General features: G+C 42.2%; 1 protein-coding gene, 2 non-coding genes and 1 pseudogene across 3 annotated transcripts; 3 read left to right on the forward strand and 1 right to left on the reverse strand.

Moving 5' to 3' along the window:
- Positions 1 to 11653: 11653 nt before the first annotated feature.
- Positions 11654 to 34759, forward strand: AMD1 (adenosylmethionine decarboxylase 1). Its single transcript, XM_066247741.1, has 9 exons — positions 11654 to 12060; positions 28589 to 28675; positions 29665 to 29791; positions 30850 to 30952; positions 32551 to 32593; positions 32695 to 32839; positions 32965 to 33057; positions 33140 to 33295; positions 33912 to 34759. The coding sequence occupies exons 1-9, from the start codon at positions 11951 to 11953 to the stop codon at positions 34047 to 34049; spliced, it is 1002 nt and encodes a 333-aa protein (XP_066103838.1). The 5' UTR covers positions 11654 to 11950; the 3' UTR covers positions 34050 to 34759.
- Positions 34760 to 49492: 14733 nt separating this feature from the next.
- On the forward strand, positions 49493 to 49598 carry LOC136316511 (U6 spliceosomal RNA). The gene has a single exon (XR_010727742.1). It is a non-coding gene; the product is annotated as a U6 spliceosomal RNA (small nuclear RNA).
- Positions 49599 to 57583: 7985 nt separating this feature from the next.
- Positions 57584 to 57690, forward strand: LOC136316506 (U6 spliceosomal RNA). The gene has a single exon (XR_010727738.1). It is a non-coding gene; the product is annotated as a U6 spliceosomal RNA (small nuclear RNA).
- Positions 57691 to 68330: 10640 nt separating this feature from the next.
- Positions 68331 to 68411, reverse strand: LOC136316570 (U4 spliceosomal RNA; annotated as a pseudogene).
- Between the last annotated feature and the right edge of the window lie 3468 nt (positions 68412 to 71879).

The following is a 71879-nucleotide window of genomic DNA, read 5'->3' on the forward strand; positions in this document are numbered from 1 at the left end:
ACCAGCTTGGACCCAAAGTCACTGGCTCGAGCAAGGGGTTACTTGGTCTGCTGAAGGCCCATGGTCAAGGCACATATGAGAAAGCAATCAATGAACAACTAAGGTGTCGCAACGCGCAACAAAAAACTGATGATTGTTGCTTCTCATCTCTCTCCGTTCCTGTCTGTCTGTCCCTGCCTATCCCTCTCTCTAACTCTCTGTCTCTGTAAAAAAAAAAAAAATAATATAAATAAACGAGGAAAGAGAGATTAAAAAAAATTATCTAAAGTGTACTGAAATTTAAATTATGTGCCTTCGTTTGAGTTTTTAAATTTCTTATTCATTGCATGGGGCACTAGGTAAGCTCTTTCAATAATGTCCTCTGTTCTGAAATATTTTATTATATTATTTTTTATTTAAAAAATGTTTAAATTTATTTTTTAGAAAGAGAGAGGAAGGAAAGGAGAGATTTAGAGAGACAAGGACAAGAGAGAAAGAGAGAGAGAGAAACATCAACCCCACTTATTTATATATTCATTGGTTCTTGTATGTGCCCTGACCAGGGATCAAACCTGGACTTTGGTGTATGGGGACAATGCTCTAACCAACTGAGCTATCTGGCCAGAGCCTATTATATTGTTATTTTTAAACAATTACCTCCTCTCTCCTTTCTTTCTAGATCTATATTGTTTGGTTATGAGGACTCAGATTAATGAACTAATTCCCCTATCTTTTATCTCCTATTAATCATCTCTGGCTTGTCCTACTTTCTTAGAAACTTCTTCAAATCTTTTTTAGTTTTAATCTCAGAAATCCTATTTTTAATTTCTAAGCGCAATTTTTTGGGTTTTTTTGTGAGGTTTTTATTTTTGTTATTTGAATATTTCTTCTTTCTATAGTATTCTATTTTTGCTTTTTTTTCTTTTTAAGTGAGAGACAGAGAGAGGGACAGACAGGAAGGAAAGAGATGAGAAGCATCAATTCTTTGTTGCAGCACCTTAGTTGTTCATTGATTGCTTTCTCATTTGTGCCTGGACTGGGGGGAGGGGAAGGCTACAGCTGAGCCAGGGACTCCTTGCTCAAGACAGCAACCTTGGGCTCATGCCAATGACCTTGGGCTCCAAGCTAGCAACCATGGAATCATGTCTACAATCCCACGCTCAAGTCAGTGACCCCACACTTAAGCTGGTGAGCCCTCACTCAAGCCAGTGACCTCCGGGTTTCGAACCTGAGTCCTCTGCATCCCAGTCCAACACTCTATTCACTGCGCCACTGTCTGGTAAGGCTGGTTTGTTTTTGTGGATAGAACATCTTCCCTTATTCCTATGGAATATAATTGTGATCGTTTTTCTTGAAAATTTACTTCTGCTTCCTACTTTATCTCTTTTTCCTCTGGTTTCTTTTTCTCTTGTTTACTTTGATCTATCTATCTTTAAATATCTTTCTTCAAATATCTAATATGTGGCTATTAGTATAAGCATGAAGCACTACTGAATGGTAAGCACTTGACTTCTGGACTCATAGGCCTCACCACAGGACAACAAAGTTGAATGTTTTTGTTTTTGTTTTTTTATTTTAAATGAGCCTCAAATGTCACAATGTAGATTGAGGTCTTTCACTTGGAGCTACTAAGTTTCTATAGAGTAGAAGCCTCCAAACTCTAGATTCTAGAAGATAACAATTTGATTCCATTTTCAGCAATTAGACATTAGACCTGGGGAGAGGGGAAGAATAGAGATAATTTTACCTAAGAATTTCTTTTTTTTAGAGAGAAAGCCAGCCAGACAGACAGGGACAGACGGGAAGCATCAACTCATAGTTGCAGCACTCTGGTTGTTCATTGATTGCTTTGTCATATGTGCCTTAACCGGGGTTTCTCCAGCTGAGCCAGTGACCCCTGGTCAAGCCAGTGACCTTGGGCTTCAAGCCAGCAACATTTGGGCTCAAGCCAGCAAACACAGGTTCATATCTATGATCCCACACTCAAGTTATTAACCCTGCACTCAAGCTGGTGACCTTGCACTCAAGCCGGATGAGCCTGTGTTTAAGCTGGCGACCTCAGGGCTTCAAAGCTGGGTCCTCCGTCTTCCAGGTCAATGTTTTATCTACTGTGCCACTGCCTGATCAGGCAAGATTTTTTTTTAAGATTTTATTTATTGACTTTACAGAGAGATGAAGGGTGGGGGAGCGAGAAGTATCAACTCATAGTTGATTCATTTTAGTTGTTAACTTCTTGCTTGTATGTGCCTTGACCAGGCAAGCCCAGGATTTTGAACCCACAACCTAAACATTCAGGTTGATGCCTTATCCACTATGCCAGGGGTAGTCAACATTTTTATACCTACCGCCTACTTTGTATCTCTGTTAGTAAAATTTTCTAACCGCCCACTTGTTTCACAGTAATGGTGATTTATATAGTAGGGAAGTAACTTTACTTTATAAAATTTATAAAGCAGAGTTACAGCAAGTTAAAGCATATAATAATAATTACTTACCAAGTACTTTATGTTGGATTTTCGCTAAGTTTAGCAGAATAAATCTTTATAAAACAACTTACTATAGTTAAATCTATCTTTTCATTTATACTTTGGTTGTTCTGCTACCACCCACCATGAAAGCTGGAACGCCCACTAGAGGGCGGTAGGGACCAGGATGACTACCACTGCTCTATGCTATCACAGGCCAGGCTTCCCTAAGAATTTATAAATTGAATATTCAAAAAACTTTGTCCCAATACTTCCCTTAAGAATTTACCATAATCTGCTGGCTGGTTGGTTCAGTGGTAGAGCATCGGCCTGGCATATGGCTGTCCCGGGTTCAATTTCTGGTCAGGGCACACAGGAGGAGTGCCCATCAGCTTCTTGACCCCTAGCCCCTTACTTCTCTCTCTCCCTTTCTCTCTTCCCCTCCTATAGCCATGGTTCAATTGGAGCAAGTTGGCCCCAGGCACTGAGGATAGCTCCATAGCCTCTGCCTCAGGCACTAAGAGCTCAGTTGCTGAGCAACAGAGAAACACCCCAGATGGGCAGAGCTTTGCCCCCTGGTGGGCTGGTCATGTGGATACCAATCAGGGTGCAAGTGGGATTCTCTCTCTGCTTCCCCTCCTATCACTGAATAAAAATTTTTTTTACCATAATCAGGAGACAACAATAATTGCATTTCTGTAAATATTTGTCCTCAGAAAATGAGGGCTTTTTTAATTTCAATCTGACAGGTTTAGGTTTTTTTTGAGATAGACTGGCTGTTGGGACCCAAGATATTAAAAATCCCTAAGAAAATGTGATGTTTACCACTGGCATAGGAAGACTAAAGAACAGTTGGGGTTTGGGCCTTTAAATTACAGCTGTCAAAAGTTGTTAGTGCCTGACCAGGCGGTGGCGCAGTGGATAGAGCGTCGGACTGGGATGCAGAGGACCCAGGTTCGAGACCCCAAGGTCGCCAGCTTGAGCGCGGGCTCATCTGGTTTGAGCAAAAATCCCACCAGCTTGAGGTCGCTCAGTCCGCTGAAGGCCCGCGGTCAAGGCACATATGAGAAAGCAATCAATGAACAACTAAGGTGTTGCAACGAGCAATGAAAAACTAATGATTGATGCTTCTCATCTCTCTCCATTCCTGTCTATCCCTCTCTCTGACTCACCCTCTGTCTCTGTAAAAAAAAAAAAAAAAGTTGTTAGTGTAACTGCACAAAATACTTTTTTTTTAATAGGCACTTTTATTTTGGCTTTGTTTTTTTCTTTTTCTTTGACTCAAACTGGCCTCACCTAGAGCCCTGACTTACCCACCTCCCTCTCCCTTGCTTAATCATTAAGCCCTCAGGACAATGAGGTTCTGGTCAACATCCAGTAGTCTTAGAAACAAGGTCTTGAGTCTGTTGACTATTGAGACAGAGTTTTCAATCAAACTAAACATAGTATCTGGGCCTCAGTTGTGTTTTAGCTCTGGACTTAGAAAAGTAGAACAATCTTTTTTTATAGATTTTTAAAAAATTATTTATTTATTTATTTCAGAGACAGAGCGAGAGTCAGAGAGAGGGATAGACAGGGACAGACAGACAGGAACGGAAAGAGATGAGAAGCATCAATCGTCAGTTTTTCGTTGCAACACCTTAGTTGTTCATTGATTGCTTTCTCATATGTGCCTTGACCGTGGGCCTTCAGCAGACCGAGTAACCCCTTGCTCGAGTCAGCGACCTTCAGTCCAAGCTGGTGAGCTTTTTGCTCACACCAGATGAGCCCACGCTCAAGCTGGCAACCTCGGGGTCTCGAACCTGGGTCCTTCCGCATCCCAGTCCGATGCTCTATCCACTGCGCCACTGCCTGGTCAAGCAGAAAAGTGGAACAATCTTACTGAACAAATCCTCATGACACTGGATAGAACAACTCCATGGCTGACATCAGGACCAAATGCAATGATCAATTACACCCTACCCTAGCACCAACCAATCAGTAGAGACCACAATCGTAACTCTATTAGTCACCATGATTAATGATTTTTTTCCCCTGCTATAATTCATCCTCTGGAAGCTATTAAAGAACCAGGTCTTTGAGCATGAGCTACCTGTGACTCTGGGCATGGTGCCAACTCCTTAATAAATCCTTACTTTCTTGGCTGCCAACTTCAGTTTGTCTTATTGGGCTTTGTTGTGTGCAGGCAAAAAGAACACTTCAAGAAGTTACAGTCCAGCCCTGGCTGGTGGCACAATGGATAAAGCATCAGCCTGGAGGACCAGGGTCAACAGCTGGATCCCAGGGTCACCAATCCCAAGGACACTGGCTCAATTTTAGCCCTGGTCAGGGTACATATGAAAAGCAATCAATTGCACAACAAAGCTTGAACAATGAGTTGATGCTTCTCTCTCTCTTATTTTGCTTTCTCTCTCTCCCCCTTCCTCTCTCTCAAAAACAAACAAACAAACAAACACATGGTCACTTCTGTCACTTCAAATTCAGTGCACACTGCTGGCATAGTTATGACTCAAACATCCACTTCTGGAAATAACAGCAATTGGAGCCCAGGTGAATATTCCACATCTCTTGTCCTATGTCCACAATACAAAAGGCAACTGAACACAAATGCCAAAAAGGTTTATGGTTTAGAGTATTGTTGACAACCTAGGAGAAAGAACTTGCTTTGGACTATCAGAAAGATTTGAATATCAGAAACAGATTTTTTTTCTTTCAAATCATTGTAATAACCTGGCAGTGAGTCAAAATATGAAGATTCAAACTTGCTCCCTTTAAGCAGGAATGCTATCATGATTGCCTCCTCACACAAGCATGATCAAAGGTAATGATGACACTGGATTCCAAAAATAAGGGTGGTTAGAAGGCTTCAAGGATCCTAGTTGAAGAATTTGGTTTTGGGCCCTGGCCAGTTGGCTCAGCGGTAGAGCGTCGGCCTGGCTTGCGGGGGACCCGGGTTCGATTCCCGGCCAGGGCACATAGGAGAAGCGCCCATTTGCTTCTCCACCCCCCCCTCCCTCCTGTCTCTCTCTTCCCCTCCCGCAGCCAAGGCTCCATTGGAGCAAAGATGGCCCCGGGCGCTAGAGTGGCTTTGGTCTCAGCAGAGCGACGCCCGGGAGGGGCAGAGCATCGCCCCCTGGTGGGCAGAGCGTCGCCCCTGGTGGGCGTGCCAGGTGGATCCCGGTCGGGCGCATGCGGGAGTCTGTCTGGCTGTCTCTCCCCATTTCCAGCTTCAGGAAAAAAAAAAAAAAAAAAAGAATTTGGTTTTGGAAGGCCTCAGAGGGGTAGCAGGTGGCAGGAGAAACATGAAATTTAAGTGACCGTCATAGTACAGGGCAACGTTGCTGGGTCATCAGAACCTTGAAACACCTTTTTTTTTTTTTTTGTATTTTTCTGAAGCTGGAAACGGGGAAGCAGTCAGACAGACTCCCGCATGCGCCCGACCGGGATCCACCCGGCATGCCCACCAGGGGGCGATGCTCTGCCCATCCGGGGCGTCGCTCTGTCGCAACCAGAGCCACTCTAGCACCTGGGGCAGAGGCCAAGGAGCCATCCCTAGCGCCCGGGCCATCCTTTGCTCCAATGGAGCCTTGGCTGCGGGAGGGGAAGAGAGAGACAGAGAGGAAGGAGAGGGGGAGGGGTGGAGAAGCAGATGGGCGCCTCTCCTGTGTGCCCTGGCCGGGAATCAAACCCGGGTCCCCCGCACGCCAGGCCGACACTCTACCGCTGAGCCAACCGGCCAGGGCCTAGAAATAGTGTGGTTTTAATTAAAAATGCTTTTGGAGTTCTCAGAGGGTAGTGAGTATGATGGGTCCTCAATTATAGGAATATGCTATGAAAACATGCAGTTAGGAAAATAATTAGAGACAGCAAAGGAACCCTAGAGTGAACACCCTGAGCAGACTAGAGTCCAGGGGCCTCTCTGACCCTATACTGGAAACAGCAAAACAGCAGGGTAAGATTCAGCAACAGAAAATTGTTTAGGCTCTCAGAACAGAGATTAGAAGTCAGCGTGTTCCTTGTTCTTTACTTCACCCCCAGAAAACTTCTGCTGTCTCCTTCCTTGAGTTATTTGTACTGGCTAATAAACATCTGAGTAAGGCTGGGGGTGGGGCTTCAGTCCTCTGTCTGCTGACAGGGGTTGTTGCCTCACCTCGGCCTCTCAGACCATGTCATCTGGTCTCTGCGGAGTTCATTGTCACAGCAACACTCAGTGGTCCCCAACTTCTGGTATTCAAGTCCTGTGGAATTCACTCCCCTTCAGTATGGGTAGAACTGGTGACTTTCTTCTAACCTTCTTAGAATATGGCAAAGGTGATGGAATGAACTTCCATAATTATATTAAATTGTAACTTCTGTCTTACTAGCAGTCTCTCTGTTTCTGGCTTTGTGTGAACTGACCTATAAAGAGGCCCACCTGGCAAGGAACTGAGACCCTCACTCCAACAGATTGTAAGGAACTGAATTTTACCAACAATGATGTGACCTGAGAAACAGATCCTTTCCTGGTCAGACCCTGAAATGATACTGCAGCACAGACCAATACCTTGCAGTTTTGTGAGAGACCCTGAAGCAGAGCTAAGTAAGCCATGTGCAAACACACCTGACCCACACAAATAGTGAGGTAAATATGTGCTTTTTTAAAGCCACTAAGTTTGTGTGATTTGTTATGCAGCAATAGACAGTTAATATAGTAAATTTGTGCTAGAGTATTGTCCTAGAGCAGGGGTCCCCAAACTACGGCCCGCGGGCCACATGCGGCCCCCTGAGGCCATTTATCCGGCCCCCGCCACACTTCTGGAAGGGCACCTCTTTCATTGGTGGTCAGTGAGAGGAGCATAGTTCCCATTGAAATATTGGTCAGTTTGTTGATTTAATTTTACTTGTTCTTTATTTTAAATATTGTATTTGTTCCCATTTTGTTTTTTTACTTTAAAATAAGATATGTGCAGTGTGCATAGGAATTTGTTCATAGTTTTTTTTATAGTCCGGCCCTCCAACGATCTGAGGGACAGTGAACTGGCCCCCTGTGTAAAAAGTTTGGGGACCCCTGTCCTAGAGAATGTTATGCGAAATTGTAGCTAATATTTTAAATTGAATAAGATTTTCATATTGCAAGAATAAAGGGGATTTTGAGGGAATGTTAAGAGATAAGGTAGGTTTGAAAGGGTCGTAGTATATATCAGAACACAAAGACTCATTTATTCAACTAATACCAATTGAATACCAACCTTAAGCAAAATACTTTTTGGAAGTAATGTTAAAAGGTATTGGGCAAAGACAAACAAGCTTTTATGTAGGTTAAAGTATAATCTGAAGGTGAGAGAGAGCTGACAATCACAAGTAAATACAAGAGAATAATAAGAATTATGTAGAAAATTAAAGCAGAATGGTGTATTAGGTAGTGACTAGCTGGCTACTGTAGCTTAGGTGGTAAGGAAAGGTGCAGCAGGCCTGTAGATTGTCCCCCATACCCATTCTTTCCTTCTTTTCTTTTAGTAATAAAATTGCCTAAATTTTGACCAGGAACTAGCTACTCAGGGAGCAACTATATTTCCCAGCCTCCCTTGCAGCTAGGTGTTTACATGTGACTCAATGAACAGAACTAATGTTACAATTTCCTTATCTTGTTTCATAAAGAAATTGTTTTTTCTCCATTTTCTCTTTTTTCCAATTGGAATATAGACAAACGTAGGCCAGCTTCAACCATGAGAATGAAGTTTCACTCTATGATAGGACTGCGTAGAAGGAACTTGGATCCCTGAATGATCTCACAGGGCCAAGCTGCTCACTCACCCTTTACCACCTGCCTATCTCTGGGCTTTTGTGTGAGACAGAAATAAACTGTAATCTTTTTTTATTACTATATTTGGGGATCTCTTTGTTATAGTACCTTAGCCTATGCCCTACCACTACAGGTGACCTACCAGCAGAGGTGATTTTTTTTTTTTTTTTTGTATTTTTCTGAAGCTGGAAACGGGGAGAGACAGTCAGACAGACTCCCGCATGCGCCCGGCTGGGATCCACCCGGCACGCCCACCAGGGGCGAAGCTCTGCCCACCAGGGGGCGATGCTCTGCCCCTCCAGGCGTCACTCTGCCTCAAGCGACCAGAGCCACTCTAGTGCCTGGGGCAGAGGCCAAGGAGCCATCCCCAGCACCCGGGCCATTCTTGCTCCAATGGAGCCTTGGCTGCGGGAGGGGAAGCGAGAGACAGAGAGGTAGGAGAGGGGAAGGATTGGAGAAGCAAATGGGCGCTTTTCTCCTATGTGCCCTGGCCGGGAATCGAACCCGGGTCCCCCGCAAGCCAGGCCGATGCTCTACCGCTGAGCTAACCGGCCAGGGCCCCAGCAGAGGTGATTTTTAAGCCAGGACCTAAGTGACAAGGATGAACAAACCATAAAAGGGGAAAAGAAGCCTGACCAGGTAGTGGCACTGTGAATAGAGAATCGGCCTGGAACACAGAGGCCCCAGATTCGAAACCCCAAGGTCGCCAGCTTGAGCACGGGGGGTTTCTGCTTTGAGCGTGGGATCCTAGATATGACCCCTTGAAGCCCAATGTTGCTGGCTTGAACCCAAGGTGGCTGGCTTGAGCAAAGGGTCACTGGCTCTGCTGGAGCCCCCCAATCAAGATTTTTCATTGATTGAGAAAGCAGTCAATGAACAACTAAGGTGCCACAACAAAGAGTTGATGCTTCTCATCTCTTTCCCTTCCTGTCTGTCCCTCTCGCTTTAAAAAGAAAAGAGGAAAAGAAACAGCATTTCAGACAAATGAAAAGGACCAAAAAAGAGAAATGTCCATATGACTGTGGCACAGGGAGTGAATGGTGGAAATGCGTTTGAAGAGCAATTAATCTGGGACCAAATCATACAGGGATTTAAAGGCCAAGGTAAGAAATTCTGACTTCAAGTGTGATAGGAAACAACTGTAGAATGTTAAAATATTAAAATTAAAATGTTAAAATATTAAAAAGTGTCAAATTGAATTTATGTTTAAAAAATCACTTTGGCTGCTATGGTAAATCATCTGAGGGGGCTGCTTAGGAAAATAATATATTTTACAAAGGACCAGTCCAGTTGATAGACACTTTTTAAAATTATCCTATATCAAACCAACAAGAACTCACCTTGCCAAAATTTTTGGCACTTTTATATTAACTTAAATAGCATTGGGGAAAAGCATAATAGTAACTGAAAAGCAACTAATTATAAGCAATTACAAACCAAATTATGTTTATACAACAATTAGTGTTTGAGGTGGTTTAGTAGACTGATTCTTCATTTCAATGAGCAACATCAAAATAACTGAATAGCTTGTAAAAACACATATCTTTTATCTTTATTCCAAGTATAACCACTACATTCTCTTTGTATTATTATTACAATAAAATAAGCAACAGTTTTATCTTCTGTCCCAATCCCCAGTTTAAGTTGGACGCTTTTAAAAACATGGCAAAAGCAGTATATGTACCTACCACACAAATCACCTTTCAACAGGTTTTATGGAGAAACGTGAACAGATGCACATGTATTTTTGTTTGTTTGTTTTTACAGAGACAGACAGGGACAGGAAGGGAGAGAGATGAGAAGCAGCAATTCTTCCTTGCACCTTAGTTGTTGATTGCTTTCTCATATGTGCCTTCAGGGGGGAGGCACTACAGAACTAGTGACCACTTGTCAAGCCAGAGACCTTGGGCTCAAAGCCAGCAAGCTTGGGCTTCAAGCCAGCGGCATTGGATGTCTATGATCCCATGCTCTAGCCAGAGACGCCACGCTGAAGCTGGTGAGCCCCCGCTCAAGCCTGACAGGGTTTAGTTAGAACCTGGGTCCTCCACGTTCCAGTCCGACACTCGATCCACTGCGCCACTGCCTGGTCAGGCTAGATAAACGTTTTTTGTAAGTTCTACCCTGCAGAATCTGGAGTGCAAACTCAAACTATGTCTTTTTCATTAAGCTTTTCAGGTTAACAACATTATTATATTTCACTTTTAGTTGAGGAAAGCCTTTCTTAAAGGATGATAGGGAAGTCTTTTGTCTTGCCACAATGGTAATGTTTATGTCAGGTTGGGTTTTTTTCCCTCATATTTCTGAGTAAGTCATAACTTTGTTACCACAATTTTGTTACCTCAGGTTAAACTGAATACAACTTGACAACAGTTTTACACTTTACGTTGATTATAGAAATATTAGATACATGGTTCTTTAAATAACCACTAATGATAGCTTTGAATCCTTGTTATATTGATTTCCATATATATTTTGATTCACTGTGATGGTATCACTGTAAATTCTGGAGGTGGTAGGGACCCCTTTCAATTAGTTCACCAGACAATTCAAATTAAAATGTTAGCAAACAATTTCAGATTAAATAAATCAGTTTCTAGAAATAGTTTTTGCAGAATAAATTCCCACCAGTTGACCTAATGAAGCACGCAGTCGCCAGCGCTTCACGGCAGCTGCTGTGCTCTGCCAATCCCGAGGCTTTAGCGAGCCGCACGGTGGGAAGTAAGTAAAACCAGCGCCCTCCAGGGCTCGGAGCCACGTTGCTTCTCCTTTTTTAAACAGGGAAAGAACGTTTCTGGCTATTGTGTAAACGGGTCGAGAACTATGTTCGTTCGCACATCAGCTAAGGCGTGAGCAGAATTGAAGCGCCTTCTAATCCAATCCTTGGCAACCTGTGCGTCACAGACAAATGTTGAATTTAAACGCCTGGCTCCATTCGCCTTAGGGGAAACACACCTCAGAGAACGGCCAAATACCTCAGCAATCGCGGCAAACCGTACAGGATCAAAACCACCATGCCAGCCCAGCATGGCCACCGCCCTCACCCCGAACCCCGCCAACCCTCCCAAGGACCCACCCTTGTTATCTGCTAACCAGCTGTTTTACGCATAGCTGCACGGCATTTCTTCACTCGGTTCCCGTTCTCCCCACCCACTCTGCATTCGACGCCAGGTTCCTAGTCCTCAGCAGGACAACATACGGCGGTCTCCCGCCCAAGGAGCAGAGCTAATCCGCACCGCACCGCGACTGGCAGCTCCCCGCGCTCCTCGCAGGCTCGCTGCCAGCCAGCCGCAACTTGGTGTCCGGTGATTGACAGGCGGCTGCCCCTATGAGACGCAGGGGCGGGACATGCGTCACTTCCTGGCCTTTAGAGGGAGACGGGTATATAAATTCTCTGCTCACGCAGCGCCCTCGCTTCCACAGTATGGCCGGCGACATTAGCTAGCGCTCGCTCTGGTCTCTTTAACGGGGAAACAGCGGACTACAAGAGACTGAACTCTATATCTGCCTCTATTTCCAACAGACTCACGTTCAACTTTCACTCACAAAACAGCCGGGAAAATTTTATTAATCCTTTTTTAAAAAAAAGTTAATATAAAATTATAGCAAAAAAAAAAAAGGAACCTGAACTTTAGTAACAGCTGGAACAATCCGCAGCAGCGGCGGGAGAAGAGATTTAATTTAGTTGATTTTCTGTGGTTGTTGGTTGTTCGCTAGTCTCACGGTGATGGAAGCTGCACATTTTTTCGAAGGGACCGAGAAGCTACTGGAGGTTTGGTTCTCCAGGCAGCAGCCCGACGCAAATCAAGGATCTGGGGATCTTCGCACCATCCCAAGGTGGGTGCTCGAGGCTCTCGCCCACAGTTGGTTCTGGTTCTGTCGCCCCCTGGAAGATACGAACCACAGGCGGAGGTCGGGGGCCGGGTTCCCGCAGCCTTCAGGTGGGGACAGGTCTGCTTTTGGGGGTAGTTTCGGCGCGCCGGAGGGGGCCTCGGTGCTGGGAATAGCGGCCGCGTCTACGCGGGGCCCGAGCCGGCTTCTCCCGCCGCCGTTGCCGGGCCCGGCGCTGCCCGGGGGGAGGGGAGGAGGCCGGTGCCGCCGCGTGCTCAGGTAACGTCCCCGCCTGGGCAGCGGGCGGCGCCGCCGCTCGGGGCGGTTTGGCGGCCCGCGCCTCGGACTTGCCCCTCCGGAGTAGAAGGTACGAGGCCCCCGGCGGGGGCGTGTAGTGGGGCTGCACCGCCTCCCTCGCGGCAGGTGTGGCTCGGCGGGCTTAGTCAGGCACTACTAATTCGGGCGTGTCCGCCTTGGGAATGGAGGAGGGAGGGAGCGGGTCTGAACCCCGCGTCCGGCGGGGCCGAGGGGGCCCTCCGGGCCCCGGGCTGCGGGGCTGCGGAGCAGGCCTCGCGCTGGCGGTCCGCGCTGGCAGCATGTGGTGCCCGAGCGGCGGGGATTGGCGGGGAGCGGTGTTGTCGCAGTGTCTGGGCCCCACCGCCGCCCTAACATGCTCTGCACCAAAGCCTTTTCGGGGCGGTCCCCGGAGACGGCCGCAGAGCCCGCCGAGACTTGTTCCCGAGTCTGTTGACCTTGGTTTGTGTAACCAGTTACCGAGTCGCTGGGGTCCTGGAGAGGTGCGGGCTGCGAAGTAAGGTTTGCTACATTTACGGGCTGCAGGCCCATCCGGCCCGGGACATAATAACCTTTAATGCCTAAGCCAGGGAAGGAATTTGGGGCCCCAGCTTCCCACCCCGGCAGTCACGCGAGAGGAGAGAGCCGGCCTGTTGCGCAGAAAGCGAGAGGTATTCTACTGGTCTTTGGGTAATCGGAGCGCAAATAAAAGCGCAGGCGATTCCGCAGGTGCCTGGGCCTGTTTTCCACGGCACTCAGACCGCTAGCGGCCCCTTGCTTTCTAGGCTCCTCCGCGCCCGAGTGCGGCGATTGTGGCGGCGCGGCGCGGCGCAGGAACCGGCGTGGCCGCTTCATTGAGAGTGGACGACCAATGAGCTCCTGGGCCCCCCGAGAGCCTGGCCCCGCAGTGTGGGCCAATGGGCGTTTCAGGAATGTTGGCTGTGCTCACCGCTGTCCCTGACAAAAAGGAACTTGAGGAGGAAATCCAGGAGGACACGTGCTGCCGGGACTTTAAGGCATTTTGTCTTGAAGGATTCTTCTCTTGTAGAAAAGCATCATGATACCTCAAGTCACAGGTTTCATTTTTCACGCTTTGTGCGACATTTAAAATGTTTACCAAGTGCCAGGCTCAGTTCTAAGTACTTTATCTGTATGTTACAGGAAGCAGTTACTTTTCTTACAAAAATGGGGAAGCTTAGTATTTCCTCCATTTCATAGATGGGAAAGCTCCCCGGTGATGGTGATTGGATTATCTAGAAAATCTTATAAAATAAAATGAATAACCTTGTTTTGCTCTGGCTCATTAAAAAGTTCTGAAAGTTTATTTGTAAGGACACGTTCTTAATAAAGGGAAGAGGGCTTTTATCGGGTAGAAACGCCAACATTTAACCTTGGGCTTTTTTGGTGATTAAGAGTTCCCTGAGTCCAGAAGAGAGAGAGAAAGGCTTATAAAACAACAGCTTTCTTTCTTTAAAATTTCAGTTTTTTTATTCCTTTTAGAGAGGGGAGAGAGAGAAGGGGGGTAGGAGCAGGAAGCATCAACTCCCATAATGTACCTTCACCAGGCAAGCCCAGGGTTTCGAACCAGCGACCTCAGCGTTCCAGGTCGCCACATTATCCACTGCACCACCATAGGTAAGCGCTTTCTTTAAAATTTTGAGAACCACTTTTCCTTTGTACTTTTATCAGTGGCAGTTATTTTACTACTTGAGTATGGCTCTTAAAATGATAGCTAAAGTTTATTTCAAGCACTGAAATTCTGTACAGTTCATGATTTAGCGCCATACATTTTGTAGACATTTAACATTTCATTAAACCACTATTTTGAGAGTCTAGAGGCGTCCCCAAACTACTGCCGGGGCCGCACCCTGAGGCCATTTATTCCCCCCCCCCTCCCGCACTTCTGGAAGGGGCACCTCTTTCATTGGTGGTCAGTGAGAGGAGCGCTGTATGTGGTGGCCCTCCAACGGTCTGAGGGAGAGTGAACTGGCCCCCTGTGTAAAAAGTTTGGGGATCCCTGGAGAGCATTTCAGCTGTTTTAGATGGAACAACCAATAACTAAAAACTCTTTAGCAGGTTTAACTGAGAAGTCCATTGGGAACCTTTCTGGGAACCTTTTTCACTGAACTGTCAGTCAATCAAGTGTGTACCAGGTAGATTATCTTACTAGGAGGTTTAAAAAGTACCTGAAAATGGCCCCAGCTGGTTTGCTCAGTTGTAGAGCTTCCGCCCAGCGTGTAGATGTCTCTGCTTCTGCCCCCTCCCCCCAATCTCCTTCCATAGCCATGGTGCAATTAGGTTGGAGCGCATGGTCCCTGGGCCTAAGGATGGCTCTTGGAGCTTCCACCTCAGGCTCTGAAAGTAGTTTGGATGCAGCATGGCCCCAGATGGGCAGAACGTTGGCCCCAGACAGGGGTTGTGGGGTGGATCCTGGTTGAGGCTCATGTGGGAGTCTGTCTCCCCTCCTCTCAACTTGAAAAGAAGAAAGAAAAAAAGTACCTGAAAAAATATTAGATGCTAGATATATCACCTAAGATCCATGACCTGGCAAGAGGGAATCACTGGAGTCTGATCAATAGGAGGGGGGTATGGGCCCCCAGAGACCCAGACCATGTCAAGATCATCCCTCATCTAGAAGAGAATAATACATAATGAAATGGTGCTTATCCTTAGTTTCAATCAAACAACATTTAATAGCAAAACTGCGTGAGACAGTAATGGTACCTACTTCATGGGGTATTTGTGAGGATTAAGTGGGTTAGTATACATATAATATTTAAATGACACATAGTAACAGCTGTACAAATGTTATGTTTATATTTGATTCTTTGCTCTTTAGAACAAAATCTTCCCCACCTGCCTCTCTCTCAACATCTCAACCAAGGCTGGAGAATAAATTGTATCAGATTGTAATCTGAAAAGCTACACATCAAAGGGTGCCCTAACAATTTGATGTCGTTTTTATTCAAATAAAGGAAATAGTGTCACTGGAAGTTTTAGATTGATTATTCTGTAGAACAGCGGTTCTCAACCTGTGGGTCGCGGCCCCGGCTGGGGTCAAACGACCAAAACACAGGGGTCACCTTAGGTTGAGAACCGCTGCTGTTGAAGGATTAATATAATGAAGCAATTTTTAGTAGAGTTTTTATTTATTATACAGAAATTTGGAAGCCAGAAAGTCCTTGCCTCACATTCCTCCCTAACTAATTCATTAAAATGTACATAGATGAAAGGTCTCAAAAGACTGACTAGATAAAATTAGAGTAAACCTAATTATGTTTTAAGGACATTGAGAGTGAAAAAGCACAAATGTCCTGACTGGATCACTAACATTACATTTGCTATAAAGACATTAAAAGGATAACAAGTACATTATGGGAAATTCCTAGAAAAATACTTTTCTAACATTGATGCAAGTAGAAATGGAAATCTAAATAGTCCTATAACCATTACATAAATTGAATTAATCTGTAATCGTCCTATAAAGAAGATTCTAGGTCCAGATGGTTTCACTGGAGTGTTCTTTCTAACATTCAAGGAAGGCATAATTCCAGCCTTTTACATACATTCTTGTAAACAGAGGATATATTTCCCAGCTCACTTTGGGATTGACATAATTTTGATATCTAATCCTTGACAAGCTGTGAAGGAACCAGAACTCTTCATGGAAATGGAAGCTAGCCAACCACTCTGGAACATGGTTTGTCAGTTTCTTAAAAAATACTGTAGTGTGATCTGGCCAGATAGCTCGAGCTTCGTCCCAAAGCACAGAGATTGCCGGTTCCATCTGCAATCAGGGCACATATAATGGGAGCAGATCAATGTTCCTGTCTCTCTCCCTAAACATCAATAAATTAAAAGAATTTTTTTATAAATGCTATAGTGCAATATTTAATTTCTGTAAAACTCTAGAAAGTATCACTGGTTGCCTGAAGATGGGAGTAAAGGGAAGGGTGGATTATAAAGAGTCATGAGGGGACCTTTTTGGCAATGATGGAAGTGGTCCGGATCTTGTAATAGTTTCACAAGTAGATGTCTATGTCAGAAATCTCGTAGATTAAATAAAAAGATGTTCTATTTGTTTGTTTTTCAATAATAGGACTTTTTTGATGTTAAAAGAATTTTTTCTGCAATACTGAAACCTTATTTTATTGCCTGTTCTATTTCACAATAATAATTATGACTTTGAAACCCTCCTGGCATTTTGTAAGTAACAAACAAAAACATGCCAACTTTTCTGTTTATTGTAAAATTCTAGTGTTTGAAAGTTTTTGAAGAGGGACTTTAAAGCACAGGAGCTTTATAATGGAAAAAATATAATCTAGCTCTAGTATTTCAGAAATGACCCAGTACAGTGGTGATCAAAATTATTAACTACCTTGGTGATGGTTATCCAAAGGAAAATATATATGTAACTATACCTAAGGCTATGTAAAACCATTTTGTGCATCATATCCTAGGAAATGAACTTTTTTCCAATAAGTTGTTCGGATATATGTTCATAGTTAAAATCACCACAGTTATTTTTTAAGTAAATTTGAACTGATAGTTATCTTAAGGTTTTTTTTAGGGTGAACCAATCATTTTCAAACTCTCCATAGTGGGGTCCAAGCATACTCCAAAAATTCTGGCGCCTTAGTTGTTCACTGATTGCTTTCTCATATGTTCCTTGACCTGGGGGCCCCAGCTGAGCCAGTGACCATGGGGTCATGTCTCTAATCTCACACTCAGGCCAGCGACCCTGTGGCTCAAGTGGCAACCTCGGGGTTTCGAGCCTGGGCCCTCTGTGTCCCAGTCTGATTCTCTATCCACTGTGCCACTGCCTGATCAGGCTCAAATCTTTACCCCAAATTGAAATCACTTATCAGTATAATTACTACATTCAATCAGTTATTTCAGTGTGTTCTTAATGAAAGGTGGTTTAGAAGCAGCAGTTCAATAAACTTACTATTTTAACCACTTTTAAGTGTGCGGTTCAGTATCAAGTATATTGTTATGCAACAGATCTCTAGAACCTTTTTCATCTTGCAAAACTATATTGAAGCTATACCCATAAAATACTAATAATCCCTTCCCTCTCCCCCAGCTCTGGACAGCCACCTTTCTACTTTCTCTGTGATTTTGACTACTTTAGATACTTCCTACAAGTGTTTGAGTACCTCATACAGTATTTGCCCTTGTGACTGGCTTATTTCGTTTAGCATAATATTCTCAAGATTCATCCATGTTGTAGCATGTGATAAGATTTTTTTAAGGCTGAATAATCCATTATATGTATATGCCACATTTTCCATTTATCTTCCTTTTTTTTTTTTTTTAAGACAGGCAACAGGAAGGGGGGAGAGAGATGAGAAGCATCAATTCAATTCATTGTTGTGGCACCTTAATTGTTCATTGATTGCTTTCTCATATGTGCCTTGGGGGAGGGGCCTCAACCCAGCAACCATAAGGGGTAATGTCTATAATCCCACACTCAAGCCAGCATCTTTGGGAATTCAAACCTAGGTCCTTAGTGTCCCAGGACAGGTTTTTTTTAAAGATTTTCTTTATTGGTTTTAGAGAGAGGATCCAGGGAGAAAGGGGTGGAGGAGCGGAAAGCATTAACTTGTAGTAGTTTCTCCGGTATGCCTTGGGGCAAGCCTGAGGTTTCAAACCAGTGACCTCAGCATTCCAGGTCAACTCTTTATCTACTGCACCACCACAGGTCAGGCTCATTATCCATTAATCTCTTGATGGACATTAACCCTTTGAGTGGTACGAAGATTCATGTACATCCTCATGCCTCCTAACCATCCAAAGTACAGTTGTACAAAAATTTTTATTTTAAAAATGTGTAAGGCAACATTTAAAAAAGGCAAATTTATGGCCTGACCTGTGGTGGCGCAGTGGATAAAGCGTCGACCTAGAAATGCTGAGGTCGCCGGTTCAAAACCCTGGACTTGCCTGGTCAAGGCACATATGGGAGTTGATGCTTCCTGCTCCTCCCCCCTTCTCTCTCTCTCTCTCCTTTCTAAAATAAATAAAAAATAAAAAATAAATAAAAAAATAAAAAAATAAAAAAGGCAAATTTATGTTGTTTCCACTAATTGGTTATCAAACAAACATGATTTTAAGTTAATAAAACTGGAACTGGAACTAATTTCATTTTTTGGAGAAGAAAAGCCTCACTTCTCAAAGGGTTAAGGTTGTTAACACCTTTTGAAAATAGTAAGTTACAATGAACATGGCTGTGTAAATAATTCCAGATCCTGCTTTGAAATCTTTTGGATATATACCCAAAAATGCTGGGTCATATGGTAATTTTCAACAAAAGTTGACTATTGTTATTTCTCCACATCCTTGCAACATTTGTTATTTCCTTCCTTTTGTTTTCCTTGAACATCCTAATGGGTGTGAAATGGTTTTGGTTAGCATTTCTTTTATGATTAGTAATGTCAGTCATCTTTCCATGTGTTTTGGCCATTTGTGTGTCTTGAACTTCTATCAAGTCCTGTGGCCATTTCTTAAGTTGAGTTTTTGTTGTTGGAGTTCTTCACATATTCTGGTTATTAACCTCTTGTCAAATACAGGATTTGCAAATATTTTCTCCTGTCCTGCATGTGGCCTTTCACTCTGGATTGTTTTCCTGTGGTGCACAGAAGTTTACTAAGTTTGAAGTAGTCCATTTTGTCAGTTTTTGCTTTTGTTGCCTGTGCTTTTTGTGTCACAGCAAGGAAAACATTGCCAAATCTAGCATCTCCTAGGAGTTTTATAGTTTTAGGTCCTAATATAAGTCTTTAATCCATTTTTGAGTTAATGTTTATTTGTGGTTTAATGTAAGGGTTTGTTCTTTTCTGTGGAGACCCAATTTTCCCAACTTCAATTGTGTAGTCTAGGGACTTTTGTTGAAGGTCATTTGACCTGAGGCATTTCCTTTTTTTTTTTTTTTTTTTTTTGTATTTTTCTGAAGTTGGAAACAGGGAGGCAGTCAGACAGACTCCAGCAGGCACCAACCTGGATCCACCTTGCATGCCCATCAGGGGGCGATGCTCCGCCCATCTGGGGCCTTGCTCTGTTGCAACCATAGGCATTCTAGCGCCTGAGGCAGGGGCCATAGAGCCATCCTCAGTGCCTGGGTCAACTTTGCTCCAGTGGAGCCTTGGCTGCGGGAGGGGAAGAGAGAGACAGAGAGGAAGGAGGGGGGAGGGGTGGAGAAGCAGATGGGCGCTTCTCCTGTGTGCCCTGACTGGGAATCGAACCTGGGACTCCTGCACACCAGGCCAACGCTCTACCACTGAACCAATCAGCCAGGGCTACTTTTTTTTTACATTAAATATCAGTTGGCTCTTGTGAGTGTAACTGAATCAGATGATGTGAAAATCTGTCTTGTCATTTTAATCATAGGTCTTTCTTTTGTAAACCCCACCTTGTTCTATTATATTTAAAGAAAGCCTTAAATATAAAATGTGTTTTGCCATTAATGTTTTTTGCTTGTTAGGCATGGTGATTAAGATCATTTAACCCATGTACTATCATTAGTGAAGACTCTTCTACTTTGGGGGGATCATTATCAAGATCTGATTGTATACTTTACGTTTAAGTTAATTAGGATTTCTCAATCTAAACTGTTGACATTTTGAGCTAGATGATTTTTCACTGTGGTAACAGTCCTATTTTCTGTGTCATACACTATTTACTCTTTGGTGTAGCAGCATCCCTCGTCTCTCTACCAAGTACATGCCAACAACAACACCCCCAGCGTGGCAACCAAAAATGTCTCTTAACACTGTGGAACGTTTTCTGGGTGACAGTCATCCTTAGTTGAGAACTACTAAGTTAGACCAATGAGGTGAGGTGGTGATATTTAAGTAAAGAAAATGTAATTCAAATCAGAATATTTAGGTTTGTCTATTATTTTTCTTTCGTTTTATAACACCCAGCAATAGTTTAATACTTTTAATACCATACACTGTCTCACTTTGAAATCACAAATAAGTAATCAGCAAATTTTAAATTTTGCAAGCAAGTCTTACGTTGCAACTCCTCAGCTCTGTCTGCCCTTAAGGGAGAAAGCAGCCATCGACAATATATAAATGAATAGATGTGGCTAGGATCTGATAAAAGCTTTCTTTACAAAAGCAGGCTTATTTTTCCCACAGAAATGTGAAAAATAAAGTGCTGGAATTCTTAGCTGTTTGGGTGTTGGTTTTTCACCATCCCCTTAATGCATATACATAACATTGTAATTTTACTTGTCATATCTTTCTTGCCCCTGATTTATTATATTTTGAGGCTAGCAGCTCTCCAGAATTAATGTCTTTATAATCACTTGGTTGATAGGCCATCCAACTGTGTTTGTCTAGGTGTTTTAACACAATTGCTTCCTTTCTTCTGTGTCTTTGGGAAAATACTGACTGCCTGAGGGTTTCTGTTTGGTGAGGAAGAGTTTGATTGTAGAGTTTATTAAGTAATAATGAATAAATTACAAGAGCACTGTGGTTTCCATTAAGGTGGAATCAGCACCTTAATGAAAACCCTGGACAAGAAGGCACTGAGCGGCTATCGAGGACTCTGAAAAGTAAATGTTAACAGGTGAATGGGAGAAGGAAACCAGAATTCAAAATACCACTGAGACAGCCATGATTTCCTGTTTTCTTCCCCCACACACACACACCTGAAATCTCCTGGGGTGGCCTCAAAGGCTGCCAGAAACCCAGAAGTGCACACCAGCTGCAAATAAAGAGCTCCAATACAGAAGAGGGGACCCCTTTGGTTTAGAGAAAGTTGGGGGAATCCCTTTTTTGTTTTGTTTTTTCCTGTTTTCTCCAGTCACCACAGCTCAGGCAGTCCTGTAGTAAGTGTGGCCTAAACTCCAAGGGATGGGGGAGCCCTTTTTGACCAGAGGAACTGGGGTCCCTAGATGGAATATCATCAGGAATATATCCCTGTTGTTCTTAACCCTTTTGGTCATCTCCCCCATTTGGCCTGAGAGAGACAATCACAGACAGCCTACTTCAGAGTAGAAAAACTAAATCCTTGACTTTCTAGCCAGAGAAGCAAAAAGCTCCCTTGTTTCTGCCTCTGAGACAGAAATTGTCAGAGCAATTATGGAGAACAGAGTTGAAGAAAGTGGATCCCATAAAGATTTATATGATGAACACCCTGAACTGCTCTTGTATGGCTCTGACCCTAAACAGACTATCAAAGGCTTTGAAAACTGATAGTGTACCACCCAGTCTCAGACTGGCCACTGAGTGTGGGACAGATCTGAATGTACCATGGCATGCATAATATCATTTCCTAATTAAACTGAAACCGTATGTAACATAATCCATAAAAATAAATTGGATAAGAACTTGAAGACTGAACCATAACCATTTCAATTGCCTGCTAAAACAATTTTTAAAAATCAACATGCTCCATGGGATTTAAATAAGATTTGAGATTGCCGGTATATAGTATAATCAAAATGTTCAGGCTGCAATCATAACTTGGGCCATTATATAAATGACCGGAAAATTCTCAGCATCTGAAAGGAAGACAGTCAACGGAGTGTAAGACAGTAGTAGTAGCCTTGAGGTGATGCAGCTCAAGATTTAAAGGCAGCTGTCATAACCACTTCATAAGAAGTAAGAGTGAATATTCTTAAAATGAAAGAACGTCTTAGCAGAGAAATAAGATGTAACTTGAAAATACAACAAAAAATAACTACTGGAATAAGAAGTTAACTTGGTGGGCTTGAGTCGAATAGAGATGATAGAAGAGTATGTGAGTTTGAAGATAAATCGATAGGAATTATCCATTGAGCAACAGAGAGAAAAGGTTGGGGTGGGGAGGATGAACAGAACCGAGGGGCCTGTGGGACAAACCAGAAGGTTTATCACTTTATTAGCCAATTCCAAGAAAAAAGTGTTATGTAGAAAATTTTTTGAGAAAATAATCCACTTCTAGATTCATTATAATGAGTGGGTCCTATAGCATCTACATTAGTTGACAGTGAAATGAGTAAGCCTCATTTATGTAGATTAAAATAAGATGGCATTCAAGGTAGATATGTGTCTATAGTTAGTTGACCGGATAATTCAGTCAAGTGAATCTTTATTTTGTCAAATGAATTGTTACAGTGACCAGTTTAAAAAACAATAAAGAATCATGTAACAATAGTTTAGATTTAAAATTTTTAAGGACCATTATGATTTTTCAGCAGGTCCTTTAAATCTAATTAAAATAGTTGCCAAGTTCAACAAATACTGGGAGGCCAGTTATGAACTGGGCAAGGCACTGGGAAAGAAGCCATAAACATAAAAGTACCTGACTACATATAATGCTAGTGGAACCGATGTGAATACCAAAATAACTGCACAAATAATACTTTGGCAAGTCTTTAGAGTTTTAAAATTAAAACCTTTTAATGACAGGTTTAATCTGCTAGGAGTAGTAGAGTAACTTGAGCTTGAAGAAGAAGGGGGTTGGGGCAAGGGTTATAGGCAGGATGAAATCCATTACAACAGTACCCACAACGGTCCGAGTTTACATTGTCTCAGCATAATTATGTTCTCCTTCACTTTCAGGTGGCTTGATTTGGGTGAATAAGTTTATGGTACCCAATTTCTAGGGAGAGAGAATGGTATGTAGGAAAGCTTAGCATGACTGAACTACAGAAAATGAGGATAAATTTAGTTAGCTGTCAAAATAGGTTTTATTTTGTTTTGATTGTTATTTTAAGTCTTTTTTAGTGAGAGTAGGGGAGGCAGAGACAGACTCCCGCATGTACTCCTCCTAGGATGCACCTGGCAAGCCCCCTAGGGGGTGATGCTCTGCTCATCTAGGGCTCCTTGCTCTGTTGTAGCTGGAGCCTTTTTTTAGTGCCTGAGGTGGAAGCCATGAAGCCATCCTCAGTGCCCAGGTCCAACTTGCTCTAATCGAGCCATGGTTACAGAAGGAGAGGAGAAGAGAGAGAGGAGCGAGAAGAGGTGGGGTGGAGAAGCAGATGGGCACTTCTCCTGTGTGCCCTAACCAGGAATCGAACCTAGGACTTCCACATGCTGGGCCAACGCTCTACCACTGAGCCAACTGGCCAAGGCTTAAGTCATTGTCTTTATATTAAAAAGTTTATCAAGTCACTTTGGGGGGGGATACTCGGAGATCTGAAGATTAGATAATAGTTATTCTCTGGAGAGAGTAATACAGAATCTTTCTGAAATAAGGAATTCTAGATAGTTAAGGGATAGAGTCACTATGCAGAAAACAGAATAACTGTGCCCTGGCCAGGTGGTTCAGTGGATAAAGCATCCCATCATGCCAAGGTCACAGGATCAGTACCTGGTCAGGGCATGTATGAGAAGCAATCAGTGAGTGCACAACTAAGTGGAACTAGTTGATGCTTCTGTCTCTCCCTTCTTCCTCCTTTTTTCTCTCGGATCAATGGAAGAATTAAAATATATATTATACACACACACACACACACACACACACACATTTTTTCCTTTTTTTTAAGTATGAGATCCCTAACCCTTTACCCTCTTTTGCCTACCAGAAACCTTAATCTTGCTTTTCAGGCAAGAGAATGGAATACAGCAGTGGTCCCCAACCTCTTTTGGGCCACAGACTGGTTTAATGTCAGAAAATATTTTCACGGACCGGCCTTTAGGGTGGGATGGATAAATGTATTACGTGACCGAGACAAGCATCAAGAGTGAGTCTTAGACTGATGTAACAGAGGGAATCTGGTCATTTTTAAAAAATAAAACTTAGTTCAGATTTAAATATAAATAAAATGGAAATAATTTAAGTTATTTATTCTTTCTCTGCAGACCGGTACCAAATGGCCCACGGACTGGTTCCGGTCCGCGGCCCGGGGGTTGGGGACCACTGGAATACAGTATATGGATAATCTGAACTGTTCAGGAAAAAACTAAGCCTGGCCAAGTGGTGGCACAGTGGATAGGGGGTTGGCTTGAGACACTGAGGACCCATGTTCAAAATCCCAAGGTCATCAGCCTGAAGGTGGGATCATAGGCTTGAACCCAGAGGTCACTAGCTTAGCTGGAGACCCCACACACACACAGTCAAGTCACAGAGGAGAAAGCAATCAGTGACCAACTAAGGTGCAGCAACTATGAGTTGCTGATTCTCATTTCTCTCTCTCTCTCCCTATCTCTCTCAATTAAAATATATATATTGGCATAAGGAACTTCCCCAGTGATACAGTCCAGAGTAACCTGTGTAGAGGCCCACAGTAAACAAGCCCCATTCTTGTGCATAGACCTGATGAGTTAAGTCTTAGTACCCTGTTCTTGGCCAAGACTCACTTAAATGTTGAAGAGAGACAGTTGGGGAAAACATCTGAAAATTAATTCAGATAGGTGCATAGAAAACAAATAAATGGAGAAACAAGACAGTGTTCAAATCCAGTGAAAGCAAAGTTTGTTATACTATCTAGCTCAGCCATGGAGCATTTTTTAAAGTGTTAATATGCTGTATTTAACACTGCTGGATGATAATGTATGAAAATTAAAGAGAGTAAGTCTTTGTAAAGAGTTCTCATCACAAGGAAAAAATACTTCTCTTTTTGCTTTCTCTTTATTTGTATCTATATTAGATAGTGGATGCTAACTAAACTTATTGTGGTAATTATTTTACAATATATATATCAAATCATTATGCTCTACACCTTAAACTTACACAGTAATGTATGTCAATTTGATTTCAGTAAAACTGGGGGAGGAGGTCTTATAGTGACTATAACTGAGAAGGGGGGTGATAGGAAAGGATTCATTAATATGTCCAGTGGGTAGAAGAAAATATTTGCAAGAGTGCTGAATTCTGGTGGACAGTCATTAGCAGGTGGCATTGTTGGAAGAACAATCTCTTAGTATTTAGTGGGGAAGTTTGATAGGCGTTGTATAATTTAATCTTGTCAGACCTCTGAAGTGAGTTTTATTACCCACCAAATAAAGAAACCAAGCCCAGGAGTAATTAATTGCAAGCAATGTCAACCAAGCAGAAAAGTAATAGCTTCTATAAGAACCTCATCATTTCCTTTGGTTCCAATTATTCCTTTTTGCATTGAAACATATTAGTTGTGAAATTAAAATATGGTGGATTCTGAAATTTTTAAATGTTAGTGAACATTGAGTCTTGGAAAATCTGAAATTCAGTCACTGCTTGGCTGGCTACCTAAAATAAGAGAAATAAAAGTTTTTATTATTCTGAACTGGGTCTTAATTGTAACTTTTCTTCCTTAACCAACAGTTGTACCACTTTAAAATTTCAAAACAAACTACAAAAATATAACCCAGTCTAATGTGTTTGGTGTGGGTGTTTGTTTTTCTTAAGATTTTATTTTATTAATTTGAGAGAGAGAGATAAGGGAGGGGGAAGAGTGGAAATCATCGACTCATAGTAGTTGCTTCTCATGTGCCTTGATCAGGCAAGCCCAGGGTTTTGAAACGACAACCTCAGCGTTCCAGGTCATCACTTTATCCACTGTGCCACCACAGGTCAGGCTGTTTTTTTTGTTTTGTTTTATTTTTTGTTTTTTCTTTGTATAAACAGTTGGCACCTTTTAAAAAGAGAAGTAATTGTTAGCTCTTAAAAATTGGTAAAGTTGGCTCGGCGGTAGAGCGCCCGCCTGGCATGCGGGGGACCCGGGTGCGATTTCTGACCAGGGCACATAGGAGAGGCGCCCATTTGCTTCTCCCCCCCCCTTCCTCTCTGTCTCTCTCTTCCCCTCCCTCAGCCAAGGCTCCATTGGAGCAAGGATGGCCCGGGCGCTGGGGATGGCTCCTTGGCCTCTGCCCCAGGCTCTAGAGTGGCTCTGGTCGCTGCAGAGCGGCTCCCCGGAGGGGCAGAGCATCGCCCCTGGTGGGCGTGCCGGGTGGATCCCGGTCGGGGGCATGCGGGAGTCTGTCTGACTGTCTCACCCGTTTCCAGCTTCAGAAAAATACAAATAAATAAATAAATAAATAAATAAATAAATAAATAAATAAATAAAAATTGGTAAAGTTATGGGCAAATAGGCTCTGGCACAGGGGTTGGGAACCTATGGCTCGCAAGCCAGATGTGGCTCTTTTGATGGCTACATTTGGCTCGCAGACAAATCTTTAATAAAAAAAAAAATGTTAAAAATATAAAACATTATCATGTATTATAATTCATTTCCTACTGCTCATGTTCATGGTTGTGGGTGGCTGAAGCCAATCACAGCTGTCCTCCAGGACAACACCAAATTTTTATTGTATAATGCGTAATGTACACGGGTCATTGTATGGCTCTCACAGGATTACATTTTAAAATATGTGGCATTCATGGCTCTCTCAGCCAAAAAGGTTACCGACCCCTGCTCTAGCACATCTAACTCATTTAGGTTTTTCAGATGGATCTCAGTGCTGTGCAGTTTAACTAATTTACTCATCTTAGAAATTACTGCTTTCGGCCCTGGCCGGTTGGCTCAGTGGTAGAGCGTCGGCCTGGCGTGCAAGGGGTCCCAGGTTCGATTCCCAGCCCGCCAGGGCACACAGGAGAAGCGCCCATCTGCTTCTCCACCCCTCCCCCTCTCCTTCCTCTCTGTCTCTCTCTTCCCCTCCAGCAGGGAGGCTCCATTGGAGCAAAGATGGCCCGGGCGCTGGGGATGGCTCCTTGGCCTCTGCCCCAGGTGCTACAGTGGCTCTGGTCGCGGCAGAGTGACGCCTGGAGGGGCAGAGCATCACCCGCTGGTGGGCGTGCCGGGTGGATCCCGGTCGGGTGCATGTGGGAGTCTGTCTGGCTGTCTTGCCCCGTTTCCAGCTTCAGAAAAAATACAAAAAAGAAAAAAAGAAATTACTGCTTTCTCTGTTTGGTCATATACATTTTTCCTGCCAAAATAATGAAACAGGCACAAAATTCTGACAGGATTGAATGGTACTATGCTTGCTTTTTACTACAAAGGAATAAAACATACCTGTTTTTTGTTAGCTATGCTATTGAGGATATTTCTTACCTAAAAGTCTTAACTAGAAAAGAAAACTTTAAGGATAACATATACTATTTTCTTGGGTATGAGAATGACCTACCTTTTTTGTTTTGTTTTGTTTTTAAAGAGAGAGAAACGGGAAGAGAGGAATGAGAAGCATCAACTCATAGTTGCTGCACGTTAGTTGTTCATTGATCGCTTTTTGAAATGTGCCTTGACGAGGGGGAGGGCCTGGAGGGACCTTTAGCCAAAGCTCTATCCACTTCACCACTGCCTGATCAGGCCAAATATTAAAAGCCTTAAAACATTTTTAGCCTTTAATCTGATATTTCAAAAATGTTCTTTGGAGCTATTTTGTGTTGACTTTCTGTTTATAGTGGGTGCACTATAAAGAGGAAGAAGTCTCAGTCAGATAATTAAAACTAGTTTACTTAGTTACATCCATATGGCTTCCATTTTGCTATTGTTGCCTTTTTTTTTTCCTTTTTTTTTTTAACAGGGACAGAGAGAGAGTCAGAGAGGGACAGATAGGGACAGACAGACAGGAATGGAGAGAGATGAGAAGCATCAATCATCAGTTTTTCGTTGCGACACCTTAGGTGTTCATTGATTGCTTTCTTATACGCCTTGACCATGGGCCTTCAGCAGACCAAGTTACCCCTTGCTCAAGCCAGATGAGCCCGCACTCAAACTGGCGACCTCGGGGTCTCGAACCTGGGTCCTTGGGATGCCAGTCCGATGCTCTATCCACTGCGCCACCACCTGGTCAGGCTATTGTTGCCTTTACTATGGACTTTCCACTTTGTTGACATAGGGATTTTCCCACCTCATTAAAGAGCTGCAGTGTATTGCCAAAATCTTGGGTATGCTTATACTGTTGAATTGCCATCCAAAGACACTTTTCATTTTTTGACAATGCTTCATAACTTTTAACTTAATTTTATTTAATCACTTCACTATTAGTAAAAGGTAATGATTTTCCTTGGTTTTATGAGCCTTTTGAATTTCCTCTGTATATGGCTTATTCACAGTATTTTGTCTGTCTTTTCCTTAGTCAATTACAAAAAAAAAAGTATAATTTCTATTTTCCGGTTTGCAAAATGTATCATCTTATTTAGTTGATGTCAATATAGATAGACAAGTTTGGAGCAAAACTAAATGTTGTTATTCATAAGAGAAGCTAGAACAAGAATTGTTGACAAATATATTCTGTGTTAATTATTAGAAAAGTTAAATGTGAGAAATTTATAATTTTTGAGAGTAGGCAAATCGTGTTATGAATTAATCGTCCTTTTTATTAAATAATAGATCCGAGTGGGACATACTTTTGAAGGATGTGCAATGTTCAATCATAAGTGTGACAAAAACTGACAAGCAGGAAGCTTATGTACTCAGGTAAGTCCTATAAAGCAAGTGTTAGCTAACATTTCAATCTGAATCCTACTTTATATAGAATTGCAAATTGCTTCTCTGGACCTTAATTCTATAATTATTTTTGCATTATTTTTTAAAATGTGTAAAATAAAATGTTTAGTTCAGGTGTCCCTAGGCATAGGTTTTGAAGTCTTACCTGAAAGCTCTTGAAGATGGTTGCCACCTTTATTACTTCCTTGTGGTTAGTAGGAAGTATCCGTAAAGCAAGGTAGAATGCCATTGTACCTTTACTTTCAACCACAGGTGTAGGTCTTTTTTTTAATATATGCCTCAATACCTGAACTTCAGGCAAAGTGAAAATTAGCTTCCCATACAAATAAGACTGCTATATGTAACAGAGGAAAGCCATTCAACCTTTTAGTAGATGCAGAGATACTTTATTCAGTAAATACATTGAATTCTTATATATATTATAATGGCCCTTGGTTTGAACATGATTCCTAAGATACTTGCTTCTTACTAAGCTTGTGTTTGACACGTATAGATGTTTATAGCAAAAGCTTAATGTGCCCGACCATAGGGATATAATGGTGAATTAACATTCCTTTCCTTTTGGGCTTATTACCTAGTGTAAGAAGTAATGAGATGACCATAGTACTAAATGTGAGAGGGAGTGGTACAAGATAAAGTAAAATATGAATTTGGTAAATAATTTATTAGGATAGGTGAGGTGAGGAGGAAAATTTAGTAGTAAAAAAGAGGATTTGTGTAATGAGCTAATATGTTTTATAACTAATTCAGGGATTGTTTCTGTGGGTTTAGAACCTTAAACTGATTTTGTATAAGAAGAGGAAGACTACTACTACTTTAATACATTCTTTGCTACTTTGAGATCTTGACATTTAAAATTACTAGCCAAAATTTTATATTGTAAATGATAGTCCAGTAATAGGTCAATGCATCTTAGTATAAAAACAGCATTATGACTCTGTAATTTTTTTCAACTGCAGTGAGAGTAGCATGTTTGTCTCCAAGAGACGTTTCATTTTGAAGACATGTGGTACCACCCTCTTGCTGAAAGCACTGGTTCCCCTGTTGAAACTTGCTAGGGATTACAGTGGGTTTGACTCAATTCAAGTAAGTATCAAAAAACATTATTTAATCTTTTAAGTTAAAAATAAATGTGTGCACTTGCTGCTTTAGTTGTAATGTGTAAGATGGGCACACTATGGAGTACCTTCCTGATACTTGAGAGTAGGAGAGTATGAAGGAAGCACAGAATGAATTGGAATAAAATCCACATGGGAGAAGGAAATGAAGAAACCAGGCATATTCATTAGTTAAGTGCTTGATGTGTTGTTGATATGAATGGTAGAGAAAATAAAAGAAAGGAAAGCAAGAAAAATTATCCAGTTTCCATATGAAGAGTTGATTATGTTAAAAAGCAACAGTCAATGTTGAGTTAAATTCTGATAGTATTCAAGAATTAAGGTGTTGCCTGACTTGTGCTGAGGTTGCAAGTTCAAAACCCTGCCCTTGGCCTGGTCAAAGCACACACAAGAGGTAACTACAAGTTAATGCTTCCCATTCTTGCCCCCACCCCACCTTTCTCTCTCTCTCTCTCTCTCTCTCTCTCTCAAATCAATAAATAGAATCTATTTTAGAAAAAAATAATAAAAAGAATTGAGGTGTTTATACTTAGGGCATAATTGTTATGGTGAGCCGATGTTTAAGTTTTTCATTTACTTACTTATTTTTCATTGATTTGGAAAGAGGGACCAGGGAGAGAAGCATCAGCTCATTCCACTTAGTTGTTCCATTTAGTTGTGTACCCATTGGTTGCTTCTCGTATGTGCTATGACCAAGGATTGAACCTAAGACCTCAGTATGCTGGGACAATGATCTATTCATTGAGCCACTCAACCAGGGCTTATTTTAATATTTTACCTAATTAGGGTAAAGAATATCTTGTTACTAGGACCAAAGAGAGTTTTTGTTAATTATTGATTCTTACGAGGAATCCAAAGCAGTTGTTAGGACTATCATCAGTAGACTAGGCATTTTAGTTTCTAGAAGGTCATCAGTGCACTCTACATTATTAATGCTCTGTTGAGACTTCTCATTGACTTAAAAACAAAGTTGCAGCAGATAACACTTAATTCATGGATATTGGTCTATCTACCTGTCTTTTTTAGAGCTTCTTTTATTCTCGTAAGAATTTCATGAAGCCTTCTCACCAAGGGTACCCACACCGGAATTTCCAGGAAGAAATAGAGTTTCTTAATGCAATTTTCCCAAGTAAGTTTAAATAAATAGAATTGAAATGTGCTTTATTAAAGTTACAGGGTGTATCTTTTCAGAGATCCGTTATATGTATGTGAAAACATGTATGCAAATGTAATACCCATTATATAATTAAGGTAAATGGTTACAAATTAAGGTAGCTGGTTACAAACTTTAGAGTGTGTATATATGCGCCTCAGATCGTTGTTAAAAATGATGGGGAGAATCAAGGAATTGGTCATTTGCTTGTAGATCTAATTTAGTGGTTATGAAGACTGATCCCCTTCATCTAGAAAAATGTCCAGTAAGTGACTTCATGATCCTATGTTAAGATAGTGGTCCAACATTCAATACAGGAATTGAGCTGACTTACAAATGACCAACACAGTTAGATCATAGTATAACTTAAACAAAATGGTCAAGATTTCCTTCCATTTGTTTACAAAGCTTTTATTTATAGACCTTCCTTTTTTGAGGTTCAAGGTCAGGGAACTAAAAGGTTATCCAACAACCTTAAACCTTGATGAGGCTGAAAACAGCTTGACAAAGCCAGTCAATACAAGTATGATTTTTTTAAAAAAATCAGATTTCTGTTCTTCTCTACTAATATGAAACTGGACTGGTCTAAATGGAAATGTTAGTTTTTGTTTTGTTTTTTTACAGAGACAGAGAGAGTCAGAGAGAGGGATAGATAGGGACAGACAGGAACAGAGAGAGATGAGAAGCATCAATCATTAGTTTTTTGTTGCGACACCTTAGTTGTTCATTGATTGCCCTCTCACATGTGCCTTGACCATGGGGCTACAGCAGACTGAGTAACCCCTTGCTCAAGCCAGGGACCTTGGGTCCAAGCTGGTGAGCCTTGGTCAAACCAAATGAGCCCACGCTCAAACTGGCGACCTCAGGGTCTCGAACCTGGGTCTTCCGCATCCCAGTCCGACACTCTATCCACTGCGCCACTGCCTGGTCAGGCGAAACTGGACTGGTCTAAATCAGAGTGCTGAATATTATTTGGTATAAATATCTACCAGTTGTTGCCTGATCTGTGGTGGCGCAGTGGATAAAGCGTCGACCTGGAAATGCTGAGGTCGCCGGTTCGAAACCCTGGGCTTGCCTGGTCAAGGCACATATGGGAGTTGATGCTTCCTGCTCCTCCCCCCTGTCTCTCTCTCTCTCTCCTCTCTAAAATGAATTAAAAAAAAAAATCTACCAGTTGTTAATTTACTATGTTAATGAGGCTTTGAAACAACATAGAAAGAAATTATTATATAAAATGACTTGTATTTACTTGGAAGAATAGATAAATGGATAACCAAATTCTATTTCCTAGTGGAGCTGTAAGAAAGAAGGACCCATTGTTTTCTTAGCACCATTTAGACTGACTCACTAGCTGCTGAAGTGTGTCAGGTGTCTCTAAATGACAGCCAGTTATGTATATATTAAAGGTGATGGGGGATAATCCTGCCTACTTGGGAATTCACCTACTTAAATTTCCCTTCACTTATATTTCTGATAGGAAGCAAGTAGTGGCATTGTAGATATTGCAAAGGTGAGAAAAAGCCATCCTGTCAAAGGGTCTGTTGTATTTATTTTATATTCTCCTCCCTCAACAGATGGAGCAGCATATTGTATGGGACGTATGAATTCTGACTGTTGGTATGTTGGACACAATTTCATGGAATTTTTTCTTCTGTAAAAGATTTACTTTAAACTGCCAGTTGTTATTTTTAGAAACATTTTTTTTTACTTTTGTATAGGTACTTGTATACTTTGGATTTCCCAGAGAGTCGGGTCATCAGTCAGCCAGATCAAACCCTAGAAATTCTGATGAGTGAGCTTGACCCAGCAGTTATGGACCAGTTCTACATGAAAGACGGTGTTACTGCAAAGGATGTCACTCGTGTAAGGATTTCTAATAATTCTGGATTCTTTTTGGAGACTAAAATAATATTGTTTAATTCATTCTTGTTTTATTTCTTAAAATTTGTATTTAATTCAGTCCCCCCCCCCTTTTTTTTTTCCTCCAGGAGAGTGGAATTCGTGACCTGATACCAGGTTCTGTCATTGATGCCACAATGTTCAATCCTTGTGGGTATTCGATGAATGGCATGAAATCGGATGTAAGTAATAATATTTGCTTAATATTTATTTAGATATTTAAGTGTACCCTTTCCATTTATTAACAAAAACTATTTCTCTAAGGGAACTTATTGGACTATTCACATCACTCCAGAACCAGAATTTTCTTATGTTAGCTTTGAAACAAACTTAAGTCAGACCTCCTATGATGACCTGATCAGGAAAGTTGTGGAAGTCTTCAAGCCAGGAAAATTTGTGACCACCTTGTTTGTAAACCAGGTAATTTGTTTTATTTATTAACAGTAAAATATTCCAGAAACTAAAGATAGAAATGTTATAAAATGTTCTAAGATGACACATATCAGTCAGATATAGAGGTGCTACTAGTCGAGATTATTTGGATGAGAAGCTTTATGTGTTTCATTAGACTTATTGGTTCTTATTTTATATCTAGACTAATTGATGGGCTTCTCCTGTCCTATTTTCCCTGTTAGCAGGCCTGGGGTTGGGGTGAGGTCTGGGGAACGTAAGTTATCTTTATTTCACTCAAGCCCATAAGATGGCAGCTAAAATATTCAAGTACCACAGTTTTATTAAGTTAGTAGTGTTGCCCTGGCTGGTTAGCTCGGTTGGTTATTCCAAAGCGCAGGTTGCTGATTCGATCCCTGGTCCATGCACATACCACAGCAGATTGATGTTTCTCTCTCTCTCTTTCCCTCCCTCCCTATCTCCCTCTTTCCCCTCTCTTTCTCCCCACTCCTCCTGCCTCTCTCACTAAAATCGGTAAATTAAAGAAAAAAAAAGATAGTAGTGTTAATATTTATGGCATCACTATTTTGTTTGTGATAACTTCTAGAGATTGGGAACACTAATAATTTAATTTTTTTTTCTTCAGAGTTCTAAATGTCGCACAGTGCTTTCTTCACCCCAGAAGATTGAAGGTTTTAAACATCTTGATTGCCAGAGTGCTATGTTCAATGATTACAACTTTGTTTTTACCAGTTTTGCTAAGAAACAACAACAGCAGAGTTGATTAAGAAAAATGAAGAAAAAACGCAAAAAGAGAACACACGTAGAAGAAGGTGGTGGCTGCTTTTTAGATATTGATACCAGGGGCCATGCTTTCCATAACCACCACCTTAGAGTTGCAGAAAGCCCTAGATGTAATGATAGTGTAATCATTTTGAACTGTATGCATTATTATACCAAGGAGTTAGATATCTTGCATGAATGCTCTCTTCTGTGTTTAGGTATCCTATGCCACTCTTGCTGTGAAATTGAAATGCATGTAGAAAATAACTTTTACTATATGAAACTTTACAACACTTGTGACAGTAGTTCAATTTGGTTTATGCACAGTGTAATATTTCTCCAGGTATCACCCAAAATCCCCCACAGACAAGGCTTTCGTCCTCCTTAGGTGTCGGCCTCAGCCTAACAATCTGGGACTGTTCTGTTAAATTGCTGCCAGGATATTCCATCCAGTTACCTCCCATTTCTAGAAAGAATTCTCTACTGATGTTACTGAAACCAATTTCTACTTCATAACAGATGTTTTTTGCAACAGCAGTTAAAGTTTTTCTTTCACAACTCAAGTTCTCTTAAGAAAATAATTGCAGTTATTCATTTTGTGTATCACTTTTTTAACATTATTTCTTCCTGTGCTTGTATTCCTTTGATTAGTTCCTCACCATGATGTCTCCCCTCCCAACCCTTCCCCCAATAAAGCAATACACTGTTACACTCTGGGTTTATACCAGTCTTATATTCTAGAGCGGGTAGGGGGGTGGACCCTAGGCTTAGGTTTTTTGTTTGTGTTTTAGGTCAAGGGAGTCTGGCTTTTTTATTGACATTGGCTCTTTTGGAAGATAGTGACAAAAGTAAAACTTTCTGATGTTGATTAGCAAGGAATGAATTTTCAAATATACTGGCAGAACTATATTGGGAACTATGCCATTCTGTGCCCTTCAGTAAATAAGATTAGCTTCTAATGAGTGCCGTCTTTACTAACTTGCTTGAATAATAGTCTAAAATTTTTTATCACAATTTATTGGCAAGGAGATTTCAAATAAAGGTACTACTGGATTCAGCAAATCAAATCAGATCATTCACTATAATTTTTAATTTAGCAGTCATTTCCACTAATTTCCGTTAATATATACCATCAACTTTTAGTTCAAAGCAGCATCAGTGTCTTTGCCATCTTGTGACTTGAAGTTCTGTGACGTGGTGATGCATGTAATAGCGTTCTAACTTTTTTGTTCCTCTTACTGGTGGTGTTTCTTTCACCATAGTTTCAGATGATCAAGTGAATGATCAGAATGAGAACTGTTCAGGTTATTTGGACTTATGTAGAGAAGCAGAATGCTCTCCATAAAACATGACAAAATTCTAAAGTGGTCAATGGAAAATGACTAGAAATACAGGATTTCCAGTGCTGGTATTTTTAACTATTTGCTAATGAGATTTAAGCAGCCTGGAAAACAGTAAAATTGACTAAATTTTATATTCTTGTCTTCAAGTTTGGTTTATTTGTGGCTTGATTCGGTAATGTTTTCGTTCCTTATTTATAAATGAAACACTTTTTTTTTTTTTTTTAGTGTTTCTAAAACAAAATCTACTTGGTTTGAGATCAAGTTGTTGGAACACTTTTGACTTTTATATTAAGCCCTTTCTTGATTCAAAGTTTCATTGAAGAAGCTTTCAATCAGTGGATCAGTTTGATTCTGTAATTAGCACACAGAACCTAATGTTTCGGTGCTGTCTTGAGGACCAATGCTCAAAGTGGATTTTGTTCTTGAACAGTGTCCCAGTAGATTTGATGTCATGTGTTGGCTTGAGGTCTACTTTCTTTTTCTAATAGATTTAAGATTTCTATCCAATGTTGGAAAACTGCATAAATTTGTATGAAACAAAACCTAGAAAAATAAAAACTGTAGATTAGGTAGTAATTTAAATTAATCCTAGTATGTTATTAATAGAGGAGGGAAAATTTTTGGTGCCATAATTTCTCTATTCATAGCGGTGTTGGGCTTAAATTGGTTGAAATGTATTTCTGTACCACAATTAAGCTTCAATAAAAGTTTGCTTAATTGATTGTGTAGTGACATTCAGAAAGTTCTCTGTTGATGTATTTTTTAAATAGTATACATGACCAAATACTAGACATCTAAAGTTCTTAAAATTAGTTGAAAGAATCTGCATTTAATGATGAATTATCAAGAAGACAAAAGAGCCTGACCTGTGGTGGTACATGCATAAAGCGTTGACCTCTAGAACGCTGAGATCGCTGGTTCAAAATCCCGGACTTGCCCAGTCAGGGCAAATATGGGAATTGAAGCTTCCTGCTCCTCCCCCCTTCTCTCTTTCTCTCTAAAAATGAATAAACAAAATCTAAATAAAAGAAGACAAAAGATCTTTAACTCTAGGGAGAATATCTAATTTGTATTCAGATTTAAACTTTTGTTAGCTTTGTAACTGAGGTTCAAAAGAAATATTTGAGCTACATACCAAGATACCAGAGTTCAAAGGGTAAGTAGTAAGAATAAGAATATGTATTTGTGAGTTTGACCTTAAAGGAAGTCAAAGGTTTAAAGGTGGAATGTTCTAGTACTCCCCCCAACCCCCATTTTATGGAGCAAGCCTTATAATGGTAGGATGGGGAAGAACAAGCTGTAAGTTTCCTTTAATTCACTGATGGTTATTTCTGTAACAACTAGAATTATAAGCTTGTCATTTTGCCATATAAGTACATATTTTTTGATCAATTCTTTGGTAAAATTTCAGTCTCCTAGCTACAGTATGCTGAAAAACAGAATCTTGTAAGTGTGTGTATTTAAATCTTACAATAAGCTTTATTCAGAGTATTTTCCAAAATTTAAGTAAAAAGGACAGAACAGGGTTGATCCTAAAACAAAATATATGTGTGTGTGATAACATGCTTTACAGGGTTCTTGACAGAAACAGGTGAGTTTGGGGGACACTAAAGAGAGTCAGTGTTCACACATAGGTGGTAAATGTGATGTTACACTAAGAAAAATAAAGGATTTTACTTTTATTGTCCGAGCCAGATCATTGTTACCAATTCCTGGCTCCCTATCTTTAAACTATTTTCTCATCCACCCTTCTCTCAATGGATGAAGTGCTGTTCCTTTGGATTCCATTCCTTCCTACCTCCAGAGACTTTGTAACCGAGTTCTCTGCAGGAATTCCTACTGTTGATTACTTAAGAGTTTTTACATTAGTTTTACTTTTCTTCCCACTATTTTTTCACTTTTTTTCTTCCCACCTCTCTTCTTAGGGTCTGCTTTGTTAATTTTTTTTTTCTTTTAGAGGAAAGAGAAGTGAGAATGATCAACTCATAGTTGGAACTTTTAATTGTTCATTGATTGCTTTCTCATGTGCCGTGACCTGGGGGGAGAGGACTCCAGCTGAGCCAATGATTTCTTGCTGAAACCAACAACCATGGGATCATGTCTATGATCCTGTGCTCAAGCTGGTGAGCCCACGTTCAAACCAGCAACCTCAGGGTTTCAAATCTGGGTCCTCAGCATCCCAGGCCAACACTATCCACTGCACTACTACCTAGTCGGGCAGCTTTGTTAATTCTTTACATGATGACAAGTGTCCAGATTCTTACCACAAAACTGAATTCTCCAACTCTTACTGCAATCCATCATTTCCTGATGCTATTAATTGGAGAATTTTTCAATGTACCAAGTAAAATAATAGTACATTGAACCTTCATACCCTCGCTTCAGAAACCACCACCTTTGCTTTCATATTTGTTTATTCATTACACACACATCTTAACTGCAATTTTGGGAAGTGGTATACTTTTTAGATCATTGCCATTATCAGGACAACAGGTTCACTCACCTCTATTTAGGCAACTATGCATTCCTCTCAATCCCCAAGTTAACTGCTCTTGTATCTTTTTCCGCTATAGACTAGGATTTCATTTCTCCCTCTAGAACTTTAATGTAAATTGAATCATATAAACTCTTATATAGTGCTTTCATTTAGCATAAAGTTTTTGAGAGGTTGAACCATGTATTGCTAAGGTTAATATTCTGTTGTATGAATATGCTACAATTTGTTTATACATTCTATTAATAAACATTTTACTGGTTTCTGGTTTGGGGAAATATGAATAAAGCTGCTGTGAGCTTTTGCATATACATATTTTTTGTGGCTTCTGGGTGTTACGGTATTCACATTTCTTAAGTGATTTTTCTCAGCAATGTTTCGTATGATGCTTTGTCTTGCATGTTCGGTGGCATGTGCATTGACAGGCTATCACTGAGCCTGTCTGGGACCAATGCTCAATCCATTGCGCCACCACTGGTCAGGCTTGCATGATTTTTAATAAATATTTTAGGTTTCTTGATGCTAGTATCAAATTTCCTAGTTGCTGGTTTATAGATTATTTTTTAATCTTGCATCATGAGACCTTTCCAAAGTCACTATTTCTTGTTTTGTTTTCTTATTACAACTGGTTAGCACCTGTAATATATGTTGAGTTTAAGTGATAAAAAGAGCAGGCTGTGAGTAAGGTGAGGTAAGCAGGTAGCCTAGGGAACAAAATTAAGGAAGATAACTCAGGAAGGTGGCAGTAGGCATATGAAGGAGTGCATCCTTGCTTTCGGCTCCCTAGTGGCTTTGCCTCAGTCTTGTGCTTGTCCTGTAGAAGGCCATACGCTTCCTTCCAGTTTTAGGTGGAAGACAATCAGTATTACATCAAGAATGTTTGCTGTTGGTTTTATGTAGATGATATCTTACATAATCTTGTCTATAGTTTGCTTTGTTTTTCTCATGAACGGGTATTGAATCTTGTCAGGTGCCCTTATCTCCCCACCCACTGAGGTTTATATAGTCTCTCCTGTGAAGATACTATTGTCTTTCGGGAGTTTAGTAATGGAACCTTAGGATTGAAAGAGCCCCTAAAACATGGAGACAAATATGTTGTTTAAAGTAACAGCCCAGGTTTCCACTGTGCATCACTGGCTAAGGTGATGGTGATGGCGGAAACAGAAGATGGCAGATTATTTTTTTTAGAAAAGAGATGGAGGGACAGACAAAGATGATAAGCATCAATTTAGTTGTGGCATTTTAGTTCATTGCTTTCTCATGTGCCTTGACCAGGGGTCTCCAGCTGAGCCAGTGACTCCTTGCTCAAGCCAGCAACCAGGGGGGTTATGTCTATGGTCCTGCACTCAAGCCAGTGACCTCGGGGTTTTGAACCTGTGTCCTCAGCATCCCAGGCCAACACTATCTACTGCGCCACCTCCTGGTCAGGCAAGATGGCAGATTTTTGAAACAAAAGCAATTTCAATTGACTTATATGATGAGCGTGTAAAACATCCAATTGACATCCTTCAGTCTATTTGCCCATGTGGGAGTACCCCTCAGAACAGATTATTGTGACAGAAGACCTTTGTACTGCCTAAATAAGCAATGACAAAATATTGCCATGAAGAGCAACCAGGAGTAAATGGGGACCGCGAGGGTGAGAGCTCAGACTGGGATCCGGGACATTTAACTTTAACGCCCCCTGCATAGGTGCCTTCTACCTTTGTCCCCACCCCTGCCACGCTCTGCCCTGTCCTCCCCCCTGTTATGCACGCTACTTCCCATCTCAGCCTGTGTATTTTCCTTGAACTTACGCTGTAAAATGTACCAAGTGATGGTTAAAGGACATGTCAGACCCAGTGCTGTTCACCAGCATAACCTGCTTCCCAGTCTTCATGATATCCAGAGCATGCCTTCCAGGTCTAGAGACTGGTGCTGCTGCATCCAGGTGGGAGCAGTGGGGCTGGCCCTTTCCCGTTCCCACCTGCTGGTTTGGTCTTACAGATTTGTCATTGACTGGAGTTCCACCAGATCCCATTCCATGCCCCAACTCTGCTGAGCGTGCGCTGTAGGAAGAAGTCTGCCCTTTTGCATCTTGGACTATTGCGTGCTCCACATCCAACCCAATAAAACGATCTTTGCTACTTGAGAGAAAAAAAATAACTGCCCAAATTTCTCAGTGTTCAAATGCTGGTTCATTTTCTTAATTTTTTTTTTAAATTTTTTTATTTTTCTGAAGTTGGAAACGGGGAGGCAGTCAGACAGACTCCTGCATGCACCCGACCAGGATCCACCCAGCACACCCACCAGGGGGCGATGCTCTGCCCATCTGGAGCATTGCTCTGTTGCAACCAGAGCCATTCTAGCGCCTGAGGCAGAGGCCATGGAGCCACCTTCAGCACCCGGGCCAACTTTGCTCCAATGGAGCCTTGGCTGTGGGAGGGGAAGAAAGAGACAGAGAGGAAAGAGAGGGGGAGGGGTGGAGAAGCAGATGGGCTCCTCTCCTGTGTGCCCTGGCCGGGAATTGAACCCCAGACTTCTGCACGCCAGGCCGATGCTCTACCACTGAGCCAACCTTCCAGGGTCTTGGTTCATTTTCTTAATCACTGCTGTCAAAGCTAAATATTTTCTAAATAAATTTCCCTTTTATACCTAACATAACTCTTGGAAATTCAGTTACTTCACCTAGTTTATTTACAATTCAAGAATTATTTCCCCATCCTTTATAGCATATTTGCTTATTTTGGCTTCAACTTTAGAATTTTAGTAGTAAGGGACTTTGAGGTGAACCCTGGAAGTTAGAGGTGCTGCCTTCATTGACCCCTTAATGTCCTTGACTGGTGCTCCAGGCTGATTAATGATATCTCCCACTCACCCATTTTTCCTGATCATTCCTGATAGGGATTCAAAGATTGCAAAATAAGGGGAGAAAAGCCAATGCTGGTAGCCTTGAAAATGGTTCTCATGGAGAAATCTGGTAATGCATTTTTACCTTGAAGTTTTCAAAACAACCATATACAAAGTGTGGAATTACAATCTAGATATCGGAAATTAGGGTACTAGTAAATGCCGGTTATAGTCCTAGATGCTGAGACTATAAAAAGGAGCCATAGTCCCAACCCCTTCAAGGATCTCATCCTAATAGAGAAGACCTAAATCATGATAGAGGCATGTGTTGCAAGAGCACAGAAGAGTGTCTTGTGTAGGGAGTTTGGGAAATAGAAGAGACCATCTCAACAAACAGCTCCAGGAACCAACTAAACAGTAAGCGAGATCTTTTCTCAAAGATCAAGGTGAATTGTTTGCTCTAAAAAATTAAAGAATCCATCTAGGTGAAGGTGCTAAAAGGAGAGATGGGGAAATGTTTACAATGGTGGTGGAAAGATTGTGGATGCTAAACTTGGATTTCATTTCTCCCTCCATTCCTGCCTTCAGGACCAACTCACTGATTCTTTTACCAGGAATATTGGCTACTGGCAGCTCACTGTTCATTTTCTCCTTGAAATTGTTCTTAGCTAAAGATTTCTGATAAGAAAAATATATGACAGTTTTGCAGAAAAGTTAAAGGGACCAAAAAGATAATCCTGGAGGGAGCTTCAAAATGGATTGCAAAAAGGTAGGCTGGATGCCAGGAGACCAATTAAGATTACTATAAGTGAAACAACGAATTGATGCTTCTCTCTTAAAAAAAAAAAATTTAAATGGCCTGACCTGTGGTGGCACAAAGGATTAAGCGTTGGCCTGCAATGCTGAGGTTGCTAGTTTGAAACCCCAGGCTGGCCCAGTCTGGGCTCATAGGAGAAGCAACTGCTACAAGTTGATGCTTCCCACTCCTACCCCGCTTCTCTCTCCTCTTTCTAAAATAAAAATTTTTTAAAATTTAATAATCAGGGCTAACATGAAGTTGCAGAAATAATGAATAATGAGCACAGAGTGGTAAAGAGTAGAAGACAGTTTTCTCACTTGGTTCTAGTGACAGGTAAGGGAGGAGGATTGGGACAAGATAATAGGTTTACATTTTGTTACATTGAGTTTGAGCCAATGTGGATAAAGAAACCCAGATTTGCTAGACCAGGATTATGAGATGATTTACACTTCATAAAGAATATTTAACTTTTCTTGAAAACTTAAGTTTATTAAAATTTAAGAGTTACTTAATACAAGGGAAATAAAAACCTGTGCACAGATAGGGGATAATCATAGTTGAAACATGTTGAAGCTATCAGAACTTATAAATCTGTTGTCATGATAACATTTTTATAAAATATTAACTGAGCCTGGCCTGTGAGGAGCAGTGGATAAAGCATCAACGTGGAACACTGAAGTCGGCAGTTCAACACCCTGGGCTTGCCCAGTCAAGGCACACACAACAAGCAATCAATGAACAACTAAAGTGAAACAACTATGAGTTGATTCTTTTCGCTCTGCACTCCCTCTCCTCTCTGTAAAATCAATAAATAAAAATCTTTTAAAAAATTAACTGAGTAGCCTGACTAGGTGATGACATAGTGGATAGAGTGTTGAACTGGCACACAAAGGACACAGGTTCAAAATCCCTAGGTTGCAGGCTAGAGCGTGGGATCATAGACATGACCCCATGGTCACTGGCTTAAGCCCAACTTTGCTGGCTTGAGCAAGGGGTCACTCACTCTGCTATAGCCCTTCAGTCAAAGCACCTATGAGAGCAATCAATGAACAACTAAGGAGCTGCAACAAAAAATTGATGCTTTTCATCTCCCTGCCCATTTATCTCTTTCTGTCTCTGTCTCTGTTACAAAAAAAAAGAAAAAATTAACTGATAAAGCAAGTACTATAACAATAATAATTAGCCACCATTTTTGTTTTTAGTGCATGTACAATAGCCATTTATAAATTGCACAGAATGTGGAATAATAGGTTCTACAGTGTCATCTTGATGATGAATTTATGGGTATGCCTCTACAATATACATGAACTGAGTAGAAAATAGGAATGACAAGGCCTTGCCCAACCAGGTGGTGGCACAGTAAATAGAGCATCGGCCTGGGACACAGAGGACACAGGTTCAAAACCCCACGGTCTCTGGCTTGAGCAAGGGGTCACTTGCTCTGTTGTAGCCCCCCATCAAGGCCCATATGAGAAAGCAGTCAATGAACAACTAAGGTGCCGCAACAAAGAATCGATGCTTCTCATCTCCCTTCCTGTCTGTCCCTCTCTCTCTAAAAAAATAATAACGCCCTGGCCAGTTGGCTCAGCGGTAGAGCGTCGGCCTAGCGTGCGGAGGACCCGGGTTCGATTCCCGGCCAGGGCACACAGGAGAAGCACCCATTTGCTTCTCCACCCCTCCACCGCGCTTTCCTCTCTGTCTCTCTCTTCCCCTCCCGCAGCCAAGGCTCCATTGGAGCAAAGATGGCCCGGGCGCTGGGGATGGCTCTGTGGCCTCTGCCTCAGGCGCTAGAGTGGCTCTGGTCGCCAACATGGCGACGCCCAGGATGGGCAGAGCATCGCCCCCTGGTGGGCAAAGCGTCGCCCCATGGTGGGCGTGCCGGGTGGATCCCGGTCGGGCGCATGCGGGAGTCTGTCTGACTGTCTCTCCCTGTTTCCAGCTTCAGAAAAATGAAAAAATAAAAAAATAAAAAAAAAAAAAATAATAATAACAAGGCCCTGGCTGGGTGGTTCAGTTGGTTAGATCATCATACTGATAATCCAAGGTTGTGGGTTGACCTCCCTGTTAGAGCACATACAAGAATTGACCAGTAGTGGCATGGATACATAGAACAACAAAACTGATGTTTCTCTCTACATTTCTCTCTGAAAATTAGTAAAACAATAACAGCAGCCCTGGTCCATTAGCTTGGTTGGAATGCCCTGATGTGCTAGGGTTGTGCGCTCGACCCCCACTCAGGGCACACACAACAATCAACTAATGAGTAAATGATGGTGAAACTGCAAGTCAGTGTTTCTCTTTTCCTCAAATATAAGTTTAATAAAGAACACATACACACAAGTGTTCCTGCTGTTGCTTCCTGATTCCTTTGAGCCACCTACCATAATCTATACCACACAGGGATGGTAAGTTGCATGTCAATTAGAGCCCCCATTGGGTAGACTGCCCTGTGGAACCATGCTGAACTGAGTATATGGACTTTAGCCCTGATGCAGAAATAGAATGGAGATCAAGCTATACGATCTGGAGGTTCCAAGACTGAGGCTAATGGCATTCACAAATTCAAGAAAGCAAGGTTGGGTTGAGACAGGAATCGGCATTTTTCTGATGGCATCTGAGGTAAAGTGGTCATCCAGAAGAGTAACTATTAAATTTTTGACATGAAAGACCAGTTTTTCCTAATCTGTCACAGACTGATGACTTTGTAAACTATAACAAGTCAATACCTATGAAAATGAATTTTTAAATAGATGCAGCCTGATTTTTTAAATTAATTCAGTAGACAAAATTACTCTGTCAAATAGTCATAAAAACTAAATGCTTGCCCTCAGTTTCTGGTAATTACCTGGTTGCAAACTGAAAACAGTTTGGGGTTTATATCAGTCAGCATCTTCTTTGTAGCCTGATCTAGAGCTCTGTGTACAAACCAGGGAATGGGAAAGGGGAAACATGACTTGAGGGTCATTTTCCTGTCTTTGTAGAAGTCAGGTCGTCCTGATAAAAGAAACAGGGATCCAAATGAAATTTGGGGCCAAATGCTATACCCACCACAAAGCTCACTTGTTCATTAGGTCATTAGTTCCAACAACATCTGAGTGCTGGTACTACCTGTCCAAAGGAGAGGCAAAATAATTCTGGGTAATTTTTAGAAGTTTTTATTGGACAATTCTAAAATATTAAAACACGTATGAAGTAAGGAAATGGGACAACACCCACATCCTAGAACAAAAAGTTCTTAGAGCTGAAAAGTAGATCATCTCATTTCAAATAGTCATCATTATTACTATAATAGGGCAAGACTGCTGCAAGACATTGTAGAACCCAATTAAAGGAGTTTCTTCCCAATCTAACCTTACTCCCAACGATTAGGATCAATAAATCCCTAATCTAGTTACTTCTGTGTCCTGAAAGGAAATTTGATCAGTTTTTTTTTTTACCAAGTTACCAAGTCTTAATATTTAAAATTCCCCTTTTTAAAAACAAATAGCATACTCTGGTTTCTCTTCAAATCGCATAAATCTTTTGCCTTTTAAAAACAAATATCGGCCTGACCAGTGGTGGCGCAGTGGATAAAGTGTCAACCTGGAAACACTGAGGTTGCCAGTTCAAAACACTGGGCTTGCCTGGTCAAGGCACATATGGGAGTTGATGCTTCCTGCTCCTCCCCCCTTTCTCTCTCTCTCTCTCTCTCTCCTCTCTATAATGAATAAAGTCTTAAAAAAAAACAAAAAAAAAAAAAAAACAAATATCACTAACCTTACCAGGCGATGGCACAGTGGATAGTGTTAACCTGGGACACTGAGGACCCAGGCTTGAATTAAGCTTGGGTTTATCTGGCTTGCGGGTGAGGTCACCAGCTTGAGTGTGGAATCATAGACATTATCCCATGGTTGCTGGCAACTAAGGTGCCACAACTATGAGTTGATGCTTCTCATCTCTCTCCTTTCCTGTCTGTCCCTCTTTCTCTCCCTCTCTCTTTCTCTCACTAAAAATTTAATTTAATTAAAAAAATTAAAAGTAAATGACATAATATTTGTGATATACTACTTCCTATGTGGTCATAATATATACTTATATATATATAAAGCTATGAACAAAAGGGACTTTATTTCCATTCAAATGAATGAACAAGGCAATGGGACTAAAGACCTATTTTTAAGTATTGGAGGCAACTTGTAAAGAGAACCTTGCAGCAAAATATTTGTTAAAATTAAATCACTACTAAATTTGTGAATAATAATACGTAATAATTTTTTTTTTGAGAAAGGAGAAAGAGAAGCATCAACTCAATGTTCCACTTAATTGTGCCACTAATTGCTTCTCATATGTGCTCTGATCCAGGCTCCAACTGACAACTTTGGCATCTAGACAGCGCACCTCAGGATTGAGCCAGCAACCCCGGGATTGAACGAGCAACCTCGGTGCTCCAGGATGACACGCTATCCACTGCACCACCTGTCAGGGCATGAATTATTTTAATGGTATTTCTACACTGGTTTTAGCTATGTGCTGAAGTCTGAAAGTTTCACTATGTTCCATCTGCCTCAAAACTTCCCCTCTGGTTGCCCTGGGCCTACCCAAATGTTGTCACTATTAGTATATAACTCTTTTAAGTCAGAGCATTCTCACATATGGCTCCCACTGACATCAATCCATGGATTTTTATCTAACAGAAGTGCAAGACAGTGCAAGACACAGTGAGGGAATAAAAAGAGTATAACACCCTGTGCCCAGTAGTTCCCCATTTCACTCAATTTCAAGCTAAGGTCCTTCCGATGGGCCACAGGGCCTTATAAAATCTGTCCTCTCTAAGCTCATCTGCTTTCCTCTTGCTCACCACACTCCAAGTACACTAGCTCCTTTCTAATACCAGGCATGATTCTGTCTTAGGACCTTTGCACTTACTGTGCCCAAGAATACTCTTCCTTACCTACATAGCTCACACCCTCACTAACTTAAGTCTGTTTCAATATCTCAATAATACCTATCCTGAACTTTCTGTTTTAAACACCAAAAAAGTTCTATTGGTTCTTAATCTTTGTTTTTCATTAGATAACTGATAATTATGTTTATTGTCTAGCTCAGGTGTTGAGAATCTTTTTGGCTGAGAGAGCTATGAACGCCACCTATTTTAAAATGTAATTCCATGCAAGCCATACAACAATCCATGTACGTTACACATTACCCAATAAAAATTTGGTGTTGTCCCAGAGGACAGCTGTGATTGGCTCCAGCCACCCGCAACCATGAACATGAGCAGTAGGAAATAAATGGATTGTAATACATGATAATGTTTTATATTTTTAACATTTTTTTATTAAAGATTTGTCTGCGAGCCAGATGCAGCCATCAAAAGAGCCACACCTGGCTCGTGAGCCATAGGTTCCTGACCCCTGGTCTACTTGCTTCTATTAGAAGGTAAACTTTTAGAGCAGGGATCCGTCATCTGTTTTCTTTCTTTATTTTCCTGGTACAAAGGCCAGCTTTTGAGATGGGCCCCAGTGATTCCCACAGTGATAGGACTGACTTATGTAGCCAATAAGATATTGCAGAAGTTATAGAGCAGGGGTCGGGAACCTATGGCTCGTGAACCAGATGTGGCTCTTTTGATGGCTGCATCTGGCTCGCAGACAAATCTTTAATAAAAAAATAATAACGTTAAAAATATAAAACATTCTCATGTATTACAATCCATTCATTTCCTACTGCTCATGTTCATGGTTGAGGGTGGCTGGAGCCAATCACAGCTGTCCTCTGGGACAACACCAAATTTTTATTGGATAATGCGTAACGTACATGGGTCGTTATATGGCTCTCATGGAATTACATTTTTAAATATGTGGCGTTTATGGCTCTGTCAGCCAAAAAGATTCCCGACCCCTGTTATAGAGTATAACTTCCAAAGATAGATTATTAAAAGCATCTTGGAAAAGGCATATAGGATATAAATCCACTAGATCCAGTCAAGCCTAGATGTCCTAGTCAACATCTTGCCTGCTGCACCCTTGTGACACCCTGGCCCAGAATCACCCAATTAAGCAGCTCCCAGATTTCAGAGAAATTGTGAGAAACAAGGCTTATACATATTAAGCTGTTAAATTTGGGGATAGTTACATAGTACAGATACCTAATACACCAAGTATCTAGAATAATATACCTGGCACATAGAGGCATTTAATATTAAAGGAAGGAAGAAACAAACTGCCCAAGTAGGTTGACTTTCAAAAAAATTAGCTGGGATTACTGTCACTTAGTAATCAGTGACACAGGCTTTCAGGCAAGTAGACATTGTACGGGTGAATGTAGGAAGAGAAGATAAGATAGGGTGGATCATAAAGTACTGCTTGGTGAGAGGAAAGCTATTCTGCTCTCCCAGAATCCTCTCCCATCTTTTAGTGCCAGTCATTTCTCAAACACTCAAGTGCCTTGTGGGACATGAAGATCAAAGATGTTTAAAAGCACATTATTTCTTTAGAAGTTGAAGATAAACTTCTGTTTCTGGACAAGTGGAGTAATGGGAAAAGGCTAAAAACTAAAAAACTGAGCAATATATATAAAACAATTTCTTTTGAGTGAACAGGCAATGAAGGAAAGTGAACTCCAAAGGGAAGGGAAATAAACAAGGCAAATAATTAACCTAATGTACTACATGAAAAGACTCTAGGCTGTAACACAGGATTGAGTACTTAAGAATTGTGTGGTCACCTGACCAGGCTGTGGCGCAGTGGACAGAGTGTTGGACTGGGATGCTGAGGACCCAGGTTCGAGACCCCAAGGTCGCCAGCTTGAGTGCAGGCTCATCTGGTTTGAGCAAAAGCTCACCAGCTTGGACCCAAGGTTGCTGGCTCGAGCAAGGGGTTACTCGGTCTGCTAAAGGCCCACGGTCAAGGCACATATGAGAAATCAATCAATGAACAACTCAGGTGTCACAATGCACAAGGAAAAACTTATGATTGATGCTTCTCATCTCTCCGTTCCTGTCTGTCTGTCCCTGTCTAGCCCTCTCTCTGACTCTCTCTCTGTCTCTGTAAAAAAGACCCCCAAAAAAACAAAAAAAAGAATTGTGTGTTCAGGGAGGCCAATACAGCTTGAGTTCACAGGATAGAGTACCAAAGAGGAAGAATACACAAAAGAATTTTTTTTTTTTTTTACAGAGACAGAGAGAGAGTCAGAGAGAGGGATAGACAGGAATGGAGAGAGATGAGAAGCATCAATCATTAGTTTTTTGTTGCTACACCTTAGTTGTTCATTGATTGCTTTCTCATTTGTGCCTTGACCGTGGGCCTTCAGCAGACTGAGTAACCCCTTCCTCGAGCCAGCGACCTTGGGTCCAAGCTGGTGAGCCTTGCTCAAACCAGATGAGCCTACGCTCAAGCTGGTGACTTTGGGGTCTCGAACCTGGGTCCTTCTGCATCCCAGTCTGACACTCTATCCACTGCGCCACTGTGTGGTCAGACTACAAAAAGAATTTGAACATCTATAGAGGGTTCTTCTTGAATAGCAATGTATTGATCAGTGTGTGTGTGGTGAAACTACCAGAGGCAGAGGGAAGATTCACCTGAAAGGCCTGACCGGTGGTGGTGCAGTAGATAGTGCTGTCCTGGGACACTGAAGTCCCAGGTTTGAAACCCTGAGATTGCTGTCTTGACCCTGGCCTCAAAAACTAAAGTGACACAACAAGTTGATGTTTCTCATCTTTCTCTCTTCCTGTTTCTCTCTAAAAAAACAGTTCACCTGAGAGGATTAAGAGCATTGATCTCTGGCACTTAATAAGGCTAGCAATAGCTCGTGTTCCTAGTAGCCATAAGGTAAAATTAGCCCTGACCAAATGCTTCCTTGTCCCTGCAAAGCAAGACCCTAAAGGATAAAATTGGTTTTAGGTAATGTAACTACATTCCAGCGCGAAGCTCAGGAAATGAACAAGGTAAAATTGACACTGTTGTCCAATACAAAGTTACTTGGCAGGCAAAGAAGCAGAAGTGCTTGCTTCAGCAGCACATGTACGAAAATTGGAACAATACAGAGAAGACTAGTGTGGCCCCTGTGCAAGGATGACAGCAAGTTTGTGAAGGGTTCCATAAAAAAAGGAAAAAGCAAGAAAATACAGCAGACATTGAAGAGAAAAATCAAAGTAAATTCTAGAAAATGTGAAACTTTTCTGTAATTATAGGCATGGGTTGAAGGGAAGGATTATAAAAAGGGTACAAGGAAATTTTTAGAGGTGATAGATAAGTTGATTACCTCAACTGTGGTCATACCTATACACATACCAAAATTTATAGTTATTCACTTTTTAGTGTGTGTAATTTATTACATATCAATTATACCTCAATGAATCTGTTTTTTAAGCCCTGAAAGTTAAAAATTTTGCCACAAAACTAAAAATTTTTAAAGATTTTAATTATTCATTTTAGAGGAGAGAGAGAGAGCGAGAGAAGTAGGGGAGGAGCAGGAAGCATCAACTCCCATATGTGCCTTGACCAGGCAAGCCCAGGGTTTCGAACCAGCCACCTCAGCATTCCAGGTTGATGCTTTATCCACTGTGCCACCACAGGTCAGGCCAAAACTAATTTTTTTTTTTTTTTGTATTTTTCTGAAGCTGGAAATGGGGAGAGACAGTCAGACAGACTCCCGCATGCTCCCAACCGGGATCCACCGGGCACGCCCACCAGGGGCAACGCTCTGCCCACCAGGGGGCAATGCTCTGCCCCTCCCGGGCGTCGCTCTACCACGACCAGAGCCACTCTAGCGCCTGGGGCAGAGGCCAAGGAGCCATCCCCAGCGCCCAGGCCATCTTTGCTCCAATGGAGCCTTGGCTGCGGGAGGGGAAGAGAGAGACAAAGAGGAAGGTGCGGCGGAGGGGTGGAGAAGCAAATGGGTGCTTCTCCTATGTGCCCTGGCTGGGAATCGAACCTGGGTCCCCCCGCACGCCAGGCCAACGCTCTACCACTGAGCCAACCGGCCAGGGCCGAAAACTAATTTTTTTAATCATGGTTACACTAAATTTGCCATCCTACTTCTCTGTAAAAAATAAGGGGTTTCATGGTCCAAATTTTGTTTGGGACTGAGTGGATCAATTCAGATTCAAAACCGAGTGCAAGCTGTCATGTCAGCATTCGGCAGTTCTATGAGAAAGCACACAACCCTGAAGCCTGCAGGTGTAGGTAGCCACCACCTGAACCTGTTTCAACAGAGGTCTATTGTACAAAGTGAAACTGCCTTAGGCTTTTTTGGGAAACTTATCTAGACAATTTTGATAGCTGAGGAGTTCTTCCCACATTAGTCAAAAGCCAAAATATTGCAGTTTCCTTATTTTTACAGACGCCAATGTTCTTGTTGGTTCTCCTACACTGCATGTGCGCACACACACACACTTTTTCTTCGAATGTTAAATTTGGTAAAAGTTACAACTCGGAGAAATTATACTAGCATATAAAACATGAAAAGTTTGTGGGGTTTACTTTCTATATAAAACCTCTGTTCATATGTTTTTATTATTTTCAAAAGTCCATTGATTCTACTATTAATATTTCTGCCTATTATTTTACGTAACTAAATTAATAAAAATACAAATGACACAAAAGGGAATAGGGTGAAATTCAGTCACTCTCCTACATCCATCCCCCACCCTCCAAATCCCCTCCTCAGAGGCATCCAGTTTTGCCAGTTTCTTGTCTGAACTGCCAGGAAGTGTGCACATACAAGAAAATATGTGTTTGCATACACAGGTAAATCTACACATACACACACATCTGTCTTAGTAGAGAGCACAAGTCTTATTACTCGGTTTTTTAAAATAATGATAACTTTTAAATAGATAACATATTTATGTGTTAATATTCAATAGGCACAATGCCTGAGGTTTTGCTTTCATCCTTGCTCCCTACCTAAACAACAAGTATTGCCAGTTTGTTTTGTTTTCTTCTAGACAAAGTCTATGCATATATAACCAGTTTTTATACTAATAACAATTTGCTCTACATGTGCAGGGACTCTGCCGATTTGGTTTACTGTTTCTTCCCTAGCCCCTAACAGCTCCTTTCACACAGTAAGGGTTCAGTAAATATTTTGAGGATGAAATAATATAAATAAGTATCATCCTTACCTCTTTAATCTTTCTCATCTCCATTAAAATGTACCTAACAAGTCTGATTAGTTCTCCAATGGGAACTTTTCTTAGTTTCATCTCTTCCTTGCTATGATCACAGTCCAAGCTCAGGGTCTAATCACTATCTGCTTCAGACTATTACAACCTCCTAAGGAACCTCATAGCTATCTCTCATATAGGTGCATATCTGTAGGGAAAGAGAGGCCATGTCACATGATGGGAAGGAAGGCTAGGTTTAGAATCAGATTGCTTGAGCTCATATTCCAAGTTTGCTATTTAGAGCAATGGGACCTATTTTAACAGATTTTTTCTTTTTGCCTCTCTTTCCTTGTCTGTACTATAGAGATAACTCTCCTTCATAGGGTTGATTTAAGATTAAACGATCTCACTTGTCCAGGTGGTGGTGCAGTGGATAAAGTGTTGGCCCGAGACATTGAGGACCCAGGCTCAAACCCTGAGGTCACCAGCTTGAGTGTGGGCTCATCTGGCTTAAGTACGGGGTCTCCAGCATGAGCATGGGGTTGCTGGCTTGAGCAAGGGATCATAGACATGACCCCATGGTCACTGGCTTGAGCCCAAGTTCACTGACGTGGCTGGAGCCTCCAGTAAAGGCACATATGAGAAAGCAATCAATGAACAACTAAGGTGCCACAACTATGACTTGATGCTTCTCTTCCTCTCTGTCTGTCCCTGTCTGTCTGTCTGTCTCTCTTGCTAAAAAAAAAGATTAAATGGTCTAGGTTGTGAATGCACAGTGCAGTGTATAGATGATGTAATATGGATGCTACACCTGAAACCTATGTAATTTAAATTTTTTTAATTTACTTATTTTTTTAGAGAGAAAGGAAGGAAGGGAAAGAGAAAGAGAAGGAGAAAGAGAGGAAGAGAGAGAAACATTGACCTGCTGTTCCCCCATTCAAACATTCATTAGTTGACTCTTGCATGATCCCTGACCAGGGATCAAACTGGTAACCCTGGTGTATCAGGACAATGATTTAACTAACTCAGCTACCCAGCCAAGGCAAAACCTACATAATTTTATTAATCAATGTTACCCCAATAAATTCAAGTTAAAAAAAGATTAAATGGGCTAATATATCATATAAAGAACATATAGAGGTGGGAAAAAGTAGGTTTATAGTTGTTCGAATGAAAAATAACACATTAATTAATACATAATAATACAAGAATAAACCTGTGTTTCACATACTCACAACTGTAAACCTTTTGCCCACCCTTGTATATGCACCTGGCATATATAGTAAGTTCAATAAATCTTAGCTATTATTATTATAACACAATTCATCTTTCTTAAGCACTGTTTTGAACATATAAGTCCTTTTCCATAAAACTTTAAAGCAACTCTTCACAGAAACTGTACATTATAGGCCTGACCTGTGGTGGCACAGTGGATAAAGTGTTGACTTAGAATGCTGAGGTCGCCAGTTTGAAACCCTGGGCTTGTCCGGTCAAGGCACATATGAGAGTTGATGCTTCCTGCTGACTCTCTCTCTCTCTCTTTTTCCTCTCTAAAATGAATAAATAAAATATTTTTAAAATCCTGCATATTATGTAAACTGAGCCTTAAAGTCCTTTATCAATTTACCTCTTCCTCCTTACTAAACCAGTTTTTCTTAAAAAAAAACAAACAATTATTGCTCTAACCAAGTGAGCTACTCACCCAGGGTATTCTTTATTTTTAAATACTGGAAAATTTTTGTTTAATATTGAATGCTCTTATTCTTAACTGGTTGCTATCCCACATCACTCAAAATATGAAAAGAAACATTATATTGTGGAAAAATCATAGCTTAATAAATCATAGTATAAGCTAATCAAATTGCATCATCTACTTTTTTTTTTTTTCCCTGAAGCTGGAAATGGGGAGAGACAGTCAGACAGACTCCCGCATGCGCCCGACTGGGACCCACCCGGCATGCCCACCAGGGGCGACACTCTGCCCACCAGGGGGCGATGCTCTGCCCCTCTGGGGCGTCGCTCTGCCACGACCAGAGCCATTCCAGCACCTGGGGCAGAGGCCAAGGAGCCATCCCCAGCGCCCGGGCCATCTTTGCTCCAATGGAGCCGCAGCTGCGGGAGGGGAAGAAAGAGACAGAGAGGAAGGAGGGGAGAGGGGTGGGGAAGCAAATGGGCGCTTCTCCTATGTGCCCCAGCCAGGAATCGAACCTGGGTCCCCCACACGCCAGGCCGACGCTCTACCAACCGGCCAGGGCCTGCATCATTTACTTTTTAATTTGTTTCCACATTCATGAATACATAATAGAGTGTCATATACCAGGGGAGCTCAATATATATTCAGCAACTCTATATTTCTACAGCAGGCAATTGGTTACTTGAAATTCTTTTTTACCTTTTTTATGTTTTGACTATCAGCACACAAAAATAAAGTGCATTTCACTTGTGTTCACATTATAAAGTATTTTTCTTCAGATCTTAATTACCAAAGCCACATTGGCACCAGAAAGGTGGCAGTACATTCACAGTATTAACTATTACTAAAACAGAAAGTCTTGTTCTAGGCACATGGTAGAAGCTGTTTCACATCAGAAAGCACAGAATGATGAGGTTATAACTAAAGTTTAGCTATCTTTCACAAACTTGTCCTCTTAAATAGGAGAAATAAGTGTGTTCCAAATGTTTGTGCTTAAAACCAGAAATAAAGGTCTGATTGTTGCTTTTAACTTGTTGCTATAAAACTCTTTTGCTTGTAGAGATGAGCTTGGCTTATGGCAGGACATTTTGTTCTCTGGTTATGTATCTTGACCTATATAGTGATGATAACTAACTTCCTACGCAGGGGCGCTCTGTTCTCAAAGGATAGCACTGAATCCAGTGTACTTAAGTAAATGCCAAGTGTTATTATTGACCCCTATCCTCCATCCTCCTTTTGCTACTCAGAGGTCTGTGGCAGTTTTACTATAAGAGCATGTGTGTTTAATTGTGCACTATACTCTTAATATGATTTCACGATATCTATGGCTATTAATGTCAGAATAATCAGGATTCATGTGGAGATCTAGATAGAATGTGTATTCAAGGTGACAAATGAGTTTCCTTAGTATTGCAAATATTCATTGACTATTAACTTCATTTAGAAGACGACAATGCAATAGAAGCAAGAAAGACTTGCCTGACCAGGTGGTGGTGTAGTGGGTAGAGCATCAGAATTGGGATGTAGAGGACCCAGGTTTGAAACCTCAAGGTCGCCAGCTTGAACATGGGCTTATCAGCTTGAGTGCAGGATTGCTGGCGTGAGACATGACCCCATGGTCACTGGCTTGAGCCCAAAGGTCGCTGGCTTGAGCCCAAAGGTCGCTGGCTTGAGCCCAAGTTCACTGGCTTGAGCAAGAGGTCACTTGCTCTGCTGTAGCCTCCCAGTCAAGGAACTTATGAGATAGCAATCAATGAACAACTAAGGTGCCGCAATGAAGAATTGATCTTCTCATCTCTCTCCCCTATCTGTCTGTCTGTCCCTATCTGTCTCTCACTGTCTCTGGCATATAAAAAAAATAAAAAATAGAAGCAGGAAAGAGAAACTTCTTAAAGACCTATTTGATGCCCTCCAATTTCATTCCAACTTCAACAAAAACAGAAATAGCTAACACAATAAAAAAACTGCAGAAAACAAATTTAATCCTTGAAGGGCTCAGAACTGGTCACTTTACATCTCTGATTTGATCCTTTGATCATTAATTTATGAGAAAATGCAATCTTTTTTAAATTTTTATTTACTGATTTAGAGAGAGAAGAAAAGAGAGAGAGAGAAACATTCATTTGTTGTATCATTTAGTTGTACATTCATTGGTTGCTTCCCATATGTGCCCCGACTGGGAATCCAAACCACAATGTTGGCTTTTTGGGAACATGCTCTAACCAACTGAGCTAACCAGCCAGGGCTGCAAAAGAAAATGCGTCAGTGTATAGGAAGGAAATAGGGCATAAAAAAAAAGAGAAAAATTTGTTGAATTTAGCAACTCTCAAATGAAAAAAATATGGATGTTTTATTCTCCACCCACTAGGGCAGCAATGTACTTTTTAGTAAATATCTGTTGAATTAAAAGACTATATTAATCATTCTTGCAGCTAGATTTTTATCTACCATTGTTAAAGTCAGAAGATGCTATAATTTAAAAATGATACTATCAACCACAATTATTATCAGTCTGAGTGGGAGTTGCTGAAAAGACTGATACTGGATTACTGGGTGTGGTATTTTTTTTTCCAGTTAAGAATTAAGGTTAGAAAGCCATTATGTCTGCAATTTACTCTCTTGTGTGTGTGTGTGTGTGTGTGTGTGTGTGTGTGTGTGTGTGTGTGTGTGACAGGGAGAGACAGAGAGAGGGACAGATAGGGACAGACAGGAAGGGTGAGAGATGAGAAGCATCAATTCTTTTTTTTTTTTTTTTTTTTTGTATCTTTCTGAAGCTGGAAACAGGGAGAGACAGCCAGACAGACTCCCGCATGCGCCCGACCGGGATCCACCCGGCCCGCCCACCAGGGGCGACGCTCTGCCCACCAGGGGACGATGCTCTGCCCCTCCGGGGCGTCGCTCTGCCGCAACCAGAGCCACTCTAGCGCCTGGGGCAGAGGCCAAGGAGCCATCCCCAGCGCCCGGGCCATCTTTGCTCCAGTGGAGCCTTGGCTGCGAGAGGGGAAGAGAGAGACAGAGAGGAAAGAGGGGGGGGTGGAGAAGCAAATGGGTGCCTCTCCTATGTGCCCTGACCGGGAATCGAACCCGGGTCCCCCGCACGCCAGGCCGACCCTCTACCGCTGAGCCAACCGGCCAGGGCTGAGAAGCATCAATTCTTTATTGCGGCACCCTAGATGTTCATTGATTGCTTTCTCATATGTGCCCTGACCAGGGGGCCACAGCAGACCAAGTGACCCCTTGCTCAAGTCAGCAACCTTGGGCTCAAGCTGGTGAGCCTTGCTCAAACCAGATAAGCCCGTGCTCAAACTGGCAACCTCAGGGCCTCAAACCTGGGTCCTCTGTGTCCCAGTCAACACTCCATCCACTGTGCCACTGCCTGGTCAGGATCTGCAACTTACTCTTAAATGGCTCCAAAAACATAGTATATATAGAAAGTATATGTAGAAATATATAGCCTGACACATGGTGGCACAGTGTATAGAGTGTTGGCCTGGGATGCTAAGGACTCAGGTTTGAAACCCTGAGGTTGCCGGCTTGAGTGCGGAATCCCCAGCTTGAGCATGGAATCATAGACATGACTGCATGGTTGCTGGCTTGAGCCCAACATCACTGGCTTAAGCAGGAGGTCACTGGCTCAGCAGGAGTCCCCGGGTCAAGGCACATATGAGAGCCTCAGCTTAGCAGTAGAGCATCAGCCCAGCATGTGGAAGTCCAGGGTTTGAGTTTCAGTCAGGGCACACAGGAGAAGTGACCATATGACTCTCCACTCCTTCCCCTACTCCTCCTATCTTTCTCTCTCTCTCTGTCTTTTCCTCCTCCTGCAGCCATGGCTCGAATGGCTCAAGCAAGTTGGCCCTGGGAGCTGAGGATGGCTCCATAGCCTCGCCTTAGGTGCGAAAATAGCTCTGTTGCCTAGCAAGCCCCAGGTGGCAGAGCATCACCCCAGAGGGATTGCCGGGTGGGTCTTGGTGGGGGCACCAGCAGGAGTCTGTCTCCCTGACTTCCTGCCTCCCACGTAATAAAAAGAAAGAAATATATACATATAATGTTATAATGTGAACACTAGGGGTTCTTTATTCTATTCTTACAACTTTAAAAGAATTGATTTATTAATATATCAATTAAAATTATAATCCCAAATTATTATAAAATATATGTATTCAAAGGAACTTTAAAAATCTTATACCTTATGTTTAATAGCAAAACTATTATATTCTCATTAGATTAAGTACTAGAAAATAGTTTTTTATGTTTTTACTCAGTAGCTACTTATCAGAAGTAATTAATACAGTGCCCACTTCACCAGCACATATACTAAAACTGGAACAATACAGAGAAGATTAACATGGCTCTTGTTCAAGGATGAAATGCGAATTTATGAGAAGTATTCCATATTTAAAGTGAAAAAAATACCAAAAAATAAAATATGAGAGTACCCTTCTATCACTAGATGGAATGCTGCCTGATTCATAAATCACTTGATAAAGGCAATTAGGTCTTCAAAACAAATTAAAATACCAATGGCATTTATTATTTTTTATTGATTGATTTTAGAAAGACAGAGAGAGAGAGAGAGAGAGAGAGAAGGAAGCATTCATTTGTTGTCCTACTTGGTTGTGCATTCATTGGTTGCTTCCTGTGTGTGCCCTGACTTGGATCGAACCCATAACCTTGTCATTTCTGATTGACACTAACCAACTGAGCTAACCAACTGAGCTAATTGGCCAGGGCCTCCAATGGCATTTTAATTTTTAAGCAAAATTCCTCAATTTCAGGCTTTTGTTGATAACAGAATTAACTAAATTGCACAAGCTTTATTGTTTACCCAACTCTTTGACCTTAAGTAGGTTCCTTAACCTCTCTGGATCTAGTCCTTTTATAAAAATTTAAGGAGTTATATTAAATTGTCTTAGAAGTTCTGCCTAGCACTAACAGACATTGTAAGTTACTTTTTACAAATAGAGAAATAAAAATTCTAATCTTAAGTAACTTTCCAGGAGTCACATGATGAGGAGAAGAACACCTAATTTTAAGTCAATTAATCATATCCAGACTGGATACATATGCCAACCAGAAGCCCATTGTAGAAAAACTGTCCTTAAACTTCCCAGGCACACCTGCTGTCAAGGATCTGTCCTCGAGGCATCAGTTGCCAAAGCTCATCTCACTCAAGAATGGGAAGGATATGAGGAGCTCTAAACTCACTGGTTTGGTCTTGGGGATGTTTCCTATGTATCAGAGTCTCGCAAAACTCCTGGAGACTAGAGTAGGAAGGAAGAAGAGGCCCTGGAGTCAACATGATCTCTACAGAGACTTGAGACAGGAGATGACTTAGCTATAAGATTGTTCCTACAATAGGCTTTGTGTCTATTTTTTTTTTTTTTTTTTTTTTTTTTGTATTTTTCTGAAGCTGGAAATGGGGAGAGACAGTCAGACAGACTCCCGCATGCGCCTGACCGGGATCCACCCGGCACGCCCACCAGGGGCGACGCTCTGCCCACCAGGGGGCGATGCTCTGCCTGGAGGGGCGTCACTCTGCCGCGACCAGAGCCACTCTAGCGCCTGGGGTAGAGGCGAAGGAGCCATCCCCAGCACCCGGGCCATCTTTGCTCCAATGGAGCCTTGGCTGTGGGAGGGGAACAGAGAGACAGAGAGGAAGGAGGGGGAGTGGGGGGTGGAGGCGCTTCTCCTATGTGCCCTGGCCGGGAATCGAACCCGGGTCCCCCGCACGCCAGGCCGACGCTCTACCGCTGAGCCAACCGGCCAGGGCAGGCTTTGTGTCTTGTTACGACTTTGTAGCTACACAAACTTTCTGGTAAGTAAGAAAACATGTTAAACTCATTTTGAATCCCTGCCCTTTTTATGTGATTTTAATTATGGAGAAGTTGTACCAAAGGTTTAATACTGATCCCTGGTTCATCAGCACGTGGTCTAAGATCTAAGCTTTCTTTTTCCAGGTTTCTCTGCAATAAGGCAATATCCTAAAGTGTCTATGTCTTTAAAACAGAAAAGGAGAAATGAAGCAAAGACAAACTCTGTGGATTAGGTTTTCTATAATAATACAGGTTTCATAAAGAAATGAACTATTTTTGTTGGACAGAGAATACTTATAATTCTGATTATGGCAAACATACACATAGTGTTTACACTGTCAGGCTCTGTTCTAAGAACCTTACAGGTACTAACTCATTTAATCCTCACCACAACCTTATAGGATAATCATACCACTCTTCCCATTTTGTAGACCAGGAAACTGAGGCATAGGCGGCTGACTAGCATGCTCAGAGCATACATTTAGTAAGTGGTAGAGTTTGATGAGCCCAGGCGATCTGGCTCCAAGGTCCATGCTCATTTTGCTCCCTTTATGAGCCTTATTTGTTACTCCTACCTTGTACCTAGGGTGGTGGAGCTCTGACTTCTAGGAGCATCAGAATCATCTGAGGCACTTGTTAAAAGTGCATATTTCTGGCCCTTTTTCCTACCAACCCAATCTCACTCCCACAAAATGCTGATTCCAGTAGACCTGTGATGTGCTAAAGAATCAACATTGTTAAGAAGCATCTCAAGTGATTTTAATTTAGGTGATCCCCAATACCATACTGGGAAATATTAACTGCTAAGAAGAATTCCTTTTTTCTTTTTTTGAGAGAAAAGCATTTTATTCATTGACCCAAGAAGCATTTATTAAGTATAAACTGTAAACTCAGAATTGTATTAATTCTAAAGTCTGTGTGTGTGAGACTACTTTAATTACTGGGTCCTCGACATGAAGGAACTTTTACTCTTATTGCAAAGGCTAAACATAATACATATTAATTTATTTTAATAATTAAACAAGCATTTTCTGAACACTTGATATGTGTCAGTCATTATGTTAGCTTACTTTTATAGATAAGAAATAATGTCAACAGTGAAAAAGTGTCAAAAATATCCCAATCAAAATACTTAGGGAGGAGTGCACAGTGCAAATAGAAACCTCTCCATTGAATCATCTACAGCAGTGGTCCCCAACCTTTTTTGGGCTACGGACCAGTTTAATGTCAGAAAATATTTTCACAGACCGGCCTTTAGGGTGGGACAGATAAATGTATCACATGACCAAGACAAGCATCAAGAGTGAGTCTTAGGCCCTGGCCGGTTGGCTCAGTGGTAGAGCGTCGGCCTGGCATGTGGGAGTCCCGGGTTCGATTCCCGGCCAGGGCACACAGGAGAAGCGCCCATCTGCTTCTCCACCACTCCCTCTCTCCTTCCTCTCTGTCTCTCTCTTCCCCTCTTGCAGCCAAGGCTCCATTGGAGCAAAGTTGGCCCGGGCGCTGAGGATGGCTCTGTGGCCTCTGCCTCAGGTGCTAGAATGGCTCTGGTTGCAATAGAGTAACGCCCCAGATGGGCAGAGCATCGCCCCCTGGTGGGCATGCCGGGTGGATCCCGGTCAGGCGCATGCAGGAGTCTGTCTGACTGCCTCATCGTTTCCAACTTCAGAAAAATATATTAAAAAAAAAAAGAGTGAGTCTTAGACGGATATAACAGAGGGAATCTGGTCATTTTTAAAAAATAAAACATAGGCCCTGGCCGGTTGGCTCAGTGGTAGAGCGTCAGCCTGGCGTGCAGAAGTCTCGGGTTCGATTCCCGGCCAGGGCACACAGGAGAAGCGCCCATCTGCTTCTCCACCCCTCCCCCTCTCCTTCCTCTCTGTCTCTCTCTTCCCCTCCCACAGCTGAGGCTCCATTGGAGCAAGGATGGCCTGGGCGCTGGGAATGGCTCCTTGGCCTCTGCCCCAGGCGCTAGAGTGGCTCTGTCCGGGGCAAAGCATCTCCCCTGGTGGGCAGAGCGTCGCCCCCTGGTGGGCGTGCCAGGTGGATCTCGGTCGGGCGCATGCGGGAGTCTGTCTGACTATCTCTCCCGGTTTCTAGCTTCGGAAAAATACAAAAAAAAAAATAAAAAAATAAAAAAAATAAAACATAGTTCAGACTTAAATATAAATAAAACAGAAATAATGTAAGTTATTTATTCTTTCTCTGCGGACCGGTACCAAATGGCCCACGGACCGGTACCAGTCCGTGGCCCGGGGGTTGGGGACCATTGATCTAACCCTCAAAGCTGTTTGGACTTAGAGTGACTTAAAGTTCTAGTTAGCCTGACCAGGCCGTGGCGCAGTGGATAGAGCATGGGACTGGGATGCTGAGGACCCCGGTATGAATGAGACCCTGAGGTTGCCAGCTTGAGCGCGGGTTCATCTGGTTTGAGCAAAAGCTCACCAGCTTGGACCCAAGGTCACTGGCTCGAGCAAGGGGTTACTTTACTTGGTCTGCTGAAGGCTCGTGGTCAAGGCACATATGAGAAAGCAATCAACGAACAGTTCCTGTCTGTCTGTCCCTGTCTATCTCTCTCTCTGACTCTGTCTCTCTGTCTCTGTAAAAAAAAAAAATTCTAGTTAGATGTTTCCCTCAAATTTATCTGAGTTAAATTAAACTATTTTCACATTATTTAATACATTTATTCATTCATTCAATAACTTTAGTGAACCCATGGCACTGTACAAAGAAGCCCAAAACATTAACTCAAAGCACTTAAAATCAAGGTGAGAAAAAAAAATACACATATGCAAACTAACAAAATACAGAATTTGAACAATAGGATTTAAAGTTGTATTCAAAAATTCATAGGAAAAGTGGATGGAGGGCTTGGCAAATATTAACCACTTGGTAAATGTGGGTTTGTAAATGAATGTAAGATTAGAGTAAGTTAGGACAAGTTTCTTGAAGTAACAGAAGTAATGATTATTCACTGAGAAGGAGCAAAAGGTCAGTGTGATGAAGCAAATGACATTAGCAAAGACCCAGTGGCAAAAAGAAAAAAAAGGCAGGATGTAGAGTAGCAACAGATTGCCTTGGTTAGAACAGAAGGGTTAGTTGGTGGGTGAAAAGGAAGAATGTGAGGTTTGATAAGGTATGGTACATTTGGATACAAGCCAAACTGTCATAATAAATTAAGATATTTGCAACACCCTAAGTTTAGTAGTGTTGGTCTTAGAACTTTGACTTCCTTTCTTGTAATGTATTTGTAATACAATGTTAATTCTACAAGATCAAGTATTTAAATAAGTAATATTTTGTAAACAGAGTAAGAGGAAATGCCATCAAGATGGTTAAGCAGCCTGACCTGTGGTGGCGCAATGGATAAAGCGTCGACCTGGAAATGCTGAGGTCGCCGGTTCGAAACCCTGGGCTTGCCTGGTCAAGGCACATATGGGAGTTGATGCTTCCAGCTCCTCCCCCCTGTCTCTCTCTCCTCTCTCTCTCTGTCTCTCTCTCTCCCTCTCTCTCTCCTCTCTAAAATGAATAAAAAAAAAAAAAAAAAAAAAAAAAAAAAGATGGTTAAGCAAAATATAATGCTATAGGCAATGTCAAGGATGAGGAAAAAAAAGAAAGATTCTCTCTTCCAATTCAACCCCTCTTTTACCAGATGTGAGGTCAAGGATCTAAGAAAGACAGAGTGCTGTCAAAGGTATTGAAGAAGCCAGGTGAGGCTGCTGCCTCATTTACCAACAGTTGATGGAATAATGTTTACAACTCTACCTGAATTGCATTATTATAATTACTTGATGAGCCATCTGAAAAATGTAAAACAGATAAAAATTAGAAAAAGAAAAGATAAAGATGCCTGCTCTGTGGTGGTGCAATGGATAAAGCGTCCACCCAGCACTGAGCTTGCTGGTTTGAAGCCCCAAGGCCACTGGCCCTGAGTGTGGGCTCATCATCATGGGGTAGCTGGCTTGAGTGGGGGAATTATCCACACAATCCCAAAGCTTACCAGCTTGAACCCTGTTGGGGACCGAAAGCCAACATGGTCTTTGCAGTTTAGATTTTTGGGGGACAGAGGTGTGGGGAACTGGCAGTAAGCTGACAGTCTGCCCATCCATCCACCTTACTTGTTCTATGAAGTTACTCAAGGTTGTTAAGCTGTGGTGCTGGATTGTTTATACTCATCCTACCTCCCATGTCCCCCGGAAAGACTGAAAGTAAATTTCTTTTATCCTTTGCTTTGTAAAGTTAAGATGTTATGTATGGTAGGGGTTTTCAGCAGTTGGTAAAATTCTTGGGTTGCCTTGGAAATGTGATCAGAGATCTCTGATTTGCTAATGGCCCACTTTGCCCTATAAATAAAGCAAGATGCGGGTGTGGAGCGCGCTCTGTTCTTTTTTTTTTTTTTTTTGTATTTTTCTGAAGCTGGAAACGGGGAGAGACAGTCGGACAGACTCCCGCATGCACCCGACCGGGATCCACCCGGCACGCCCACCAGGGGCGACGCTCTGCCCACGAGGGGGCGATGCTCTGCCTCTCCGGGGCGTCGCTCTGCCGCGACCAGAGCCACTCTAGCGCCTGGGGCAGAGGCCAAGGAGCCATCCTCAGCGCCCGGGCCATCTTTACTCCAATGGAGCCCTGGCTGCGGAAGGGGAAGAGAAAGACAGAGAGGAAGGAGGGGGTGGGGGTGGAGAAGCAAATGGGCGCTTCTCCTATGTGCCCGGGCCAGGAATCGAACCCAGGTCCCCCGCACGCCAGGCCGATGCTCTACCGCTGAGCCAACCGGCCAGGGCCTGCGCGCTCTGTTCTTGCTAGCCAACCGGCCAGGGCCTGCGCACTCTGTTCTTGCTAGCAGCTTTGCAGAGCCCTCTCAAGCCCAACCTTTTATTCTTTAAGCGTATTTTCTTAATTCCATGCCATTCCCACTCAGGACCTGGAATTACTAGCCGCGCTTGTTCACAGCAGAACCCAAAGGTTGCTGGCTTGAGCAAGGGAACATAGGCTCACCCTGGTCAAGGCACATACAAGAAGCAATCAATGTACAACTAAGAAAGTGAAAACAACTATGAGTTGATGCTTCTCACTCTTTCCCTTCCTGTCTTTCTGGGAGGAAGGAAGGAAGGAAGGAAGGAAGGAAGGAAGGAAGGAAGGAAGGAAGGAAGGAAGGAAGGAAGGAAGGAAGGAAGGGAGGGAGGGAGGGAGGGAGGGAGGGAGGGAGGGAGGGAGGAAAGGGAAAGAAGGGAGGGAGGGAGGGAGGGAGAGAGGGGAAGAGAGAGAGAGAGAGAGAGAGAAAGAGAAAGAAAGAAAGAAAGAAAGAGAAAGAAAGAAAGAAAGAGAAAGACACCATACATAGAAAATGTTGAAATCTAAGGATGGGACATCTAGATCTGACTTAAAGCAGTAACTGAAATAAGTGAGAGGAGAGGTCAAGAGACAGTCTAGCCTGACCGGGCAGTGGCGCAGTGGATAGAGTGTCAGACTGGGATGCAGAAGACCCAAGTTCGAGACCCCGAGGTTGCTAGCTTGAGTGAGGGCTCATCTGGTTTGAGCAAAAGCTCACCAGCTTGGACCCAAGGTCACTGGCTCGAGCAAGGGGTTACTCGGTCTGCTGAAGGCCCGCGGTCAAGGCACGTATGAGAAAGCAATCAATGAACAATTAAGGTGTTGCAACGCGCAAGGAAAAACTAATGATTAATGCTTCTCTTCTCTTCGTTACTCTCTGTCTGTCCCTGTCTATCCCTCTCTCTGACTCTCTCTGTCTCTGAAAAAAAAGAGACAGTCTAGTTGAAAAAGTAATATAGTAGTACTTTTTCAGAGTGGTGGCATAAATAAGGAAGCCAACAACTAAACAACATAAAACAATCAAACAAAAAAACAAACTCTGGGTGTGAACCTTAGCATCAAACCTAATGGTTAACTTTGGAAGTTATTCAGTGGTACAAGGGGAAAGCATTTAAATACATTACATCAAAGGGTAATTTTTTAAAAAGTAATTCTTTGTAATATGAAAAAGTTATGGAAATTGGCTTCACAACAATGTAAATATATTTATCTACTGAACTGTATACTTCAAAATGGTTAAGATGGTTCTGACCAGGTGCAGTGGGTAGAGCATCAGCCTGGGACGCTGAGGACCAGGTTCAAAACCCCGAGGTCGCTAGCTTGAGCACGGGGTTGCCAGCTTGAATGTGGGATCATAGACATGACTGCATGGTAGCTGGCTTGAGCCCAAAGGTTGTTGGCTTGAGCAAAGGGTCATTGGCTTGGCTAGAGCACCTCCCACCCCAGTCAAGGCACATATGAGAAACCAATCAATGAACAACTAAGGTGCATCAACTATAAGTTAATGTTTCTCATCTCTCTACCTTCCAGTCTGTCTCTCTCTCTAAAAAATAAAATAAAATAAAATAAAATGGTTAAGATGGCAAATTTTATTTTTAAAAATTAAAAAGTTAAAAAAAATAAATACAAAAATAAGTGTTCATAGTTGTTTTTTTTTAAAGCATTTTTTTTTATTTAAACTTTTGCTTCATCTACTTTGGAGCTTTATCAGCTTTTAGGAATGCAGGTTCACTCAGGTCACCTCAGTTAATGGGAAGTCTATCTATTTTAAGGATACACATGACAATAAAAGATAAAAATATCATAGGAACCTAAGAATAGCAATATAATTGGGCTTCAATTAGGAACTAAAATGAACGTGGAACTGGACAAATTCCATGCACACCTAGAGACTGAGTTAACTTGTCACTCTTGGCTGCGGCAGGAATGCAATACTCCCCAACCAGACGGAGGACCATTCACCCCTGTCTCTATGACTACCAGCCAGTGACTTCATTTAGTTATACTCTGCTTATAATTCCAGCTTACTCATACTTTCTCTATAACAAACTTTAGCTTCTCTCGCCACAATCAACAGGCTGATTCTCTCTGAATATCCCAGTTCAAATTCTTGAAAAGAAAAAAAGAAATCTAACTGAGCTCAATTTTCAACTGAATTATGCATGAGAATCACCTGGAGAGTTTGTTAAAGCACAAATTGCTGGGCCCCATTCCCAGCATTTCTGATTTAGTAGTCTGGACTAGGACCCGAGAATTAGCATTGTAACAGAATCCCAGGCAGTGCTGACTACACGGGTCCGGAGACTACACTTGAGAACCACTGGCATAGGCTTAATCATTCTTGTATCTGCTTGGGCAGAGCAGCTGGGGCTTTACCTCATGTTGCCAATAGCATATGTCTAAACTGACTCTCAGGCTCATCATAGGGAGATTTTTTCAAACTTCTTACTCTTTTTAGCCTCCTCATTTATGCAGTCACCCAAGTCCTAGTGCTTTTTCTTTTTTAAAAAATCATTTTTAATTTTCAATTACAATTGACATACAATATTGTATTAGTTTCAGGTGTACAACCCGTGATTAGATGTTATACAACTTACTAAGTGATCATCCTGATCAATCTCGTACCTGACACCATACATAGTTATTACAATATTGACTATATTCCCTATGCTGTACTTTACATCCATCCCCATGACTATTCTGTTACTACCAATTTGTACTTCTTACTCCCGTCACCATGTACACCCACACTCCCAGCCCCCTTCCATCTGGCAACATCAAAACCTTCTCTGTATCTAGGAGCCTGATTCTGTTCTGATTACTCGTTTATTTGTGTTTTTGTGTTTTAGATTCAATTGTTGATAGACATGTATTTATTGCCATTTTATTATTAATATTTTTTTTCTTCTACTTCTACTTAAGACCCTCTAAGATTTCATGTAATACTTGTTTGGTGTTGATGAACTCCTTTAGCTTTTTCTTGTCTGGGAAGCTCTTTATATGTCCTTCAATTCTAAATGACAGCCTTTTCTGTAGAGTAATATTGCTTTGAATATTTCTTGACAATATCTTCTGACCTGCAGAGTTTCTGTTGAGAAATCAGCTGACGGTCTCATGGAAGCTTCCTTGTAAGTAACTAACTGCTTTTCTCTTTAAAAAAAATTTTTTTGGCCCTGGCCGGTTGGCTCAGTGGTAGAGCGTCGGCCTGGCATGCGGGGGACCCGGGTTCAATTCCCGGCCAGGGCACACAGGAGAAGCGCCCATTTGCTTCTCCACCCCCCCCCCCTTCCTCTCTGTCTCTCTCTTCCCCTCCCACAGCCAAGGCTCCCTTGGAGCAAGGATGGCCCGGGCGCTGGGGATGGTTCCTTGGCCTCTGCCCCAGGCGCTGGAGTGGCTCTGGTCATGGCAGGGTGACGCCCCGGAGGGGCAGAGCATTGCCCCTTGGTGGGCAGAGCGTCGCCCCTGGTGGGCGTGCTGGGTGGATCCTGGTCGGGCGCAAGCGGAAGTCTGTCTGACTGTCTCTCCCCGTTTCCAGCTTCAGAAAAATACAAAAAAAATGTTTTTTTTAAATTTATTGATTTTAGAAAGAAGAAGGAAGGGAGGAAGAGAGAGAGACATAAATTTGTCTTATTTCTGCATTCATTGGTTGATTCTGCCTGAATCCTGACTTGGAATCAAACCTACAACCTTGGCTTATGGGAACAACACTTTTAACCAATGAACAACCCAGCTAGGGTTAGCTGCTTTTCTCTTGCTGCTTTTAAAATTCTCTCTTTGTCTTTAACCTTTTGCATTTTAATTATAATGTGTCTTGGTGTGTGTTTCTTTAGGTTCATCTTATTTGGGACTCTGCACTTCCTGGACTTGTATGTCTTTTTACTTCACCAAGTTAGGAAAGTTTTCTGTCATTATTTCTTAAAATAGGTATTCAATTTCTTGCTCTCTCTCTTCTCCTTTCCGCACCCCCATGATGCAAATGTTACTATGCTTGAAATTGTCCCAGAAGTTTCTTACACTATCCTGATTATTATTTTTTGTTGTTTTTCTTTTTTCTTTGTGCTGTTCTGATTGGTTATTTTTTGCTTCCTTATGTTCCAAATTGCTATTTTGATTCTTGGCTTCATCTACTTACTTTCTTTTTTTTTTTTTTCTTTAATGACAGGGGCAGATAGTGACAGACAGGAAGGGAGAGAGATGAGTTGTTCATTGATTGCTTTCTCATATGTGCCTTGACTAGGGGGCAACAGCAGACAGAGTGACAGAGTAACCCCTTGCTCAAACCAGATGAGCCCGTGCTCAAGCTGGCGACCTCAGGGTTTCAAACCTGGGTCCTCAGCATCCTAGTCTGATGCTCTATCCACTGCGCCACCACCTGGTCAGGATAACTTTGATTCTTTGTAAATTATTCTTTCAATTAGCAATAATCGAGCCTCGGATAAACCTCATTGGCTACAATACTGCCACTGCGCAAAGCTGTAAATTATTCTTTATTTCAGTTAGTGTATCCTTCATTTCTGGTCCTTTTTTATAGTTTCTATGTCCTTTTTTATGTTGTTGAATTTGTAAAGTCAATTTACTCTTTCTTTAAGTTCCTTGAGCATCCTTTATAATCAGTGTTTTTAACTCTAGCAAGTTGCTTGTCTCCATTTTGTTTAGTTCTTTTTCTGGAGTGTTGTTATATTCTTTCCTTTGGGACATGTTTTTTTGTCTCCACATTTTGGCAGCCTCCCTGTGTTTGTGTCAATGTATTAGGTAGAGCTTCTATGTCTTCCAGGAATGGTAGAATGCCTAATGTAGTATATGTCTTATAGGGTCCAGTGGCACAGCCTCCCTGTTCACCCAAGCTGGGCATGCCAGGTGCACACCCACCATGTGGGCTGTGTACACCCTCCTGTTCTAGTTGAGCCTTGATTGCTGTTGGTTTGTCAATAGGAGGGATTTACTCCCAGGCCAATTGGATACAAAGACTGGCTGTCACCACCATGGATGATCAGCTGTGCAGGCACCCACACCACAGACCACTGAGTCTACTGCTTGAGTGTGTAATTTGTGGAGCTGGTTGGGTAGTGCTTCAATGTGGTCTGAAGCTACCCACCAGGTGCACTGGCTCTGGGGCCTCCCAGGAAGTGCAGACCAAGGTCCGCTACACCTGTGTTCTGCTCAGGGCCACCCAGCATGAGCTACAAAGTGATAATCTACTGATAGCCACTACTGTGCTAGACTTGGATGTGCCCAGGAAGGGCCAAGCTGAGAACCAAGGTTGGCTGCTGCTAGTGTTGGGCGTGGGGCCACTTAGTGAAAGGTACAGGACATGCTAAGGTCCGATGCTACTTGTTTTAAACGATTTTAGGAAAGTCTGAAGCATGAGTCAGGACTGGTCATTCATATGGAAAAGACACTGAAAACAACTTGGGTGGTCCCACAAGTTGATGGGGTAGGGTCTTAGACAATCACCAGGGAGGAACAAACAGTTATAGCCAGCTTTATGGAGATTCAGATATGATGCCCACCTGCAGGCTCTGTGGGGAAGGGGCTCAGAAAAAGCACAGATGGCCTCTGCCAGCACTTCTGTCCCAGAGAACGCTGCCCCTCCAGCTGCAGAGCTGACGCTGGACACTTCAGTTCCTCCCTGTGTGTCCCTGGTGCCTTTTGAGCTGTTGCCCCAGTGCTGGAGCTCAGAGGGAGTGAGTCCGAGGAAGTTTGTGCAGGAGCCCTGGGACCCCAGCAGCCCTCTATCTCACTCAGCCCATAACTCCCGCTAGTTTTTATAGCCAGAAGTTTTGGGGACTTCTCTTGCTGACTGGAACCCGAGGAGAGGGGTGCTTAGTGTGGGGCTGGAGCCCTCTCACTCGTCAGAGGGGGCCTCCACAGCTGAAAAATCCCTCCTGACTTTTACAGCCACACGTGGGTGAGGGGCCAGCCCAATCTGCTTGCCACCCTACCTGCTACTCTTGATGTAGTTTAGTCTTTATATTCTTAGTTGTAGGGCTTCTGTTAAGCTGGATCTCAGGCAGTTCTGAATAGCAGTTTTTCTGTAGTTTAGTTGTAATTTTTTTTTTAATTTATTCATTTTTAGAGAGAGAGGAGAGAGAGAAAGGGGAAGGAGCAGGAAGCATCAACTCTCATATGTGCCTTGACCAAGCAAGTCCAGGGTTTTGAACCGGCGACCTCAGGGTTCCAGGTCGACACTTTATCCACTGTGCCACCACAGGTCAGGTTGTAGTTTAGTTGTAATTTTATGTGGTTGTGGGAGATTGTGAGTATTACGTTTATCTAGGCTGACATTTTGACCGGAAGCCCAGTGTTATACCTTTATCTACTGAATGTCTCTGATCTCTCCTTTTATTTTCCTCAACCACTGCCTTAATCCAGGGTCTCATCTCCCCATACCTAATAGCTACAGAAAAGCTCCCTGTTCTAAACCATCCTCTTTCCACACATGCCAATTACCCTTTCCACTGATCTCAAATGCTTTGTTAGTTGGCTTCCTTTGCCCACCTAATTAAACTAAATGCTGCAACACCTCTAAACTTTTTGCATTTAAGTCAATAATATTTAAACACTTGTTGTTACATGTTAACATTTCCTTTCTTTTCTTTTTTTTGTTTTTTACAGAGACAGAGAGAGAGTCAGAGAGAGGGATAGACAGGGACAGACAGAGACAGACAGGAATGGAGAGATGAGAAGCATCAATCATTAGTTTTATTAGTTTTTCATTGCGCATTGCGACACCTTAGTTGTTCATTGATTGCTTTCTCATATGTGCCTTGACCGCGGGCCTTCAGCAGACTGAATAACCCATTGTTCAAGCCAGTGACCTTGGGTCCAAGCTGGTGAGCTTTTTTGCTCAAACCAGATGAGCCCACGCTCAAGCTGGCGACCTCGGGGTCTCGAACCCGGGTCCTTCCGCATCCCAGTCTGACGTTCTATCCACTGAACCACCACCTGGTCAGGCTCCTTTCTTTTTAATTTTTTTTTTATTCAGTGAGAGGAGGGGAGGCAGAGACACACTCCTGCATGCACCCTGACCAGGATCTACCTGCCAACCCCCATCTGGGGCCAATGCTCTGCTCATCTGGGTCCATGCTTGCAACTGAGCTATTATTAGTGCCTGAGGCCGAGGCTCCATGGAGCCATGCTTAACACCTGGGGCCAATACGCTTGAACCAATTGAGCCATGGTTGCCAGAGGGGAAGAAAGAGAGAAAGAGAGAGAGAGAGAGAGAGGAGGGGTGGGTAAGGGGTGGAGAAGCAGATGGTTGCTTCTCTTCTGTGGCCTGACTGGGAATCAAACCTGGGACATCCTCATGCCAGGGCAATGTTCTACCACTGAGCTAACCAGCCAGGGTTTTGATTTTTTAAAAATAATGTAGTGGCCCTGGCCGGTTGGCTCGGTGGTAGAGCATCGGCCTGGCGTGCAGGAGTCCCGGGTTCGATTCCCGGCCAGGGCACATAGGAGAAGCGCCCATCTGCTTCTCCACCCCTCCCCCTCTCCTTCCTCTCTGTTTCTCTCTTCCCCTCCCGCAGCCAAGGCTCCATTGGAGCAAAAGATGGCCCGGGCTCTGGGGATGGCTCCTTGGCCTCTGCCCCAGGCGCTAGAGTGGCTCTGGTTGTGACAGAGCGACGCCCCAGATGGGCAGAGCATCGCCCCCTGGTGGGCGTGCTGGGTGGATCCCGGTCGGGCGCATGTGGGAGTCTGACTGCCTCCTCGTTTCCAGCTTCAGAAAAATAAAAAAATTAAAATAAAATAAAATAAAAGCCAAATTTTATTTAAAAAAATAATGTAGTTATTGATTTGAGAAAGAGAGAGAGGGAGAGAAATATTGATGTTATTCCACTTATTTATGCATTTATTGGTTGACTATTGTATGTGCCCTGACCAGTGATCAAACCTACCACCTTGGCATGTTGGGACAATGCTTTAACCACCTAAACTATGCAGCC

This window comes from Saccopteryx bilineata, chromosome 12 (assembly GCF_036850765.1).
Source record: "Saccopteryx bilineata isolate mSacBil1 chromosome 12, mSacBil1_pri_phased_curated, whole genome shotgun sequence".
Taxonomy (NCBI): domain Eukaryota; kingdom Metazoa; phylum Chordata; class Mammalia; order Chiroptera; family Emballonuridae; genus Saccopteryx; species Saccopteryx bilineata.

Excerpts from the sequence above, each read along its gene's own strand:
- AMD1 (XM_066247741.1), top strand. The coding sequence starts at position 11,951 with ATGGAAGCTGCACATTTTTTCGAAGGGACCGAGAAGCTACTGGAGGTT. Across the intron at positions 30,953-32,550 it reads TCTTAATGCAATTTTCCCAA|ATGGAGCAGCATATTGTATG; the intron begins GTAAGTTTAAAT and ends CTCCCTCAACAG. Across the intron at positions 32,594-32,694 it reads CGTATGAATTCTGACTGTTG|GTACTTGTATACTTTGGATT; the intron begins GTATGTTGGACA and ends ACTTTTGTATAG.